This window comes from Nuphar pumila, chromosome 6, assembly GCF_984573655.1.
Source record: "Nuphar pumila chromosome 6, dmNupPumi1.hap1.1, whole genome shotgun sequence".
In the NCBI taxonomy this organism is placed as follows: domain Eukaryota; kingdom Viridiplantae; phylum Streptophyta; class Magnoliopsida; order Nymphaeales; family Nymphaeaceae; genus Nuphar; species Nuphar pumila.
In genome coordinates, this window is record NC_143254.1 from 79,219,324 (window position 1) to 79,291,412 (window position 72,089).

The following is a 72,089-nucleotide window of genomic DNA, read 5'->3' on the forward strand; positions in this document are numbered from 1 at the left end:
TTAAATTTCGGGTTACGACCCCAGATTAGACCAAAACATATATGAATCTATGTATTCATCCAACAACAACAAGTTCTAAGATGGGAAACTTGATGCGAAAAAGAAAAATTATGATCAAGGCGATCATCAAGATCATCATATGATCCAAATGAAAACAAAAATTAAAAAAAAGAGAAAAGAAAAAGAAAAGAGAAAGAGAAAAAAAAAATCAAAAGATTATCAGAATGTTGTCCGATTATTAACATAGAACAGAGCATTAGAGGAAATACAACATAAATGGTGACAAAGCATAAAAGAAAACTGTAGGAATTGAGTCATTCCATTAATATTGCGATGTGTAGGCCGACACTGCTATATGCAGATCGGCAGTACAACGATGCATCTTTTCAGAAAAATGAAGAATAAACAGGATAATAAAAAGAAACCTAAAAAAAAAATGAGCCAGAAGGAGAGTAAAGACAAGGGTTCTCACCATGACCTTGATAGAGAAAGAGTTGTTTGCCTGGATGTTGATGCCTGAAACGAGACTCCTAATTTCTCTGCAAAGGGGAAGAAGGAACACCGCCAAGCTTCCTCTAGAAAACCAGAGAGAATGCTGAAGCTGCAGGGATGGTTGAAGGATAGGCAGAAGATTGATCTTTGTTTTTACAGAGTTTTGCTAGAGGATTGAGAGGGAGCTTCCCTCTTCTTTCATTGAAATTCTTTCTGATGAGGAAGAGAACCAGGGGGACGAGAGGAAAGGGGCTCAGAAGGCCAATGGGGAGGTGAGCAATGGATTGTAATGGATGCGGGTGTTAATGGATGGGATCATTTCCTTCTTGTGCCCATCTTTATAGAAAAAGGGGGGTGGGAGAAGCGGTTAGGGATTGAGGGTTGATGGAGATTCGGTTGGTGATGGGCGGTGGCTATGGAGAAGCTCGTGAAGGATCGGCGATGGAGGGTGGATGGAGGCCATGGAAGCTTCGAGAAGGGCGGAGAAAAAGAATGAGAGGGGAAGGCCAGAGAGGGAGAGAGTTCGAGAGTGAGAGAGGGAGAAGGCGGTAGTGAGAGAGAATGGGGGGAGCCCCTGTAACCCTCAGTTTTTTTTGTTAAAAAGCTTTTTACCAAAAGATTTTTTAAAAAGCCGATTCTTTTCCAAAAGCTTTTACAAAAAAACTATTTTTAGTAAAAAGGCTTATTTTTCAAAAAGAAGTTTTTTTTAAAAACCGATTTTTGTTTCTATTTTTTTATTTTTTTGTTCTTTTCTTTATTTCTTTATATTATTTTTATTTTTATTTTTATTTTTTTGATATTTTTGAAATAAAGCCCTAAAATTTATGAAAAACAAAGATTTAAAACTAATTTTTTTGTAATTTTGAGAAATATTTACAAAAGAGGGTCTTTCTGAGAATTCAAGGCCATTTTGGGGAAATTTCTTCAAAAACGGGTTTCGGACCAAGGTTTTGAGAAAATGTTCGAGTTTTTGACCTCGAATCGGGAAATACAACGCTATGGATCCAAACGGATACCGGACAAACTGTCTGAGCCTTTCAGAAGGTTATTTTGGTAATTTTGAGAATTTAATTTTAAAAATTGGACAACGAAGCTCAGATTTGGATCTTTTATCTGGATTCGGATCCGAAGTTGAGTCAGATATATAAAATGGATTTTAATTTCAATAAAACCTGAGAAATAAAATGAAATTTAGATTTAAAAGTGACTCAATTACCCAAAAAAATGGGGTTAGGGGCAAAAAGGAAATATTTACAATATTTTAAAAAATTTGGGGTGTTCACACCGGGTTCCGACTCGGGTTTTCTCCTTTTATATATATTCTTGTTTCTGGAGTTGCGAGTTCTGACTCGGGCTTACTTTTGGTTTCGATGTTCGCATTAGACTAATTGTTACGTCGAGAATTCGAGTTCTCAAACTCGATTTTCTCATTCATTCTTTATTTTGAAAAACCGGGTTCCGACTGGGGTTTTCTCCTTTTATATATATTTTTATTTCCGGAATTTCGAGTTCCGACTCGGGCTTCCTTTTGGTTCTGATGTTCGCATTGGGCCAATTGTTACGTCGAGAATTCGAGTTCTCAAACTCGATTTTCTCATTTATTCTTTTATTTTGAAAAACCGAGTTCTGAATCGGGTTTTCTCCTTTTCTATATATATATTCTTATTTTCGGAGTTACGAGTTCCGACTCGAACTTCCTATCGGATTCAACGCTCGTGTTGGAGCCGATCGTTCCTTTGAAAAATCAAGTTTTCAAAAATTCGATTTTCTCTTTTATCTTTATTTTGAAAAACCGGGTTCCGACTCAGGTTTTCTCCTTTTTGTATATATTTCTTATTTTTCAGAATTCTGAGTTCCGACTCGGACTTCCTATCGGATTCAACGCTCGTGTTGGAACCGATCGTTCCTGTGAAAATTCGAGTTCTCAAAACTCGATTTTTCTCACTTATTCTTTTATTTCGGAAAACCAGGTTCTGACTCGGGTTTTCTCCTTTTTTTCCATTGTCACGATTTTCGAGTTCCGACTCAAATTTTTCCTTTGTTGATCCAATGCTCGTATTCGACCAAAGTTCTCCAACTCGCCTTTCAGGTTAAGGGACAAACTTGAACTTCTCTTTCAGGATAAGGGATAATCTTGAAGCACCGACAATCATTCTCGCTTAATTCTTAAGTGTCTTCGAATGTCGGTCTCTTCCTCAAACTCTCCATTGAGAAACCAGGGTGCATTTTCAAAACCCAGTGTTCGTGCTGGTATGCAAACCCAGTGCTCATGCTGGTGTGCACTTTCGAAAACCCAGTGTTCGTGCTGGTGTGCACTTTAAAAAACTCAGTGCTCGTGCTGGTGTGCATTTTCAAAAATCCAGTGCTCGTGCTGGTGTGTATTTTCGAAAACCCAGTACTCGTGCTGGTGTGCACTTTGAAAACCCAGTGCTAGTGCTGGTATGCATTTTCGAAAAACCTAGTGCTCGTGCTGGTGTGAATTTTTAAAAACCTAGTGCTCATGCTAGTGTGCATTTTCGAAAACCCAGTGCTCGTACCGGTGTGTAATTTCAAAACCCAGTGCTCGTACTGGTACATCTTCAAATCCAGTGCTGGTACATCTAGTGCTTGTGCTAGTGTCGGGCTGACTGATCAGTTAGCCCTCCAGGTTTAGCCTTTGTACTAACCAAGCATGAACAATTCAAGTTTTAAATCTCAATTTCAACCTTCGGGTTATCATTTTGTCAAAAATCAATCCTTTTCTCTTGCGAAGGACCCTTTTTTTAGGGAGAGTTCGAGGGAGCTCATTCCTTTCGCATGCAACCATCTTTCGTTCGCAAGAACCTCCCAACAAACCCTAAAAGATATTTGATTTCTGCTGTCATCTAAAGACCAATGAACCAATATCATCAAGCACAATTCCTGAGAAAGAAAAAGAAGGATCGGAGCATCTTCAAGATGAAGGAGTTTGGGATGTACCCTTCCCTGAGAAAGAGAGAAAAGTCAGGACATCTCCAAAATGAAGGGTGATGTAATAAGAAGCCCAAGGAAGCTCTATGACTCAAAAGAGTGCAAAAAAGAGATCATCATGGGAAAAGCCCCAGGATATCAAACTGCCTGAAACTGTCAGGAATCATCTTTATTTATGTGAAATTCTTTTATCAATATCTTTTCACTCAATTGCTTTTATGAAGCTAAGGATGTTTCCTCCCTTTTCATATCAAGGAAATTGATGTATTCCTTAAAGAAACTCAACAACAAACAATTTTGAATTTGATTCTTGATTCGACAGAGTTAGTCCAATTGGAGTTAATACTCTAGGTAGAAAGAGGGGATATTCACACATATGAGTACAGTTCCATTATTCTGAATCAACTACAATTTTTGGCATCTTATTGGCAATATTTTCTCGTTATCCCAACATGAAGTAAGAACTTGATGTTCGTTTTGACGTATCCTGACGTCATCCCTCATTTGAACTGAAAAGTCCTTTCCTTCCGTTTGATTTGACCGCTCTCAGATTCACACACTTCTCTGTGTTCTCCACTGTCCTGCCATAGACAGTTCCCGCTCAGGATAAGGGTTAAACCTGAACTTTTTGCAAAAGGTCTGTTATTGTCAAAAGCTATTTTTAGTCTCAGCAATGAGGTGCCCAAGAACAACCCCTTTTCAAGCTTTAGGGACCCCCATTTTCATCCTTTTGCAAACCCCTCTTGGACTTGTGCGAAGTCTAAAAGTCTCATCACAGTTTTCCCGCTTTTCGAGGATTCTATATCCATTCAGGCTAAGGATTAAACCTATTACCTCGCTGTAAACACCCCGAATTTTCACTCACCTCCCCGACATTTTCACCAAACATCATCATTCAACCTCTGGGATCGCCAGAGGGCAAAATGGTCATTTTCTGAGCCCGAACCTTGCAAAAGTCTAAATTTCATCTGCAACTCTCAAAATTTCTTTATTTTTATCTCAGATGTTCAAAATCTTACTCCTGACTGGAGACAGACATCTCCAAAGTCTTGGTTCAAGATTCTATTGCATAAGACATGACATTGCATATCATTGCATGAGCATTTCGAATCACTGCACTGCACAACATGTCCTTTCGAGGTCCAGAACTCTTGATTTCAAAATTTTCAATCCAGATTAGAATTTCAACTCTTTTCAAAATTGATTTCAAAACCCTAGGTCTTCAAAATTATCAATTCTTCCCATTTTACCCCCAGGACTCTGAATTTCAAAATATTTTCTCAGGAAAACGATCTGGATAGTTTTTAATATGGATTTCAGCCACTTCACCTCAGATTTTGCCCTTTTGACAATTTCAAATACCTTCCTTTTACAAAATTGCCCTACAGGGGCCAACTCTTTCCAAAAATTCCTGTTTTACCAATTAGTCCAGATTTTATGAAAATTCCAAAAAGAAGTTGTTGTTTTATCCTTATTTCAGTAAAGAAGCAATGTGGGACCCACACTGAGGTGGTGTCACACAAGCTTTCCTTTTGAAAATTTGAATTTTGAAAAACCCAAAAAATAGGAGCCTTGTCCCCTGGATTGGTGCCACTTGTCCTTTCTCTCTCCTCTCATCCACATGCCAAGTGTCAGTGTGGGGCTACCTTCAGAAGCCGCCACATGTCATCTCATTTATCTACCATGTGTCACCCTATCTATCCTGCGCCATATGTCATTCCAAGACTGCCAGGAGATGCCAAGTGTCATAGGTTGTCCTGTCTAGAAAAAGTGGAGCTTGTCTCCTCTGAGGTGGCGCCACTTGAAGTGTGTCTCCTGCAGAGGACACGTGTCAACCTCTCCCTCCTTCAAAAAAAGTAGCCTGACACATGTCTCTCCCTACTTTTCTCAAAAAAGTAGGAGACATGTGTCACTCCTAAATTCCTACAGAAAAGGTAGGCTTGTCTCCTCTGAGGTGGCGCCATCTGGAGTGTCTCCTGCAGAGGACACATGGCAATCTCTCAGTTTCTCAGAAAAAGTAGACGCCACGTGTCGTTTTCTGCTTTCTTCAGAAAAACTAGAATTCAAAAGTTCAAAACTCCTCATAGGTGGCGAAAATCCTGAACTTCTACCTTTTCCAGGTTGTATGAGATGGCGCCACATGGCCTGGCCCACATTCTCTTCCCTCTGCCACGTGTCATTCTCTGCTTCTTTCAGAAAAAGTAGAGGACACATGTCTTCTCCCTACTTCTTTCAGAAAAGTAGGAGACACATGTCACTCCTGGCTTTCTTCAGAAAAAGCAAACCATTCAAAAATTCAAACAGAGCCTAGGTGGCGAAAATCCTGAGCTCTGATTTTTCCAGATGGCCTGAGGTGGCGCCACATGTCCATCCTCCATTCCTCCAGGGCCAACCTCTATTTGAAATTCGAATTCTCCTCTGAGGTGGCGCCATCTGAAGAACCTCTCCAGCAGGCTGACACTTGGAACCATCCTGGACGGCCACATGTCCAGATCTCCTCTCACTAGAAAAGGCAAAATTCAAATTCCTCTGAGGTGGCGCCTTCTGAGCCCACTGCCCTGACCTTCTGACATGTGTCAAACACCTTTTGAGGTGGCACCATTCCAGGTCTCCACTTGGCTCCATTTTTATTTTTTTTATTTTATTTTTTATAAAGGTAGCCCACCATGAGGTGGCGCCACCTGAGGACTCCCTACAAAAAGTGAATTTGAAATTCAAACTCCAAGAGAGCACCCTCTGAGGTGGCACCTTCTGGGAGTTCCCTGCAGAGAGAATCAAGCAAACTTTTGAAAAATTCCAAATTCCCCCTGCTGAGGTGTCTCACCCACAAAATTTCCATTTTTTTATTTTTCTCAAAAATTAAAACACCTTTTGAGGTGGCGCCACCTGAGGGCTCTCTGCAAAAGACAAATTCGAATTTCAAACCCCTCAGATGGCACCCCCTGAGATGGCGCCACATGGAGGGCTCAGATTGAGCCTGTTTGAATTTCAAAAATTTTCAGAAAATTTATAAAAACAAGGGTTCACGCCCAGCCTAGGGGAGATCATTTTTTTTTAGCTCTTGTGAACTTGGAAAATCCGACCTAGCCTTCCTAAAATCGGATTTTGAACTGTGGAAATCATGCCCCCTTTGGCACATTGAAGAAGGTGGAGTAAAGTTCGTGTCGTGGCCAATCCGATTCAAACATAGCTCGATTTTGGTGGACCATCCGAAGCTCGGAGCGAAGGACGAAGGAAGTTCGTGATAGCCGCCCCTTTCAAGAGCTCCTACGCTGCGTAACGAAACAAGGTGCACTTCTTTTCCCCTTGATTGGATTCCATAATTCGAATCGGGAGTCGTTTGAAGAAAGCGCTCATCCGAGGGATGGATTGAGCTATTCTCATAAAACGACATACATAAAAATGTTTCATTATGCTTCCTTGATGATTTTTAATATTCATGTAGTTAGCTAGGTTTAATTTGCATTTTATTTCATTCATTTAGTACATTTCATGAATTAAATAGGATTAATTTAGCATTTATTTCAATTCTGCTTACTTTCAGTAGGTCTCTGTTTTGTCAGTCAGTCCACACGTCATTTCATGCAATTATTTTTTATTAAAAATCTCAACAAAATCACGTAATGCTCCCTTAGGTGTCCCTGAAATTTTTCCAAAAATTCGGAGGCATTTGAATTTGTTTATTATGGTAAACATTCAAAATGGCAAGTCGGGTTTTTTTTACCCGGGATGCGTTTTGAAAATCATTTTCCGACTTGTAAAATCGAGATATCCCTCATGGGAGATCCGATTTTCGATCCGAAAAATGTTATGAACTCGGTAGAATGTCTAGTTTTTAATATGATGTTTTCAGATTTTTCTAATTTTTTTTTATATCTGACAAAAATCCAAGAGTGCGGGACACGTGTCAGAGCCTAATTTGGGCCTTTGAGATCTTGGATCGACTTAGGGCTATGGTTTCTCTTTGTGTGTTGCTCCAAATCTGAAACTGTAAAATATGAAAGTGGTGTCCGAAATGTCCTCGGTTTGCATCTGAAAGACTGTAAATTTTAGAACAGTGTTGACCCTGATTCGGATTTTTCTTGTCAGTCTCCTGTTTTTCTACATTTGTCTGTTCTGTTAGTTTAGGCAGGAATAGTTATATTTTTATCTGTGTTTCCGTTGATCAAATGCCGAAGTCATAAACATGAAAGTTGTTCATGTAGGTGTCGTGCGTAGCTCTGATTAATTTCATAAATTTTCATGGCTTTTTTATATTTTTTTGGCATTTTCATCAGATTAGTACGATTTTTACCTCTATCAAAACTAAATCCCTGTTGCCGAACTCACCATGGCTCAAATCCCGAAGCTGTAAAAACCAAAAATGTTCCATTTAGGGTCTTTTAGCAGTCTGCAAAATATCAGAAGTTTCCATGGTGTAAATCATGCGTTATCATATTAGGCATTGCATTTGGTTCGGATCCATAGGCAAAATCCACCATTTTAGGACTTTCTTTGAATTTTAGCATTTGAATCATATCATTTCGTGATTTTTAGCATTCTAGGTTGTTTATTAGAGTAATTAAATGCTTCATACCGAATTTGGTGCAATTTGGAATCCATTTGAGGTTCGGATTAGCCATGATACCAAAGCAGGGTCCCGCAGGACCCGGATCCAAGCGAAAAACAAGCGAAATTCATTATTTTGGATAAATTGCAAAATGTCAAATTCTGATTTTACAGTCTTAGTGTCTTTAGCAGTATGTCATCATGTCTCTTACTGCATCTCATCATCATTTGATTCAATTTGAATTTCGAAATCTCAGTTTTAGGGGTATTTTGGTCATTTTGACCCCAATTCCGAATTTCAAACTGTTTTCTACCGAATTTCTTGCATTTTCATCATTTAAAATATCAAGGAAGCATGATCATAGGGTTTATATCCAATTAAATCCAATAATTTCATAATATTATTGGAAAATTTTGGAAAAACCCACACATTTGAGCTAACCTTATTTCAAGTTTGGCAGGGACATTCAAAAGAAGGAGCTGAAGTCTGCAAATTTCTTTTATTTCATTTATTTAGTGATGTAATAATGTAAATTTTGGAATAAGAGATTTAATTTCCTGCTTAGACTAGGATGCATATCATATAGTTTGAATTTATGCAAATATCCTGCTTATGTGATGCATACATCTTATTTCAAAAGCACTATGGATGTTCACGAATGGCACGTGCACCAACTCTTAGGGAGTTGATGAACTCGGTGGGATCCATATTTACGGCCCTAGTCGGAATATGGACGAGACCCAGATCCATCATCTTTCTACTAGTCACATTGAGCCTACACTCTTAGGCTATCTTAAAATGCACATCATATTTCCAAAGTTTTCAAAAATCATGTGCATCAAATCAACTAAGTTCTGAACATATTCATGGCCACAGTCAGAATATGTGAAGGACTTATTTGGACTTAATGCACATTTTCCAACCAATTCCTCAGAAAATCTTTTCAAAGGGCATTCATTCACTCATGTCATTTGCATCATGAAATCATTGATTTTCTCAAGATTTTCTCAAGAAAACTTCATTCTCAAGAAATCGATTTCTCAAGAAACTCTAAGGATTTTTCGAAATCAGTTTTCCAAAGACTAGTTTTCCACAGTTTTCCCTGGAAATGATATTTTCTTAAGAGATTCAAAAGAGATTCCCAATCTTTCCCCAAAGTCAAAATCGATTTCCAAGTATTTCAAGGTTAAGATTCTCAAGTTTTCAACTTCCCAAGTTTCAATTTTCCTTTTCCACAAGGGCTTTCCAATGAATTTCCATCATTTTCCTAAGAAAACTATCAAAGTCCAAGTTTTCCTAAGAAGTGTTTCCATTTTCAGAAAGTTCATCTTTTCTCAAGAATCACTTCCATTTTCCCAGGATTTTCAACCATTCATAATTTTCCCAAGTCTTTATGAACTTTCTTGAGATTTCAAATTTTTTCATCTGAGTTTCCTGAGAAATTGACTTTCAGCTTTCTCCTGAGAAAATCTTTTCAACTCCAAATATTTTCCAAGCATACATCATGTTTTCCCAAGCTGCATTTTCCAAAGTCTCATAGCACATGCCTGAATTCTCTGTACATTTAGGATAGAACATAACTTTGATAATTTTGCTAAGTCAAGCATAGTTTTGGTCCTTGGTTCGATTACCCCTGTTAAAGGCGGCAGGAACGGTAGAACCTCGTACCGACAGGTCGAGCCCCATCCCATGGATTTTCCCGCAATTTTCAAAACAGAGGCGAGTATTTCAAAACCATTTCCAAAATCCGGTCAAGTTTGAAGCGCGAAAGCGTTTTCCCTCTCTCTCTTCCGCAAGGAAGGGAAGACGGGGGAAAAATTTCGCGAAGATAACACTCGCTTATCGAGGTATCACCCAAACCTTCTGCGAGAGGTCGTTTGTTTTTAGAAAGCTGATTTAGTCTCAGCAATGAGGCACCCAAGATCATCCCTTTTCTAAGCTTTAGGGAATCCCTTTTTTTTCTCTTCTCGCAAACCCCTTTCGGATTTGTTCATCCAAATTCCGAAGGTCCCATCATGGACTCTTCATTCGAGGATTCTGTATGGTCGCCCCTTTCAGGTTAAGGGTTAAGCCTGAACCTCACTCCGCGAGGTATCTTTCCATTCAGGTTAGGGTTAAACCTATATCTCGTTCTCGACTGGATATCCTTTCTAGTCCCACCACGGTTTCTTCATCCGAGGATTTCGTACGATTCCCCCCACTTAGGTCAAGGGTTAAACCTGAATCTTGCTTTGGCGATGCATTTCGTTGTCCCATCACGGCTTCCACGTCTGAGGATTTTGTATGATCGTCCCTTTCAGAATAAGGGTGAAGCCTGAACCTCGTTCCCCGAGGTATCTTCCTTTCAGGTTTGGGTTAAACCTAAGCCTTGTTTCGATGAGGTAATCCTCCCGGTCCCGTCATGGTTTTCCCCCACAAAGGAATCCATGCTCTATGTATATCCATCCAGGAAAGGATCATATTTCGAATTTCATCTCACGAGGCATTTCTCTCAAAAATGTCCCATCGAGGTCCGCTTATATTCCTTTCCCCATCCAAATTATCTTGATCTATCTTCGTCCCATCCAGGTCAAGGGTTAAACCTGAATCATTCCAAAATTTGATCTTGTCTCACCCATGAGACTTGATCAAGATTCTTATCTTTCACCATTTTGGGATCTTTACCCAAAGTTCTGTCACGATTTCATCATTTTATTATTTAGTCATATCATTTTTGAGGATTTCATCCCCCCATAACCATTCAGGATAAGGTTTTAAGCCTGAAAAGTCATGTTTTCAAAGTAATTCTTCTACACCCAGTTCAGGTTGGCTAACTGGGGCATTTTTCAAAATTTAGAGTGTTTCTTTGCCACTAAGCTCGGCTTTCAACCGACTTAGTAGCAAAGAAGGGCATATGTGAACACCCCAAATTTTTTAAAATATTATAAATATTCTCTTTTTGCCGTGACCCCATTTTCTGATCAATAGAGCCAGTTTTAATCTAAATTCCAGTTATTTCTCAGATTTTATTGAAATTGAATTCATTTTTATACATCGGATCCGGATCCATTACCAAAATCCAAATCTGAGCTTGGTTGTCCAATTTTCAAATTGAGATTACAAAAATACCAAAAACAGTTTTTGAATGGCTCGGACAGTCCATCCAACATCCGTTTGGATTCATTGCTTGATATTCCTCAATTTGAGGCTAAAAACTCGAAAATCTTCTAAAATTTTGAATCCAAACTCATTTTCTGAAGAAATCAAAATCCAAATTTTTAGAAAACCCCTCTTTTTGTAAATTTTTATCAAAAATAAAAAAAAATAGTCTTGTCTCTCGTATTGCTTAGGTTTTAGGGTTTTATTTCCAAAATGACAAAAAAATCAGAAAGGACTGAGAAAAAATCAAAAGAGTAAAATTATGGAAAAGTGACTTTTAAAAAGAAAAAAAAAACCATTTTAGAAAAAATTTCTTTAGAAGACCCTTTTTGGAAAATTTGGGGAAAATCCCTTACAAACCTTAGAGAGTCGAGTTAGGGTTTTCGGACCCTCTCTCTCTTCTCTCTCCATGGCGCTCCTTCCCCTCCCGCGCTACCCTCTGGAAACATCCATCTACCGCCCGATCCCTTTATCGCCAACCACCCTCCATGTGCTTTCCTCTCCCGTCCATCTCCAACGAAAACCCTCACTTCCAGACCCTTCCTCCCCTCTCTATAAAAGGGGCGCAAGGGGAAGGGAGCGAGGGATCAAGTTCATACCCCTCAATCGCCTCCCTCAATCGGTTCTCATCGGTCTTCCTTCACCTCCCAGCTCCTCCCGTCGATCAAGGAAAACCTGCAGCATAGTAAAGCAAGCCTACTCTTTTTCGGGTTGACCGAAGGAATCCTTCATCTCCAACTTCCAGAAGAACTCCAACCGACCCCCGCAGAAATTTGGGAAGAACCTCTTTCTCCCCTTTTGCTTCTTTCATAAATTTGCCTCTTCGATCATTTTCTTTTTTTTTCTTTTGGGTATTTTCTTTTCATTTTTTTTTATGAAACAAACAACACAATATTGGATAGAACACAATTTCGATAATTTTACTAAGTCAAGCATAGTTTTGGTCCTTGGTTCGATTACCCCTGTTAAAGGCGGCAGGAACGGTCGAACCTCGTACCGACAGGTCGAGCCCCATCCCATGGATTTTCCCGCAATTTTCAAAACGGAGGCGAGTATTTCAAAACCATTTCCAAAATCCGGTCAAGTTTGAAGCGCGAAAGCGTTTTCCCTCTCTCTCTTCCGCAAGGAAGGGAAGACGGGGGGAAAATTTCGCGATGATAACAGGTTTGGCGACCGTGATGGGACCTATCCTTGTCTGATCAAAAGTATGCTTGACTTAGTTCAATTATGAAAATTGTGTTCACAAAATGTCAGCTCTTTTACTTTCAATATCATGTGAGCCTAGGAGCCTAGATTCTGACCTAGCTGACATTGATAGCATATAGCTTAGGCGTGGTTTGGTAGGACCATATTGAGGAGAAATTTTCATGCTCACATAGACTTAGTTCTAAATACAACTCTCCTCAATTTAGGATCTGAATGCAAACAATGTATGCTTCTTCAAAGATTTTCAAAAGTCTATCTCTCTAGGATTTAGAGCCCTCTATTTCTTGCATGTGATCATTTTTTTCAAAACCTCAATTACCTATCATTACCCGGTCTTCACGTTGCTAGGCTCTCTTCCAGAACCATAGTTCGGGACAGAGCCTCACAACTGGGCCAACTATTTGGGTTAACACCCCCCTACCACGTACCGCGGGCCACAGTCCGAAGTATATCGGTAGGCGCTCAAGGATGTTGGAAAACCTTACCTTAGAACCGGAGTTGAAATTATATGCCACGTACCTCGGATTTCGATTCGAGTATATCGGCATAACTGGATTAGACAAAGATGATCTGAGCCTAGAGTTAGGATTAAGGTCCTACAACTGTTTTCAAAGTGATGCATCTAGAGTCAGCCTTTTAGGGAGTGCTGAATGTGCATAAATGTTTATGCAGGATGTGATTGTATGTATGATTTTCTCCATTCTTTATATTTCCCAATGTTTTTTTTTTTAACTCATTAGGTCTTTTTCAAAATATCCTTATTTTCCACAAGATCTTTTTCTCAAACCCTGGATGATTTTCTCAAATATCCAATTTCTTTCAAAACTCCAGGTGATTTTCTATTCCTCTATTCTACTGGATCTCGGATTTCCAACCTTATTCCAATCCTGCCTGCAAATTTTTGAAATTTCAAATTCTGCTCATGTCTTCAAAAACTTCTTTTTCGGTATATCTTCCAAATTTTGTCCAAAATTTTGTTTGTCATTTCCTTCCAAGATTACCTGATCCCATCATTTGTTTTTCTCTCAAGATTGTTGCTTTCAAAATTCTTTTTCATCATGCTAAACATCCCATGTGGTTCTGCAGAGGGCATTGGCATAGTTGTGTGATCCTGACAAGATCAAAGACCGTGCGTGCTACTTCAGCACATTAGTTACAGACAGTGAGTGAGAAATGGATTCCATAAAGTCTGTCAAAGAGGGAGCTCAGACCATCAAGGAGGAGATGGATCCCGCTATATATTGGTTGTTCAAAAGAATGATGATTGAGATATTATCCGAGCAAGCTGAAGCCAGTTTCGGAAAAGTTCCTGTTAAACAAGAGAGCATCCATACCATTTGATGGTTGAGACAAGATCAGGCAAAAGAACCACAGCATCCCAGTACTCATCAGTCTCGGAAGAAGAAATGGGTTCCCCTCGATCCGAGAAGAGTCAAGAACAGCAGCAAGAAGACGATGGCATAGACCCTCAAATGTATGCCATGTTCAGAAAAATGATGAATAAGATGATGAATGAGCAGCCCGGGACCAGCTCAGAAAGGAATCCATTCAGAGAAAAGTTCCATGGTCGTAGGAGTAAGAAGGCTCTCAAGAAGCAGATCCAGCCAGAAGAGATTTCAGATGAATCAAACTGAACTGAAAACACAGATGAAGAATATGAGGTGCCTCCGGCATTTCAGAAGCGTGGCCAAAGTAAAAGCCGCAGATCAAAGAGCAGAGATAAAGAAGAGCCTTTGCAAGCGTAGTTTAAAGAAATGGCCCGAGTTGTCAAGGATCTGCAAGCCCGCGACAAGGGCAAGAAAGTCTTCACCAGTGAGGACTTTTATGACGGCCTAGAAGGGGATGATGATCTGGAGAATCTCCCTCGTAAATTCATCAAGTTCGATGGTTCTAGCGACCCAAAAGCGCATCTCACCACTTTCTTTGTTGAATGCTCAAGGTTCAGAAGGGATAACTGAGCATTGTTTCTATGCTTCCCCCGCAGCTTGGAAGGAGTTGCAGCCAAGTGGTATGCTGAGCATATCAACCCCATCGAACTCAAGGAGTTCGACAAAGTTGTGAATCTCTTTATTGAACGCTTCTTGTTCAACACAGAGGCGCTTCCTACATTAAGTCATCTTTGCAATTTAAGGCAGAATGAGAATGAAAAAGCACGGGACTTCATTCATAGATGGAGATCAGCCTGTAATAAGATGAGAGATCCTATCTCGGAAAGGCATGCATTGTCCTTAATCCTCAACAATTTCTCGCAGCCGTTAAGAGGATTAATCTCTACATCGCCGTCCAGGACCTTCATTGAGTTGACTGAACGAGCCGAATGGCTCGAACTAAGTGTGGAAAATGGAGTTTATGAAGGCTTCACCTTTTCCAAGATCAACTCCCAAGGTGAGCAGAAGAGGAAAGCTCACTTCACTTATTCTGCCAGCAACAACAACAAAGGCCGAAATCAGCACAAAGGGCAGAAGAAAGATTACTGCTACGACACAGGCAGTTCGAACAACAAGGATCAGAAAGCAAAGCCTGCTCCTCAGTACAGCAAGCCTCCTCAGCAGGATCAAGGGTCGAAACTGCGGGAGAAGACCAAACATGAAGGATGGAGTTACGACAGAAAATTTACTCCTCTTGACCAATCACTCGAGGATGTGCTCGAGTACATGCTATCAAAAGAGATGGTCAAATTGCCCAGATTGTCCGATCCCCCTGTCCCCATGGGGAAATGGAAAGATCAGTTCTGCAAGTTCCACAGGACAGTGGGACACAACACCGAGAACTGCTTTGTTCTCAAAAACATCGTGCAAGATCTCATTAAAAAGAATTTATTGGTAGAAGGAGAAGAAGAAGAGAAAATGGACATTCTCAATCACCCCTTCCCTTCACACACCACAGCAGTAGTGTCTGCACAACCCTTTCTACCGCATGAACATATCAAGCCATGTTCTGCGCAAGATCTCCAAGTTCAGCATCAGGTGACGGTGCTACGACAAGCAGCTCCAGATTCTAAGAAGATGGACTTAATTTCAGCATTCGGTAAAATGAAAGTTGCAGAAGCACCTGTGAAGTCAGTTCCCAAATCAAAAGGAACTCCTGACTTCTTCAAGCAAATCGTTAGACCAAGGCCAGAGAATTCAAGTCAGAAGCCTTTGACCGCTCTATCCAATGTCTCCATCCTTGACTTGGCCAAGAATTCTAGCAAGCACCAGCAAGTACTGGATGATTTACTCAGGAAAATCAAAGTTAAGCCCAGTACCACTCCTGAAGACATGGCACAGATTGTGAACTCTGCCATGACCAATGCACCAATCACTTTTTCAGATGAGGACCTTCCAAAGCCTCATTCCTTTCATAATAATGCCTTGTACATTGTCGTTCGAGTCAGAGGAATGACGGTTCCCCATGTACTGGTCGATGGAGGTAGTAGCCTCAACATATGTCCCGAAATGACCGCAAAAGCATTAGGGATCAAGGATGAAGAATATATTCTGGATCCCATCACTATCTATGGGTTTGACAATCATGGTCAAACAACAAAAGGGAAGATATTCCTGGAGGTGTTCATCAACTATTCAGTGCATTCAGTGCTTTTCTATGTGGTTAACGTACCACCAACCTACAACTTGCTGCTCGGAAGAACGCGGATTCATAACGCTAATGCAGTGCCTTCCACCCTACATCAATGTGTGAAGTGGTCAAAAGGTGGAATGATTACCACAATACTGGGAGAAGACCCAGAAGAAAGGCTCCCGCAGCCCATGATTCCCCGGCCATCATTCAATGCAGATATTCCCAGCATCAGGGAAAGTGAAGAGATCAATCTCGGGGACAATCGAGAAATACTTCAGGCACCATCAGAGCCATCTCTGCACACAGTAGCCACGACCCGATGGAAAGGTCCTCAATTCTTCAAGGTTGGAGGCCGAATCGATTACAGCACCATTAAGGATCACCCATTATTTCCTCAATTCATGAAGTCAAGAATGGGATTTGATTTACTCCTGAAGCATGGCTATCAACCCTTCAAGGGACTCGGCAAGAATGAAGATGGCCGCATCGAGCCAATGATCCAGAAACATCGTCCCCACAGGGCAGGACTGGGGTTCTCCGGAGGAAGCTCATCAAGGAAGACTGTTTTTGTCAAAGGGGCACAATGAAGACCATTTGTTATTTTCTTTCTATTCTTTTCCAAATAAATGTCTCATTTTACCAATGTCATTGATCAATTCAATCAATAAAATTCCAAGTTTCTTTGTCTATCCGGATGCCATCTACTCCCTTTTTGTCTGTCTCATCATTTTATAATTCAATGCCATTTTATGTATGGTTCTCTTCAAATGATTGCTTGTCTTACTATAGGCCGATTTGTCTGAACCAGATTTCTTCTCCAAAATTTCAGAATGACTTCTCGGACAATCAAGAAGCTCGTTCTCAATCCCAAGGCCTTTCAGAAGCCGACAGCAATTCACAGAATCAAAGCAAGCACCGAAAATGATAAGATTGCAAAGCAGTCAGATGATCGTGCAGAATATGATCAGTCTCTTCAGGAATTACCGGAGTTCGCCGCAGTTCAGAAGCAGGACGAACCATCTCCTCTAGTACAACATCCAACTGAAGGTGTCAATATCGGTCCAGAGGAAGATCCAAAAAATCTCCAGATCGGAACCAGTCGGAGTTCAGAAGAAAAGAAAAGGCTTACAGATTTTCTCAAGCGGCATGAAGAAGTGTTCGCATGGGCATATGAAGACATGCCGGGCTTAGACCCCAAATTAGTCGAACACCGTCTTGTCTTAAAGTCGGATGCTAAGCCAGTCAAGCAGAAGCTGAGAAAAATGGATCCCAGAATAGAACAACAAATCAAAGAAGGACTTGAAGATCTGCTCAAAGCAGGATTTATTCGAGCTATTGACTACCCAGATTGGTTAGCCAATATCGTCGTCGTCCCAAAGAAAAGTGGCAAAGTAAGGATCTGCATAGACTTTAGAGACCTCAACAAGGCAACTCCGAAGGATGACTATCCACTTCCAAGCATCGATCTTCTAGTCGATAGCACGGCAGGACATGCCATGTTTTCTTTCATGGATGGATATTCCGGCTACAATCAGATTAAGTTGGCCGCCCGCGACCAATCAAAAACTTCCTTCACTACGCCTTGGGGCACTTTCTGCTATACAGTTATGCCTTTTGGGCTCAAGAATGCTGGAGCAACGTATCAACGGGCAATGGCTGTCATCTTTCACGATCAGATGCGCAAAATCATGGATGCATATGTTGATGATATCCTCGTGAAATCTAAGGAGGGAGAAGATCACCTTGAAGCTCTTGATCAAGTCTTTAAGTGACTCATCCTTTACAAGTTACGGCTTAACCCGCAAAAATGTGTCTTTGGAGTCGAATCAGGCAAACTGTTAGGTTTTCTGGTAAGCAAAAAGGGAATTGAAGTTGACCCAGCCAAAGCCAAGGCTATCATTGATATGCCACCCCCAAAGAATCTCAAAGAACTACGTAGCCTTCAAGGACGTATGCAGTCAATCCGGCGATTCATTTCTAATTTGGCGATGAGATGTGAGCCCTTCAACCACTTACTCAGAAAAGGAGTTAAGTTCGAATGGGGACCAGAATGCCAGCAATCGTTCGATAGAATCAAGAAGTATCTTCTCAATCCTCCCATCCTGAATCCGCCAGAATTGGAAAAACCTCTTTTATTATACATCTCAGTTAATCAAGTCGCATGCGGTGGATTCTTGGCGCAATACAAAGAAGGCAACTTGATAGAGCACGCCATTTATTACGTGAGTAAGACTTTCATAGATTATGAAAAGAGATACTCTCAAATAGAGAAGACCTGCCTAGCTCTGGTATGGATGTGTCAGAAGCTAAGACACTACCTGTTGGCATCAGAGGTCAAAATCCTGTCTAAACTCAATCCCCTCAAATACATTTTAGAGCAACCTTTCCTAAGCAGACGAGTCGCAAAATGGCAAGTCTTACTGATGCAGTATGACTTAGAATATGTCTCGCAGCAATCAATCAAAGGCCAAGCAATTGCAGATCAATTGGCGGATTTTCCCCTGGCCGAAGAAGTGAAAGCCGAAGATGACTTCCCTGATGAGCAAATTTGCAATATCCAGCAATTTCCAGTCTGGAATTTATTTTTCGATGGTTCTAAGAATATGGCGGGAATAGGCATCAGAATCCTATTAATCACTCCTGAGAAGGAGATGATTCCATTTTCTCTCAAGTTAGATTTTCAATGTACTCACAATATGGCTGAATATGAAGCCCTGATTCAAGGTCTAAAAATTCTACTAGACTTCAATGTTAAGGGAATGCATGCCTACGGTGACTCATTACTTGTTGTCAATCAAGTTCGAGCCGAATGGCAGGTCAAAGATCAGAAGCTATTTCCCTATCAGAAAATTGTTTCAGCTCTTATCAGCAAGTTTGAAGAATTCCAGCTCTTCCATATCAAGAGAGATTTTAATCAAGTGGCCGATAGCCTAGCCAGTTTAGGCTCCATTATGGCATTCAAGAATGGAGAATCTTGTCGCTCTTTTGAAATTGGCAGACTTGACCAACCTGCCTTCATTCCAGCGGAACAGGTAAACCAGGCTGAGCAAAAGAAGAAGCCTTGGTATTACAACATCAAAACTTTCATAGAAACTGGCGAATTTCCTCCAGAACTCTCAAAGAAAGAGCAGCGAGCAATCCAGCGTATGTCTACTCGATACTTCATTTTGGCCAATGTCCTCTATTGTCGTGGATTCAGTTCAGAGTATTCCAGATGTTTAGATGAAGACGAAGCCAAAGAAGTCGTGCGAGAAGCACATGAAGGCATTTGTGGCGGCCACGTCGGCTACCAAACCCTTGTCAAGCAAATCATAAGAGCAGGTTACTACTAGAAGACTATGCAACAAGACTGTTATCATTATGTGAAGAAGTGTGTGCAATGTCAGATACACGCACCCTCTATCTATGCTCCGGCAACTTATTTACAGTCTGTTGTGTCTCCATGGCCGTTCTCCATGTGGGCCTTCGATGTCATAGGTCCCATCACTCCTTCAGCTTCAAATGGCCACAAATACTTCCTTACCGCAACAGAATATTTCACCAAGTGGGTAGAAGCCATCAGTCTCCACACAGTAGAAGGCCGACACGTGGTCTCTTTCATTCACAAGAACATCCTTTGCCATTTCGGCATCCCGCATGACATTGTGTCAGACAATGGCAGTCATTTCAAGAATGAAAAGATGAAGACATTCTGCTCAAAATTCAAGATCTATCACCATTTTTCCGCTCCATATTATCCTCAAAGGAATGGTCAGGCAGAGGCCACCAACAAGATTTTAATTCGTATCTTGGAGCGAACTGTGGAAACAGGCCGTGACTGGCATGAGAAGATCCATGATGCACTATGGGCCTACCGGACCACTATTCGTACTCCAACGAATGCTACTCCAACAGAACTGGTCTATGGAACAGAAGTAGTATTGCCGCTACATGTTCAGAAGCCCGCTTTGAAATTTGCTTCACTTCTGCAATTACCTCTTGATCAATACCAGCAGCAGCGACTAGTGCAGCTAGACTTACTCGACGAGAGAAGGCTAAAAGCAGCAGAGCATGCTCAATCCTATCGCCAGAGAGTAGCCAGGCAATATGCGAAGTCTATCATCGAAAGAAGATTCAAAGTCAATGATTTAGTACTTCGATCCACAACTTATCTCAAGCATCGTCCCAGCGGCAAATGGTCACCAAACTGGGAAGGTCCCTATGTTGTCAAAGAAGCATTACCCCGCAACTCATATCGGCTCATCAATGCCGATGGGGTAGAATTGCCAGATCCTATTAATGCTCGACACTTGAAAAAGTTTTATACTTGAAACATTTATTCTCCTCTTGTAATCCTTCCTATTTTCTTCAAATAATGATCAAACTTTCTTTCTCAGTTACACTGGGGCATTTTAAAATTTTGTTCTATATGCAGGCAGGATAAACAAATTCCTCATTTCATGCACAGGTGCATTCATATGCATCAATTCATGCTCATTGGCATTCAACTGCATTAACAACAATCTGGTCAGTATTAGGGTTTCAACAAACTATCCCATCACAATTCCTAATGATCCAAAGATCATCGCCAATACTGAACCAAAACCCAGCACTCGAACTGGTATTATTTCAAAATCCAGTATTCAAGCTGGTACATTGTCAACTTTTTGGAAAACCGAGTTCCGACTCGGGTTTTTATTCAAATCATTTTCCTTTGTTGATCCGGGTTTCGACCCGTGATCTCTCTACTTTATTCGAGCCTTGACTCGAACTCTTCATTTTCCTTTGTTGATCCGGGTTCCGACTCATGATCTATCTACTTTACTCGAGCCTTGACTCGAACTCTTCATTTTCCTTTGTTGATCCGGGTTCCGACTCGTGATCTCTCTACCTTACTCGAGCTCAGACTCAAGCTCTCCATTGTCTTTTGTTGATCCGGGTTCCGACTCGAGATCTCTTTACTTTGAGCTCAGATGCGAGCTCTCCATTGTCTTTTGTTGATTCGGGTTCTGACTCGAGATCTCTCTATTTATTTGAGCTCAGATGCGAGCTCTTCATTCTCTTTTGTTGATTCGGGTTTCGACTCGTGATCTCTCTATTCATTTGAGCTCTGATACAAGCTCTTCATTTTCTTTTGTTGATCCGGGTTTCGACTCATGATCTCTATTTTTTTTATTTTTTTTATTCGAGCTCTGACTCGAACTCACCATTCTCCTTTGATTGATTCAAGCCATTTCGATCCTCAGGGTCTGTCAATTGCTCAAATTTGATATTTTTCTCTCCAAATTCCAATTTAAATCTTCAAATCAGGCAATTCTCCAATTTTGACCTTCGGGTCACCCATTTTCCAATTCTCAATTTCAATTTCCAATTTTCGATCAATTGCCAAATTTTCGACCTTCGGGTCAATCAATTTTCAATTCTCGACCTTTGGGTCAATCAATTTCCAATTCTCAATTCCAATTTCCAATTTTCAATTTCGACCTTCGGGTCAATCAATTTCCCAATTTCGACCTTTAGGTCACTCAATTCTCAAATTCGACCTTCGGGTCACACAATTTCGACCTTTAGGTCAACCAATTCTCAATTTCGACCTTTTTGGTCAAATCAATTCTCAATTTCGACCGTCAGGTCATCCAATTTCGACCTTCGGGTCATTCAATTCTCAACAACCAATTTTCCAATTTCCCATTTCGACCTTTGGGTCAATCAATCTCAATATCCAATTTCAATCATTTTCTCTTGCGAGAGACCCTTTTAGGGAGAGTTCGAGGGAGCTCGTTCTTTTCGCATGCTATCCAATTCGTTCACTTAGCCCCTTTTCAGGGAGAGTTTGAAGGGACTCGCGTCTTTGTGAACCGTTTGCAAAACAATTTCCAATTTCACACAAGAAACCCTTTTTAAGGGAGAGGCTCGACGGAGACTCGCTTTTCTTGTGACCCCCCAATTTCATACTATGCCATTTTCGTCATGAGGGACCCTCTTTGCATGGAGAGTGTGATGGACTCGTTCCTTTCATGACCCAATTTTCAGACCTCACTATTATCGGCCCCCTTTCCATAAGAGAAGCCTAATATTAGGGAGCTTTGACGAAAGCTCAATTTCTCTTCGAAAGTTCATTTTGCAAACACCTCCTCTTCAGGGAAGAGAGGAGTATTTCCCAATTCCCATTCAGGTAAGGGCTAAGCCTGAGTCTCTCTTTTTGGGGAAAAAGAGAGGAGAATTTTCGTCGCGGATGTGTTGAGCCAGATTTCAAATACTCATTTTCACCAAGGATTTCAAGAAAATTTAGTCAATTTGTCAAATTATTTGTTGATTTCAGAATCTTTATTGCACTAATCAGTTTACCTTCAGCATTACTTCCAAAAGAGTGAAGCTTTTGCGAAAAGAGATTCAATCTTCAAATTCTTTCTATTTGGCCAACCAAAAGGATGAAGGATAAATCCTCGATATGGCCAACAAAGAAAATTCAATGTTTTGCAAAGCCATAGATGATTGATAGTGATCGCAGTCAATGGCACATTTTTAAAGGCTATTCTTGTAAAATGAGGCAGTGGAAATATCCTTAGCGCTAGAAAAGAGAGCGTTTACCCAAGCCCCATTTCCTCAGAATCACCTAAGCTGCAATTAAATATCCGCAAAAGGGATCTCTCACCTGTCGTCAAGATGAAGGCGAATTAGGCGTGTAGACTCCTGGGGCCAAAGAAGATTCGAAACATCTCCAAGATGACGGAGTTTGTGACGGGTCCTTCTAGGGAAAGTCCAAAGCACTGTCGAGATGAAGGCAGATGCGATGAACCTCTCGACAATCCCTAAAAGATATTTAATTTCAGCTATCATCCAAAGATCTCCTAACCCATCGTCCAAGAAGGATCGAAACATCTCCAAGACGAAGGAGTTTGTGACGTACCCTTCCAAAAGAGAGCAAGAGAGGAAAAAGAAAAAAAAAAGTCAAAATATCTCCAAAATGAAGGAGAGTGTAGCAAAAACCCAGAGAGCCAAAAGAGTGCAGAAAGATTATCAAGAGAGAAGCTCTCAGGATATCAAGCTGCCAGATTTATCAAGAATCCTCTTTAACTTTGTGAAATTCTATTATCAATATTCTTTCATCAATTGCTTTCATAATATCAAATTCTCTTTCTTGTTCATATCAAGGAAATTGATAGCTTCCTTGAAGAAGGTCAATTGCAAACAATTTGGGTTTCCAAGTCTCGATTCTACAAAGTGAACCTTGTTTGGAGGTAATGCTTTAGGTAGAAAAGAAGGAATATCTTTGCAACAATGTGCAACATTTTCAAAAATTTCGAATCAACACCAGAATTTCCAACATTTTGACAATATTTTCTAGCTATCCTGACATGAAGTGAGAGCTTGATGTCCACTTTCGATGCATCCTGACACCAATTTTAAATCCCTCCTAAGGACTTGATTCCTTCACTTCTTTGAGAGCATGAACTCTCAGATTGCACACTTCCCTGTGTCCCCACTGTCCCACCATAGACAGTCCCATTTCGGTTCGAGGTCGAACCACCAATCATTTCTCGCAAAAAGCAATTTCAAAAGCTATTTAGTCTCAGCAATGAGGCGCCCAAAATCAATCCCTTTTCAAGCTTTAGGGACCCCATTTTCTTCCTTTTGCAAAACCCCTGTCGGATTTATTGTGCAAAATTCGAAGGTTCCATCATACCAATTTCATCTTCCGCCCGATCAGGATAAGGGTACAAACCTGAGCCTCATTTGATGAGGTATTCCATTTTCCGCCCGATCAGGATAAGGGTACAAACCTGAGCCTCATTTGATGAGGTATTCCATTTTCTGCCCGATTAGGATAAGGGTACAAACCTGAGCCTCCATCGACGAGGTATTCCATTTTCCGCCCGATCAGGATAAGGGTACAAACCTGAGCCTCATTCAAAGAGGTATTTCATTTTCCACCCGATCAGGATAAGGGTACAAACCTGAGCCTCAATCAAAGAGGTATTCCATTTTTCCACCCGATCAGGATAAGGGTACAAACCTGAGCCTCAATCAAAGAGGTATTTCATTTTCCGCCCGATCAGGATAAGGGTATAAACCTGAGCCTCAAAGAGGTATTTCATCTTCCTCCCAATCAGGTTAAGGGTACAAACCTGAGTCTCATTTCGATGAGATATTCCATTCCCCAATCAGGTCAAGGGTCAAAACCTGAACTTCGTTCCATGCGAGGTATTTCAGTCCCATCCAGGTCAAGGGCATAAACCTGAACTTTGCTCTCACAGAGCAAATCTTTCCTCTTCATTCTCCGTTTCATATCTACCATCTTCCTCGGGCTAATTCCTCCACACTCAGTCAGATCCTTCTAACTGGGGCTTTTTTTTTATATAGCCCAAATTTGGTGTGTTTTTCTTTGCCACTAAGCTCGGCCACGAGCCGGCTTAGTAGCAAAGAGGGGCATCTGTAAACACCCCAAATTTTCACTCACCTCCCCGACATTTTCACCAAACATCATCATTCAACCTCTGGGATCGCCAGAGGGCAAAATGGTCATTTTTTGAGCCCGAACCTTGCAAAAGTCTAAATTTCATCTGCAACTCTCAAAATTTCTCTATTGTTATCTCAGATGTTCAAAATCTTACTCCTGACAGGAGACAGACATCTCCAAAGTCTTGGTTCAAGATTCTATTGCATAAGACATGACATTGCATATCATTGCATGAGCATTTCGAATCACTGCACTGCACAACATGTCCTTTCGAGGTCCAGAACTCTTGATTTCAAAATTTTCAATCCATATTAGAATTTCAACTCTTTTCAAAATTGATTTCAAAACCCTAGGTCTTCAAAATTATCAATTCTTCCCATTTTACCCCCAGGACTCTGAATTTCAAAATATTTTCTCAGGAAAACGATCTGGATAGTTTTTAATATGGATTTCAGCCACTTCACCTCAGATTTTGCCCTTTTGACAATTTCAAATACCTTCCTTTTACAAAATTGCCCTACAGGGGCCAACTCTTTCCAAAAATTCCTGTTTTACCAATTAGTCCAGATTTTATGAAAATTCCAAAAAGAAGTTGTTGTTTTATCCTTATTTCAGTAAAGAAGCAATGTGGGACCCACACTGAGGTGGTGTCACACAAGCTTTCCTTTTGAAAATTTGAATTTTGAAAAACCCAAAAAATAGGAGCCTTGTCCCCTGGATTGGTGCCACTTGTCCTTTCTCTCTCCTCTCATCCACATGCCAAGTGTCAGTGTGGGGCTACCTTCAGAAGCCGCCACATGTCATCCCATTTATCTACCATGTGTCACCCTATCTATCCTGCGCCATATGTCATTCCAAGACTGCCAGGAGATGCCAAGTGTCATAGGTTGTCCTGTCTAGAAAAAGTGGAGCTTGTCTCCTCTGAGGTGGCGCCACTTGAAGTGTGTCTCCTGCAGAGGACACGTGTCAACCTCTCCCTCCTTCAAAAAAAGTAGCCTGACACATGTCTCTCCCTACTTTTCTCAAAAAAGTAGGAGACATGTGTCACTCCTAAATTCCTACAGAAAAGGTAGGCTTGTCTCCTCTGAGGTGGCGCCATCTGGAGTGTCTCCTGCAGAGGACACATGGCAATCTCTCAGTTTCTCAGAAAAAGTAGACGCCACGTGTCGTTTTCTGCTTTCTTCAGAAAAACTAGAATTCAAAAGTTCAAAACTCCTCATAGGTGGCGAAAATCCTGAACTTCTACCTTTTCCAGGTTGTCTGAGATGGCGCCACATGGCCTGGCCCACCTTCTCTTCCCTCTGCCATGTGTCATTCTCTGCTTCTTTCAGAAAAAGTAGAGGACACATGTCTTCTCCATACTTCTTTCAGAAAAGTATGAGACACATGTCACTCCTGGCTTTCTTCAGAAAAAGCAAACCATTCAAAAATTCAAACAGAGCCTAGGTGGCGAAAATCCTGAGCTCTGATTTTTCCAGATGGCCTGAGGTGGCGCCACATGTCCTTTCCCTCCCTCTTGCCACATGGCATTGTAGGAGCCACCCTGAGGTGGCGCCACATGTCCATCCTCCATTCCTTCAGGGCCAACCTCCATTTGAAATTTGAATTCTCCTCTGAGGTGGCGCCATCTGAAGAACCTCTCCAGCAGGCTGACACTTGGAACCATCCTGGACGGCCACATGTCCAGATCTCCTCTCACTAGAAAAGGCAAAATTCAAATTCCTCTGAGGTGGCGCCTTCTGAGCCCACTGCCCTGACCTTCTGACATGTGTCAAACACCTTTTGAGGTGGCACCATTCCAGGACTCCACTTGGATCCATTTTTATTTTTTTATTTTATTTTTTATAAAGGTAGCCCACCATGAGGTGGCGCCACCTGAGGACTCCCTACAAAAAGTGAATTTGAAATTCAAACTCCAAGAGAGCACCCTCTGAGGTGGCGCCTTCTGGGAGTTCCCTGCAGAGAGAATCAAGCAAACTTTTGAAAAATTCCAAATTCCCCCTGCTGAGGTGTCTCACCCACAAAATTTCCATTTTTTTATTTTTCTCAAAAATTAAAACACCTTTTGAGGTGGCGCCACCTGAGGGCTCCTTGCAAAAGACAAATTCAAATTTCAAACCCCTCAGATGGCACCCCCTGAGATGGCGCCACATGGAGGGCTCAGATTGAGCCTGTTTGAATTTCAAAAATTTTTAGAAAATTTATAAAAACAAGGGTTCACGCCCAGCCTAGGGGAGATCATTTTTTTTTAGCTCTTGTGAACTTGGAAAATCCGACCTAGCCTTCCTAAAATCGGATTTTGAACTGTGGAAATCATGCCCCCTTTGGCACATTGAAGAAGGTGGAGTAAAGTTCGTGTCATGGCCAATCCGATTCAAACGTAGCTCGATTTTGGTGGACCATCCGAAGCTCGGAGCGAAGGACGAAGGAAGTTCGTGATAGCCGCCCCTTTCAAGAGCTCCTACGCTGCGTAACGAAACAAGGTGCACTTCTTTTCCCCTTGATTGGATTCCATAATTCGAATCGGGAGTCGTTTGAAGAAAGAGCTCATCCGAGGGATGGATTGAGCTATTCTCATAAAACGACATACATAAAAATGTTTCATTATGCTTCTTTGATGATTTTTAACATTCATGTAGTTAGCTAGGTTTAATTTGCATTTTATTTCATTCATTTAGTACATTTCATGAATTAATTAGGATTAATTTAGTATTTATTTCAATTCTGCTTACTTTCAGTAGGTCTCTGTTTTGTCAGTCAGTCCACACGTCATTTCATGCATTTATTTTTTATTTAAAATTCCAAAAAAATCACGGAATGCGCCCTTATGTGTCCCTGAATTTTTTCTAAAAATTCGGAGGCATTTGAATTTGTTTACTATGGTAAACATTCAAAATGGCAAGTCGGGTTTTTTTTACCCGGGATGCGTTTTGAAAATCATTTGCCAACTTGTAAAATCGAGATATCCATCATGGGAGATCCGATTTCGATCCGAAAAATGTTCTGCACTCGAGAGAATATCTAGTTTTTAATATGATTTTTTAAGATTTTTATGATTTTTTTTTTATATCTGAAACAAATCCGAGAGTGCGGGACACGTGTCAGAGCCTAATTTGGGCCTCTGAGATCTTGGATCGACTTAGGGCTATGGTTTCTCTTTGTTTTTTGCTCCAAATCTGAAACTGTAAAAAGTGAAAGTGGTGTCCGAGATGTCCTCTGTTTTCATCTGAAAGCCTGTAAATTTTAGAACAGTGTTAACCCCTGATTCGGATTTGTCTTGTCAGTCTTCTGTTTTTCTACATTTGTCTGTTCTGTTAGTTTAGGCAGGAATAGTTATATTTTTATCTGTATTTAAGTTGATCAAATGCCGACGTCATAAACATGAAAGTTGTTCATGTAAGTGTCGTACGTAGCGCTGATTAATTACATAAATTTCCATGGCTTTTTTATATTTTTTGGGCATTTTCATCAGATTAGTACGATTTTTACCTCTATCAGAACTAAATCCCTGTTGCCGAACTCACCATGGCTCAAATCCTGAGGCTGTAAAAACCAAAAATGTTCCATTTAGGGTCTTTTAGCAGTCTGCAAAATATCAAAAGTTTCCATGGTGTAAATCTTGCGTTATCATATTAGGCATTGCATTTGGTTTGGATCCATAGGCAAAAACCGCCATTTTAGGACTTTCTTTGAATTTTAGCATTTGAATCATATCATTTTGTGATTTTTAGCATTCTAGGTTGTTTATCAGAGTAATTAGATGCTTCATACCGAATTTGGTGCAATTTGGAATCCATTTGAGGTTCGGATTAGCCATGATACCAAAGCAGGGTCCCGCAGGACCCGGATCCAAGCGAAAAACAAGCGAAATTCATTATTTTGGATAAATTGCAAAATGTCAAATTCTGATTTTACAGTTTTAGTGTGTTTAGCAGTATGTCATCATGTCTCTTACTGCATCTCATCATCATTTGATTCAATTTGAATTTCGAAATCTCAGTTTTACCAAGTTTTCCTTCAAAAAACCCTGATTTTAAAGGTGTAACTTTAATTTTAGGGGTATTTTGGTCATTTTGACCCCAATTCCGAATTTCAAACTGTTTTCTACCGAATTTCTTGCATTTTCATCATTTCAAATATCAAGGAAGCATGATCATAGGGTTTATATCCAATTAAATCCAATAATTTCATAATATTATTGGAAAATTTTGGAAAAACCCACACATTTGAGCTAACCTTATTTCAAGTTTGGCAGGGACATTCAAAAGAAGGAGCTGAAGTCTGCAAATTTATTTTATTTCATTTATTTAGTGATGTAATAATGTAAATTTTGGAATAAGAGATTTAATTTCCTGCTTAGACTAGGATGCATATCATATAGTTTGAATTTATGCAAATATCCTGCTTATGTGATGCATACATCTTATTTCAAAAGCACTATGGATGTTCACGAATGGCACTTGCACCAACTCTTAGGGAGTTGATGGACTCGGTGGGATCCATATTTACGGCCCTAGTCGGAATATGGACGAGACCCAGATCCATCATCTTTCTACTAGTCACATACAGCCTACACTCTTAGGCTATCTTAAAATGCACATCATATTTCCAAAGTTTTCAAAAATCATGTGCATCAAATCAACTAAGTTCTGAACATATTCATGGCCACAGTCAGAATATGTGAAGGACTTATTTGGACTTAATGCACATTTTCCAACCAATTCCTCAGAAAATCTTTTCAAAGGGCATTCATTCACTCATGTCATTTGCATCATGAAATCATTGATTTTCTCAAGATTTTCTCAAGAAAACTTCATTCTCAAGAAATCGATTTCTCAAGAAACTCTAAGGATTTTTCAAAATCGGTTTTCCAAAGACTAGTTTTCCACAGTTTTCCCTGGAAATGATATTTTCTTAAGAGATTCAAAAGAGATTCCCAATCTTTCCCCAAAGTCAAAATCGATTTCCAAGTATTTCAAGGTTAAAATTCTCAAGTTTTCAACTTCCCAAGTTTCAATTTTCCTTTTCCACAAGGGCTTTCCAATGAATTTCCATCATTTTCCTAAGAAAACTCTCAAAGTCCAAGTTTTCCTAAGAAGTGTTTCCCTTTTCAGAATGTTCATCTTTTCTCAAGAATCACTTCCATTTTCCCAGGATTTTAAACCATTCATAATTTTCCCAAGTCTTTATGAACTTTCCTGAGATTTCAAATTTTTTCATCTGAGTTTCCTGAGAAATTGACTTTCAGCTTTCTCCTGAGAAAATCTTTTCAACTCCAAATATTTTCCAAGCATACATCATGTTTTCTCAAGCTGCATTTTCCAAAGTCTCATAGCACATGCCTGAATTCTCTGTACATTTAGGATAGAACATAACTTTGACAATTTTGCTAAGTCAAGCATAGTTTTGGTCTTTGGTTCGATTACCCCTGTTAAAGGCGGCAGGAACGGTAGAACCTCGTACCGACAGGTCGAGCCCCATCCCATGGATTTTCCCGCAATTTTCAAAACAGAGGCGAGTATTTCAAAACCATTTCCAAAATCTGGTCAAGTTTGAAGCGCGAAAGCGTTTTCCCTCTCTCTCTTCCGCAAGGAAGGGAAGATGGGGGAAAAATTTCGCGACGATAACACTCGCTTATCGAGGTATCACCCAAACCTTCTGCGAGAGGTCATTTGTTTTTAGAAAGCTGATTTAGTCTCAGCAATGAGGCACCCAAGATCATCCCTTTTCTAAGCTTTAGGGAATCCCTTTTTTTTCTCTTCTCGCAAACCCCTTTCGGATTTGTTCATCCAAATTCCGAAGGTCCCATCATGAACTCTTCATTCGAGGATTCTGTATGGTCGCCCCTTTCAGGTTAAGGGTTAAGCCTGAACCTCACTCCGCGAGGTATCTTTCCATTCAGGTTAGGGTTAAACCTATATCTCGTTCTCGACTGGATATCCTTTCTAGTCCCACCACGGTTTCTTCATCCGAGGATTTCGTACGATTCCCCCCACTTAGGTCAAGGGTTAAACCTGAATCTTGCTTTGGCGATGCATTTCGTTGTCCCATCACGGCTTCCACGTCTGAGGATTTTGTATGATCGTCCCTTTCAGAATAAGGGTGAAGCCTGAACCTCGTTCCCCGAGGTATCTTCCTTTCAGGTTTGGGTTAAACCTAAGCCTTGTTTCGATGAGGTAATCCTCCCGGTCCCGTCATGGTTTTCCCCCACAAAGGAATCCATGCTCTATGTATATCCATCCAGGAAAGGATCATATTTCGAATTTCATCTCACGAGGCATTTCTCTCAAAAATGTCCCATCGAGGTCCGCTTATATTCCTTTCCCCATCCAAATTATCTTGATCTATCTTCGTCCCATCCAGGTCAAGGGTTAAACCTGAATCATTCCAAAATTTGATCTTGTCTCACCCATGAAACTTGATCAAGATTCTTATCTTTCACCATTTTGGGATCTTTACCCAAAGTTCTGTCACGATTTCATCATTTTATTATTTAGTCATATCATTTTTGAGGATTTCATCCCCCCATAACCATTCAGGATAAGGTTTTAAGCCTGAAAAGTCATGTTTTCAAAGTAATTCTTCTACACCCAGTTCAGGTTGGCTAACTGGGGCATTTTTCAAAATTTAGAGTGTTTCTTTGCCACTAAGCTCGGCTTTCAACCGACTTAGTAGCAAAGAAGGGCATATGTGAACACCCCAAATTTTTTAAAATATTATAAATATTCTCTTTTTGCCGTGACCCCATTTTCTGATCAATCGAGCCAGTTTTAATCTAAATTCCAGTTATTTCTCAGATTTTATTGAAATTGAATTCATTTTTATACATCTGACTCAGTTTCGGATCTGGATCCATTACCAAAATCCAAATCTGAGCTTGGTTGTCCAATTTTCAAATTGAGATTACAAAAATACCAAAAATAGTTTTTGAATGGCTCGGACAGTCCATCCAACATCCGTTTGGATTCATTGCTTGATATTCCTCAATTTGAGGCTAAAAACTCGAAAATCTTCTAAAATTTTGAATCCAAACTCATTTTCTGAAGAAATCAAAATCCAAATTTTTAGAAAACCCCTCTTTTTGTAAATTTTTATCAAAAATAAAAAAAAATAGTCTTGTCTCTCGTATTGCTTAGGTTTTAGGGTTTTATTTCCAAAATGACAAAAAAATCAGAAAGGACTAAGAAAAAATCAAAAGAGTAAAATTATGGAAAAGTGGCTTTTAAAAAGAAAAAAAAAACCATTTTAGAAAAAATTTCTTTAGAAGACCCTTTTTGGAAAATTTGGGGAAAATCCCTTACAAACCTTAGAGAGTCGAGTTAGGGTTTTCGGACCCTCTCTCTCTTCTCTCTCCATGGCGCTCCTTCCCCTCCCGCGCTACCCTATGGAAACATCCATCTACCGCCCGATCCCTTTATCGCCAACCACCCTCCATGTGCTTTCCTCTCCCGTCCATCTCCAATGAAAACCCTCACTTCCAGACCCTTCCTCCCCTCTCTATAAAAGGGGCGCAAGGGGAAGGGAGCGAGGGATCAAGTTCATACCCCTCAATCGCCTCCCTCAATCGGTTCTCATCGGTCTTCCTTCACCTCCCAGCTCCTCCCGTCGATCAAGGAAAACCTGCAGCATAGTAAAGCAAGCCTACTCTTTTTTGGGTTGACCGAAGGAATCCTTCATCTCCAACTTCCAGAAGAACTCCAACCGACCCCCGCAGAAATTTGGGAAGAACCTCTTTCTCCCCTTTTGCTTCTTTCATAAATTTGCCTCTTCGATCATTTTCTTTTTTTTTCTTTTGGGTATTTTCTTTTCATTTTTTTTTATGAAACAAACATCACAATATTGGTCTGCCTATAGCAGCCCCGATTCATGTTTTGTGATAAAAATTTAACCCCTTGCTGGGTTGCATCTCTCCTACCCTTACCTCATGCAACTTTTTTTTTCTTTCTCGTTCTTCTAGCCGTTTTTGTTCTAATCCATGCTGGTATTATAGATTTTGACACTTGATTACCTGTTTCCATTATCACTAAATGGTAGATTTGCTTTAGCATCATCCCCCATGATGTTGATACTGTTGAGTTCTTTGCATTTCATATGAATGATGATTAATTTCATGATTTTTCTCTATGCTCATCCTTCATTTATCTGAATTTATCTGGTGTGAAAAGGATCTTGAATAGACATCTCAATGTAGATAATTTTCCTAATAGTTTAAGCATCAATCGACCACCATGCGTCTGAAGATGCATTCGTTAAAAGAGGCAATAACATGTTCTGCTAGAACATCTTCAGGAAATCACCAAGGTCGATTCCCCTGGACCTCCATGAGTAAAAAAAAGAAATCTAAATACTCATCGGTTATGAAATTAGTAAGTGATGGTGGTCACTTCGCATAAACTGAACTGTTAGACAAATGCAGTTAAAGAACAGGGGATCATTAAGGAGTTATCCGTTCAATATGGTGGTACTTCATTTTTTTTTATCTCTGATTGTCAATACGATCATAAACTTACACTTTGGTTGCTAGCTCATATATTGGTTGGAGAATATCTTCATGCAGAAAACTTCAGTTAAGTCGAATGATTGCTACTTGCTCATGTCTTGTTTCTGATTATACATCTGCGATTTAGAATTCAGCATTGCATATGCTGGAAAATTTTATTTTAGCACCATGGAAGCAGGTCATAAAATATAAAGGCTGAAAGTGTAGCTCAGTGTTTTGGGTACTCTTGAGAGCTTAACCTTGGGGTCCCATCCATTCACCCTTTCTGCTGGGACATGGTTCTAAAATATTCGGTTTCTGGGTAGGATGACACGCAAGCTAGAGCAATTCATCTGATGGCAAATGAGCCTTTCATCCAGATCGTTGAGCAGTTCACTATAAGTGTGTGGTTGTTGTTGGTTGATAGCTGAATCCCCCTCTGTACAAGAGCCAAAGGAGCATCCACGCTTCAGTTTGCGCTAGGGATGACGCTCATGAAGTTTGAATCTAGGCAGCTCACTCAGGAAGTTTTGAAATCATCATTATACCTTGATTTATGAAGATTGCTTGGATAATTATTTGAATGTGTGTGTTAGTTGTTTATGAGGGATCTCCTGTTTATCTTCTACCATGATTATCTGTTTATTTCTCTCTGTTTGATTCATGCCATCTACAACATCACTTAAGCACTTCATAATCTTCACTCTCATTTATCTGGTTATTGTATGTCACAGCCTAACATATTCATACACCGACTATGCTGGTAACAACTTTTATTCAGCACAATCCCTATTTTCCCGCTATTGACATCCCTAAAGGTGTCAAATCGTTCCTCTCTTACTGAAGAATAATAAGCAGAATTGTGCCTACACGCCCAAAATCTGTGTTGGGTATATCTTATAGCCTAAACCTCTCACTGTGGGCACATTTCCTTAATGCTCATCTCACTGTAGGCATGTTCACTAAATTGATTTCATTATATGAACGTTCATTAATGTTCATTCCACTGTGTACACATTTATTATGCCTACCTCATTACATTCTACTTAGCACATATCATTTGCATGGTAGCTGGTTGTACATAACAACTTGTTGCATGTGTGTTATACTATGTGGCATGTCGCCCCATTGCACTTCTTACATCTCACCACATCACCTTCCATTACATTGCAGCACTATTCACCTCTATGTCACCTATACATTACCTGTAGATCTCAGCTTTTGGTCATTGGCACACTAGTCAATTGCATGCCAAAAACCCACTACATTGGTATATTAATCTGTATATAAACACAATCATTGCCACATTATAGTATTAATTCTATTCTCATTCATCTGCATGAGCACCTGTATTCTCATATGTCCTTTTCACAACCAAAAAAAAGAAAAAGAAAGAGAGAGTCAGAATGAATATAGTTAGCAAAACCTTGTTCCTTGTTTAAGCATGCCAGGTTGGCCTGTTTAGTTATCTTCTAGTGAAATTTCGGTGCCAACCGAAAGCCATACCTTGGGAGAGGGCCCATATATGTCTCCAGAATCAACAGAACTTTGCCAATGAATGATCACTATCTTGTTCAATCAGTGTTATAAAAATTCTTTTTTTTATATATATATATATCACTTTTGAAAATGATATCTTGAAGCATGATGAAATTTATTTCTTCTTCTTTATCCTTGTCATCTGTTAGGAATTGTATCTCTTTATTAAATCTTGTTTCTTTAGTATATAAGATTTATTAGGGGTCGAAAATCCTATTAGCAGTAGAGAAGCCTGTTAAATTGGTATTAGTTGCCTAATCCCCAGACGTGTATGGCTAAAATTCAACCTTCTAAGAAAGAGATGCACCGGCTGTAGTGGCATCCACCGTATGATTGTTGTATGTTTTATGAGATGAGGGGAGTCATTGGTAAAATCCTTGTTAGAATCTTCTTTGCTGACGTAAAAATCAGTAAAAACACTACTAGACTGCCGTGGAGACACAAATTTCCTCTGCCGATGTGGTTTTGCTCCCAATTATTTGTAATGCCAACTATGAATCGCTGTAACTTTTTCTCTCTTTGTTATGATAGTTCATTCTTGAACTATCATAACTATCATTTTTATCATTCTTTTAAAGTGGTTCACAGGGAACCACTGTAACTTTTTCTCTCTTTGTTATGGTAGTTCATTCTTGAACTATCATAACTATCATTTTTATCATTCTTTTACAGTGGTTCACAGGAAACCACTGTAACTTTTTCTCTCTTTGTTATGATAGTTCATTCTTGAACTATCATAACTATCATTTTTTTTTATTCTTTTACAGTGGTTCATGGGGAATCACTGTAACTTCTTCTCTCTTTGTTATGGTAGTTCATTCTTGAACTATCATAACTATCATTTTTATCATTCTTTTACAGTGGTTCACAGGGAACCGCTGTAACTTTCTCTCTCTTTGTTATGATAGTCCCTTTTAAGAGCTATCATAACTATCATTCTTTGTCATTCTTTTACTGTGACTCACAAGAAGCCACTATTCCCATAATAGTTCGTCACGAGCTGCTATGGCAATTTTATTTCATTATGGTTCATTTCGGACTATCCTGGCCCTTGCCTTCACTCATTACATACAGATGTTCATGGCATTGCCTATATATATATATATATATATATATATATATATATATATATATATATATATATATATATATATATATACATATTCCTATATATATGTGCATTTTCTAACAAATGCAGGGTAGGCCATATGCCTTTCTCATTCAAATATGAGTAAAGCATCTTGTGTAAGATTTTGAATAGTCATTTACATTTCACATTTTAAATTTCCTTTTATGTGAATTCTATCTTGCAAGAACATGAGAAAAACTTGAAATTAGAAAATTTTCGATGTTTTCGATTCCAGTATTGTAATAAGCTAGATAATAATGAAAATTCTACATTTCCAGTCTTAGATTAGAATGGATGAGCATATAAATAACATTTGTTTGATTATTTTCCTTTGTTTTCTGAAAACTCACAAATGGGAACACGAACGTACACCATTCTAATAGGAGGTGATTAATCCTAAGTTGATGATTTGCATCAATGGCCATAGTCAGGATGTGAACAAAACTTAGGATTTTCATCTTTTATGGAATAACATTGGATCCTCTTCAAAAATCATCATATTTTCAAATATTTTCTTCTTTTATTAAAGTTTAATTTAAAATTGGCTCAAAATATATATCAATGGCCATAGTCAGGATATATTGAGAGTTAATTTCATGTTAAACTCTATAAAAGCACTAAAATATATTTCATTCTTCACCCGAATTCAAATAGGATTGCTATATAATATATTCAATGACCATAGTCAGGGATATATTATATCTTCAAATTGTATTTACATTCGTTTAAAGAATGAAGTATGATTTTAAAATCAAATTTTCAAAATTCTTTTCATTCATCATTTAGGATAGAACTGCATCATATTTTCAAAATTCCTTTTTCAAAATCCAAGTGTTCTTGAATATATCTTCAATTTCCATTTCCACTCATCAATTCTATCTCATTTTTTAAAATTCAAAATTCGATTTCAGAGTCCAATTTGACTTTGAAATTTCAAAATTCCTTTTGTATTCAAACTTCAATTTCCAATTCAAAACAAATCCACTTTGAAAATTCCAAATTTATTTTCAAGATTCAAATTCAAAATTCAAATCAATACCTCAAAACCAATTTCAAAGTTCGATTTAACTTTGAAATTTCTGATTCATCTTCTGGTTTCAAATTCAAACTTTAAAATCAAGTTTGTTCTTTATCTGCAAAGTTTTGATTCTCAAATTCATAATCAAAATTTGAGATTGATTTTGAATCTCAAAATTCGATTTTTTTCCAAGTTTTAAATACAATCTGGGTTTTCAAAACCCAGGCCCATCTTCAAACAAATCCCATTTGGATCCTCAAAATCCAAATTCCAAAATTAGGATCCAATTCAATTTAGGATTCCAGATTCCGGATCTAATCCTATCTTGGATCTCAGACTTCGGATCCAAATTCCATTAGGATTCCAGATTTCAGACCCAACTCCATCCTGGATCTCGGACACCAGATCCAATCCCAGTTAGGTTCCTAGAATTCAACTTTATCTTAGATCTTAGATTTCGGATCCAATTACATTTCGGATCTAGAATTCAACTCTTGGATCTTAGACTTTGGATCCAATTTCATTTAGGATTCAGAATTCAACTCTTGGTTCTTAGGCTTCGGATCCAATTCCACTTAGGATTCCAGAATTCAGCTTCATCTTGGATCCTAGACTTTGGATCCAAATTCCATTTATTCCAGAATCCGGATCCAACTCCATTTCAGGTCCAGTTCCATCTTGGATACTAGACTTCAAATCAAAATTTTATTTTCAAATCTAATTTGATTTCCATTTTTCAAAGCCAAATTCAAATTTATTCCTCAAGTCTAAAATCCAAATACAAATTATTGTTTAGATACTTGAATTCGAAGTCGATTCTTAAAAATCGATCCCAATTCAGAGTCCATTATGACTTTGAAAAATCATTTCTTATTTCAAAATGCCAATTCTAAATACCTTTTCTATTCATCCACAAACTTATCTCTCCAAAATCCTGATCACTCCAAAACTTGTAAATTCAAATCTCTTCTTTCAGATCTATTTCAAAACTTAAATTGGATTCAAAATCCAAAATCAAATTCAAATTCTTTGAATCATTTCTTCACTCCATTATCAAGTTCATCTCAGAAAACTTGAAAATTTTCAAATCATTTCCTCAAAAGAGCATACATCTTTGCATTTACACAAGCATGATTCTTTGTGCATTTAGACTTAGGACAAATCCTTAGATGATATTTTAGCAAAGCAAAGAGGCATAAAATTCGATCCTTGGTTTGATGCGCCAGGAACGATCGAACCTCGTATCGACGAGCGAATCCCGTCTCTCGATTTTCCCGCAAATATTTCAAAACGGAGGCGAGTAATCTTTTAAAATATTTTCAAAATTAAGGTCAAGTGAGACCTTCGCAAAATAGTCCCTCTCTCTTCTTCTCTTTCTTTTTCTCTTCTCTTTTTTTTTCTGATCTTTTCATTTCTCTCTTCAAAAAGGAGAAATAGGGATTAGAAAAGAAAAGAGAAGGAAGAGAGAGAAAGAACGAGAAGAAAAAATTTTGCGATGATCACACTAGGGATTGAGTTGTCGTAAGGATTACGACAATTGTGTTGTCATCCTTTTGCGAGAGAAATGAACAATGAAAAATGTGCCTTGTTACCTAGGCGAGGTCGTCAAACCATGATAAAAGAGAGAAAATTTTTATGAGAAAAATATGATTTTATTGATCTTGACAAAGAGGTGGAGGATAAATAATTTGTCACCATTCATGATAGCCGACAGACACTTTAGGACTAGGAAAGAATTTAAGAGTAATAAAGGAATCTCAACCATAGCAGGCAGAATGATATGCCCCGGACCATTGTGAGGAAGTGAGATCAAATTCTGTCATAGCTTCTGATAACAATCGGGCTTCAATGTACTGCTGCCTCTGGGAGAAGTGCTGAACACATCGCTCCGGCTAATAGTAAGTGCAGAAGAATGGCCCCAACAATTTGAACTACTTGCCATAAGCGTATGTGTATATGGGAGGAGATAATTGATGATCAAAGTAGTCCCAAACTATGTCATCTTCTTGAATGCTGTCAATCATGGACCAGTACTGTGCCACTGGAAGGAGTTCCTGGCCATTGTATCTGAAAGAATTTGCTCGGGCGGGAATGTGCTGGAAGAACCAGGATTGAAGCGCGTAGACGCATCCTTCGATGAGAATGGACTCTCCAAGTGAGAAACGAGTCAAACACCGATACAGGAAAGCAAGCGCTGCCATGGCTATGGAAAGACGGTTGGTCTGTCGACTTCCCCATCTTCTCATGAGCTGAATTATTCTAATATCCATGTAGTTTTGTCTGTCTGGGAAGAGGACTAATCCTACAGTGCATAAAACCATTGTATTCTGAATTCTTTCTCTAGTTGTCCTTGATAATGAGCTGACTTCGACGAAGGTCCCATATTAATGGTATAACTCAAGCAGATTGACATATTCATTTCCGTCCATCTGGATCAGGGGCCAAGATTGGCGGCCTGTCATACGAGCTAAGGAATCTCAGGGGTCCAAACCCTCAACATTGATCAGAAACTGATGCTCTAACGGATCTCTTGGTTGACCGGCTGGTTCTGGTAATCCCATAATCTCTAAAAATTCATCCATTAAAATGGTCATCTCTCTCCACGGGAACCAGAAGGTACACGTTCGTGGATTCCATCGCTCTGCCATTGCGTAGATCAGGTTGCCATTTACTGTATGCTTTCCGATTGCTGACGCCACTTCTAATCCACACTCGCTCAAATGGTCTGGGAACATGCGAGAAAAGCTTTTGAGCCATGAATAATACCACCGGGGAATGAAAGTTCCGGTGCTAAGGGCTCGATGTGCAGGACAACCTTGTTGCACCTCGTAGGAGATGAGACCTTCAGGAAAAATAGGATCGATTTGACTGGATGCCATCTGACTGAAAACAGAGAAAGACTCGAAATCAGACTTAGGAAAATATAGGAAATTTTGAAAAATCGCAGGCAAAATATAAAATGCAGCTAGAAATTCGAGATCCAGTAGAACGAGGGAATGAAAAATCGCTTGGAGTTTTGAAAGAAATTGGATATTTGGGAAAATCATCCAAGGTTTGAGAAAATAAAAGAAAAAGATGAGAATATTGATATTTGGGAAATTGTTTAATATTTTTGGGGAAAATGTGAGAGGAATAAAGGTAACCTACAAACAGTCACATCCTGCACAAACATTTATGCACATATAACACTCCCTAAAAGGCTGATTCTAGATGCATCATTTTTAAAACAACTGTAGGACCCTAATCCTAACTCTAGGTTTAGATCATCTTTGTCCAATCTAGTTATGCCGATATACTCGAGTTGAGACCCAAAGTACGTGGCATAGAATTTCAACTCTGGTTCTAAGGTAAGGTTTTCCAACATCCTTGAATGCCTACCGATATACTTCGGACTGTGGCCCATAGTACGTGGTAGGGGGCGTCAACCCAAATAAGTGGCCCAGTTGTGAGGCTCTGTCCCGAACTAGGGTTCTGGAAGATAGCCCAGCAACGTGAAGACCAGGTAAAAATAGGTAAGGGAGGTTTGAAAAAAAATGATCACATGCAAGAAATAGATGGCTCTAAAACCTAAAGAGATAGATTTTGAAAATCTTTGAAGAAGCATACATTGTTTGCATTCAGATCCTAAATTAAGGAGAATTGTGTTTAGACCTAAGTCTATGTGAGCATAAAAGTATCTCCTCAATATAGTCTTACCAAACCATGCCTAGTCTATATGCAGTCAATGTCAGCTAGGTCAGAATCTAGGATCATAGGTTCGCATGATATCAGAAAGCAAAAGAGCTCACATTTTTAGAGCACAGTTTCAATAATTGAACTAAGTTAAGCACACTTTTGATCAAACAAAGACAGGTCCCATCACGGTCGCCAAACCTGTTATCGTTGCAAAATTTTCTTCCCTTCCTTACGGGAGAGAGGGGAAGCCGAAATCCCCAAAATCGATCCCCCTCTTTTGCTCCCAATGTGGTTCCCTTTTAAAGAATTTTTAGGAGGTTTTACAGAAAAATCGGTTGTTTTGAAATCTTCCAAACCGAATTTTGAAAGCATTTGAAAAACTTCAAACAAATTTTTGAAAAATTTTGAAACTTGCCAATCTTTGAGAAGAGGATGGCGTTCTTTTCTGAGGGAAAAATTTTGAGTTCAAAGCTTAGGTAAAATGAAGGTTTCACGGTGGCGCCCTTTGGGGGTTAAAAAAAGTAAAGTAAAAAAAAAAAAGAAGAACCGGGTAAAACGGGTTTTGTTTTCCTCTTTTTTTTTTTTAAGGTAGTGCCACCTCAGCCGGTTTAAGAAAACTTTTTGAAATAAAAATATTTATTTGTTTTCTTTATAGGAAGTTCTAGTGTGGCGCCACCTATATGTGGGCCCACTGATTATTTTATAAAATAAATAAATGGAAATTAAAAAGAGGGTTTTATAAATTGGTGCCACCTCCGAATGGGCACTATTTGAAAATAAGAAAAATACTTGAGAATTTGAGTGTGACGCCGCTTCAGGGCGGGTCCCACATCATTTTATTTGAAGTAAAAGCATAATAAATTCTTTTTGGGATTTTTATAATAGTAGGCTAGTTTAGAAAATACGAAGTAAAAATTGGTTTGATTTCAAAAATTTAGAAGAAAAGCGGTCCTTCAAGGCAAAATATAAAAAAATGCAGAGATTTTGTAAAGAAACTCAGAGTCTTTTTGCAAAAGTTTGAAGTAAAATCTTCTACATTTAAGGTTGTGTCCCCTTCTTTCCAACTGACGAGATTTGAAAATTAATATAAAAAACTATCCAGATTGTTTTCTTGAGAAAACTTTTGTAATTCAGAGTCCTGGGGGTTAAGACGAGGGAAACTGACTATTTTGAAAAACCAGGGATTTGAAATCACTTTTGAAATATTTAAAACTCGAATATGAATTGATAATTTTGAAAATCAGGAGTTCTGGATCTCAAAATGACATGCTGTGCAGTGAAATGATATGGAATGCTCATGCGATGATATGCAAGGACATGTCTCATGAAATGACACTCTGAATCAGGAATTGTAAATTCTAGCTTCTTGTCAAGAATAGGATTTTAAAAATTTGCAGTTTGAAGATATTTTTGAGCCTAAATAGAGAATTTTTTGAGAATTGAGAATGAATTTTGGACTTTCTGCAAGGTCCAATCTCAGAAAATGACCATTTTGGCCTTCCGTGATCTCGAAGAACCAAAATGTAATGATTGGTGGAGATGTCCGGAAGGTGAGTGAAAATTTGGGGTGTTTACAGCATACCGAACCACCATTCGAACTCCAACCAATGCTACGCCTTTAGAGCTTGTCTATGGGACCGGAGTGGTACTACCTCTTCACGTTCAAAAGCCCGCACTCAAGTTTGCATCACTCATCGAATTCCCGCTTGATCATTATCAGCTGCAGAGATTCATACAGTTTGATCTGTTGGACGAGAAGAGACTCAAGGCGGTAGAGCATGCTCAAGCTCATCGCCAGAGGATAGCTAGGCATTATGCCAAATCAGTTATTGAAAGAAGATTTCGAGTTAATGATCTTGTGCTTAGATCAACGGCTCATCTTAAGCAACGGCCACGGGGCAAGTGGTCACCCAATTGGGAAGGCCCTTATGTGGTTAAGGAAGCACTGCCTCGCAATTCATACCGTCGAATCAACACAGATGGAGTGGAACTGCCACATCCAATCAATGCTCTGCACTTGAAGAGATTTTATACTTAAAATGTTTTGTTCTAGCCTTTTGTACTCTTCAAAGAGCCTTTCAATAAAATAATGATCTTCTATCAATTCTCACATTCTTCTCTGTGATACTGGGGTATTTTATTTTGATCTATACTTGTCTTCCTTCATCATGTGCATGCAGAATCAGACAAATTCTTTGCTTTAATTTTGCCAAATCTCCATTAAATCTTTGATCAATCTTTATTTTGTCAATTTTTATTCAATTTTATCAAATTTTATCAATTTTTCATCAATTTTATTTAATTTTATCAAAACCTTATTTCCCAACCCTTTCAGGTTAAGGGATAAACCTGATGCCTCTTTTCAATGAGGTACTCCTTTGTTCTTTTTCCCTCTCAGGTTAAGGGATAAACCTGAACCTCGTTCTGCAAGGTCTTTCTTCTTTCAGGATAAGGGATAGTCCTGAAGTCTTTTATCATCAGTTTTTCCTCAAATTTCCACCAATCCTTTTCAAGTTTTTATTGTCAATTTCATCAATTTTATTGATTCTTTCCTTTTATCAATTCTTTTTATCCGTTATCAATCTCTATCAATTTTTTTTTATTTTGTCAAATTCTCTTCAAGATAAGGGATAATCCTGAAAACCATCATAAATAAAATTCAAATCTTAGGCCACCTTGGGTCGAGGATCTTGAATAAGTTTCTCATCTTTGTCATAATCATCGGAATCTATTCATGATTTCTGTCAATCCTTCTAGAGTCTGACTCCCGGGTTGGAATTACTTCCTTCCCACCTGAGTTCCGACTCAGATTTTGTTTTTGTTTTTCTTTTATTTTCAATATCCGGGTTCCGACTCGGGTTTTTCCTTTTTATATATTTTCGTTTGAAATTTTGAGTTTCGACTCGGACTTCCTATTGGATTCAACGCTCAAGTTGGAACCAATCGTTCCTTTGAAAATTCGAGTTTTCAAACAAGAGTTATTCCATTTTTTTCAAAATCCGGGTTCCGACTCAGGTTTTTCCTTTTTATATATTTTCGTTTGAAATTTTGAGTTCCGACTCGGACTTCCTATTGGATTCAACGCTCGAGTTGGAACCAATCGTTCCTTTGAAAATTCAAGTTTTCAAAGTCGAGTTCTTCCATTTTTTTTCAAAATCTGGGTTCTGACTCGGGTTTTTCCTTTTATATTTTCGTTTGAAGTTTCGAGTTTCGTCTCAGACTTCCTATTGGATTCAATGCTCGAGTTGGAACCAATCGTTTCTTTGAGGATTCGAGTTTTCAAACTCAAGTTCTTCCATTTTATCTTTATTTCTAAAATCCAGGTTCTGACTCGGGTTTTCCTTTTATATTTTCGTTTGAAGTTTCGAGTTCCGACTCAGACTTTTTATTAGATTCAACGCTAATGTTGGAACCAATCATTCCTTTGAAGATTCGAGTTTTCAAACTCGGGTTTTCATTTTATCTTTATTTTTAAAGATCCAGGTTCTGACTCGGGTTTTTCCTTTTTATATTTTGTTTGAAGTTCTGACTCGAACTTCTTATTGGATTCAACGCTTGTGTTGGAACCAATCGTTCTTATAAAGATTCGAGTTTTTAAACTCAGATTTTCCATTTTATCTTTGTTTTGAAGATCCGGGTTCCGACTCGGGTTTTCCCCTTTATCTTCCATTTTCACGATTTCGAGTTCCGACTCGGATTTCCCCTTTTGATCCAATGCTCGTATTGGACCAAAGTTTTTTTTTTCTTACATCCCCTTTTAGGTCAAGGGACAAACCTGAATTTTTCCTTCAAGATAAGGGATAATCCTAAAACACCGGCAATCATTCCCGCTTCGATTTTGTGATCATCGCAAAATTTTTCCTCCCCTATGGTTTCTCTCTCTTTCTTTCTCTTTTTCCTTTCCAACCTCTATTTTCTCCTTTTTGAGGGGAGAAAAATAAAAGGAAAGAAAAGAAGAGAGAAGAGGAAAAGAAAAGAAAGAAGAGAGAGAGGAACTCTTTTGCGGGGTCTCACTTGACCTAGATTTGAAAATATTTAAGAAAATAACTCGCCTCCGTTTTAAAATATTTGCGAGAAAACTGGGAGACGGGATCCACTTGTCGGTACAAGGTTCGACCGTTCCTGGCGCCTTTACCAGGGGTAATTGAACCAAGGGTCAAATTCATGCCTTTTTGCTTTGCTAAAAGATTATCTAAAAATTTATTCCAAGTCTAGATTGAAAGTGCACTAGGAATACTTGAATGAATAGGAGTGAAAAGCCAGAAGTAAATGATTCAAATTGATTGAATTCCAGTTGTTTTGAGTGTAAAATGCACTCATATTTATAGTTGAAAGATTCTATACGTTGAGAGTATGAAAGGGTGTCAAAACCGTCCATTTTGAACGATCAAAATGTTTGAAAAATGAAAAGACACGTCTTTTTGAAGTTTCAGGAAAACGACAAAATTAGTCGATTGAAACATCAGTTAGTCGACTAATAGTTTGTTATTAGTAGACTGACAGTTATCGTCGGTCGACTAATCTGTTAATCAAGCCGTTTGAAAATCTGAACTTTGGAAACTTAGTCGACTAGAGAAAAATTAGTCGACTGATAATATCATCAGTAGACTGAAAAACCTTTCAGTCGACTGCTACAAAAATATTCTGAAAAACAAACATTCTGTTTGGTCGACTGATAAAAGCATTAGTCGACTGCTGCTAAATTTTCAGAAAAAACATGTTCTGTTCACTCGACTAATAAAACCATTAGTCGATTGCTGCTAATTTTTTTTTTCAGAAAACAGACATTCTGTGCAGTTGACTGATAAAACCTTCGATCGACTAATTTGACAAAAATGACTTTTTAGAAAATATGGTGCGAAAGGATTAGTCGACTGGTAAGTTTAACATGAAAATTTAAGAAAAGAGTTTTCTAAAAAGATTTTCAAGAGGGTTCTTTTTAGAAAAGTTTTTCTAAAGACTTTTAAGGTGAAATGCAACCTAAATATGCACTCTAAGTAAGGATCTTACAAGAATCTAAGACTTTTAATGAATTAAACATTTGCACACTAGTCTTCAAAGATTCTTCATCGAATTCTTCAATTTCTTCATAGCCTTAGCTGAAATGCAGTTGATTCTACTTGCTCATCATCAAAACCTTGTTCTTGAAGTATCATGTATGGCTTCATTGTCGTAATAATCTCCCCCTATTTGATGATGACAAACTTAATCGAAGATGAAGCATTTAGATGCATAGATAGAGATTTTACTCCCCCTATCAATATGCTGCAAAACATTAAAAGTTAGCACATTTAAAGCACATATATCACATATTGATTGGTTTGCATTTTCATTCATCATTACTTCATGCATTTACAAATGCATTCATTGAAAGCTTACTTTTTCTCTTAATTTTGCATTTCTCTTGCAAGATCTCCTGCAATTTCAATGTAATGCTATTATTTATCTTTTTCTCTTTTTCTCCCCCTTTGTCTAATAAAAAAGAATAAGGGCAGAAATAGCATAAGAAAAATAGAGGTATAAGTTTAAAATATTACAACCCATAAAGTATGAAAGTTTAGACAACAAAGATCAGAAAAGTGAGTTGAGCAAATCCTTGATTGAAGTAATCTCTTTCTGAATCGAAGATAGTTGTCGAGTCACATCTTCACGAAAAGTGTGTTGATGCAGCTCCAAAGCTTCCAGTCTCTGCATAACTTTATCATTGTCTTGATTTGTAGAAATTTTTTTTCTTTTTGCATGAGATGAAGGTGTCGCAGAAGGTGAAGGTTCAGAAATTGATGGTTCAGTAAGATCAGATGGTTCAGTTTGATCAACATTTAAAGGAGGCAGATATTTAATTTTCATTCTTTTAAAAATTGTTTGATCAAAGAACTCTTTTTGCTCAATATATTTTTCATTTGTTAAGGGAACTTTGAAATGTCTAAAAATACGAGTTAGAAGACATCCATAAGGAAGAAATGGTTTTTGTTTCCACAAATTTGTAAAATACACATTGGCCCAATTTACAGAAATATTTCTAAATAAAACATAAAGAGCCGTAGATAGATTCGTGGAATAATAATCAAAAGAACCAGTTTTAGGAAGAACATTGTGGGCAAGGATTCGTCCAGCAATGCGTGCACGGGTTTGAAGATTAGTATTTTTGAAAGGAGGACAGTGAGGTGCACCTGGAAGAAGAATTTGTTCAAAAACTCTTTCATCATTTAATTCAATAGTGTTGAAAAGAGTGTCTGAAGGTGGAATTTCAAGAATTTCTCCAAGTAGTTTCGAATCAAACTCGATTTCAACATCACGAACAAGAGAGGACAAAACTCCAGTTTCATGATCCATTTATAAATTCGTGTAAAACAAGTGATTAAGAAAAGGATAGTGAAGGGTATCTGCACAAGCATAAAAAAGATGTGAAATTCCAAGAAATAATTCTCTTATGTTGTAACGAGAAAATAAGTGAAATAGAACATTTCGGCCCGGTAAAATAGGTAGTGTAGAAATTGATCCAAAAGTATCATACAAAAGAGGATTTCTGAGTAATCTGAGTGAAAAACCATGGCTTGAAGAAGGTGTAGGAGGAGGAGAACCTAAACCTTTTGCAGATGCAGACTTCGTACGAGGCATGATTAAAAACAGAGTTACCAAAAAATGACAGCTTCCAAATGATTTCTGGCAGAAGGAGAATGTTGTTCGGCGTTGTGAAACAGAGGAGGATACGATGGCTGACGGCGAGTGTGAAGTCGGCCACAAGGGGATTCCAGCAATGGCAGAAAATACACTATCATGGCAAGAGGGTTCCGGCGTGTTTTGAAGATGCGCCAGTTACTGTAAGAGGATTCCGGCATTTCAAGATCACGGCCAGAAGATTCCGACGTCTCCCTGTCACGGCAAGAAAATCCCGCCGAAGATGGGATTGAACGACACTCTGAGGATTTTTCGGAAGAGAGAGAGGCAAAAGAGAAAGAGGCTTTTCGTTTTAAGGGTTTCATTTTTAAGAAAAACGAAAAGGTACGAAATTGAAGTGAAACAATGCCTATTTAAAAAAGACGGGTTTTTAAAAAAAATCCAAGGGGTATCGAGTCCCTTCATTTAAAATTTTAAAAAAAAATTTAGTCGACTAAAACTTTATCGGTCGACTAAGAATGTGCGACTCATTTTTAAAACATCAGTCGACTAGAATTTTATTGGTCGACTAATATAGTGCGATTTTGAGATTTTGTTCAAAAATCAACATTTTTACAAATCCAAAAATGAGCAAATACCTAGTTCTCTCCTAATTCTTATAAAATCTTCATTTTTAAGAGGTTTAGTGAAGATATCGGCATGTTCTTTAGTGGAAATAAAATTTAACAAAATATCTCTTTTTAAAACATGAGCTCTTATAAAATGATGTCTAACTTCAATATGCTTAGTTCTTGAGTGCTGAACAGGATTTTTCGACAGATTTATAGCACTAGTGTTATCACAATAAATAGTTGTTGTGGAGTAATTTAAACCAAAATCTTTTAAGGTTTGTTTCATCCATAGTACTTGTGAACATGCTAAACTAGCCGCTATATATTCTGCTTCAGTTGTTGAGAGTGACACTAAATTTTCTTTTTTACTAAACCAAGAGACTAAGGAATTTCCTAAGAAATGACAAGTTCCACTAGTACTCTTGCGATCAGATTTACTTCGTGCAAAATCTGCATCACTATATGAAACTAAATCAAAGGAAGATGATTTTGGGTAAAACAAACCGAAATCTAAAGTATCTTTCAAATAACAAAGAATTTGTTTTACTGTAGTTAAATGAGATTCCTTTGGATTAGCTTGAAATCTTGCACACATACAAACACTAAACATAATATCAGGTCGACTAGCAGTTAAGTATAATAGAGATCCGATCATACCTCTGTAGAGCTTAGTATCTACACTTTTACCATTTTCATCTTTATTAAGAGAAGTAGTTGTACTCATAGGATTCCTTCTTGATTTCGATGAGTCCATCCCAAATCTCTTGAGAAGTTCTTTTGTATACTTAGCCCGATTGATGAAGATTCCTTCTTCAGTTTGCTTTATTTGAAGTCCAAGAAAGTAGTTTAATTCGCCCATCAAGCTCATTTCAAACTCTTCCTGCATAGCTTTAGCAAATTCTTTACAAAAAGAATCATTAGTAGAACCAAATATTATGTCATCAACATAAATTTGCACAATAAGAATATCTGAATTAAGATTTTTAATAAATAAAGTGGAGTCTACCCGACCAATGGAAAAACCAGATTGTTCTAAAAAATTTCGTAGTCTTTCATACCACACTCTTGGTTGCTATTTGAGTCCATACAAAGCGCTTTTCAATTTGTAGACTTTTTTTGGATATTTCTCATTTTCAAAGCCTAGAGGTTGCTCTACATAAACTTCTTCATTGATGTGTCCATTTAAGAATGCACTCTTAACATCAATTTGATATAACTTGAAGTTCATGTAACTAGCAAAAGCAAGCATCATTCGAATTGACTCTAATTGAGCCACTGGTGCATAGGTTTCATCAAAATCTATGCCTTCTTGATTATAGCCTTATGCTACTAGCCTTGCTTTGTTACGAATGACTTCACCATTTTCGTCCAGCTTATTTCGGACGACCCATCTTGTTCCAATTACTGGATAATCCTTTGGTCTATCAACTAGATCCCAAACATCATTCCTAGTAAATTGGTTAAGTTCTTCAGACATGGCCAAAAGCCAAAATTCATCATCACAAGCCTCATTGATATTTTTTGGTTCTAATTTAGATATGAAAACAACATTTGCAATATATTTTTCTAATTGCCTTCTAGTTTGGACACCACTCTTTATTTCACCAATAACTTGTTCATGTGGATGATTAGGAACTTCTTTCCAAACCGGTTGAAGATGAATATTTTCTTGAGAAATACTCTCTATCAAGGGTTCTTCTTGAAGTATTACTTCTTCTCCTTCGCTTAGAGGTATAATCTGCTCACAATTCTCATCAAATGCAACATGTAAAGATTCTTCAATACAAGATGTTCTTTTATTGAAAATACGATAAGCTTTACTTCTAGAAGAATATCCAAGAAATATTGATTCATCTGATTTTGAATCAAACTTATCAAGATTATCTTTGGTATTTAACAAGAAACATTTACTACCAAAAAATTTGAAATATGAGATCTTTGGTATACGATCATAATACAATTCAAAACATGTTTTATGTAAAATTGGTCGAATAAGAACACGGTTTAAAACATAACATGTTGTATTTATTGCTTCAGCCCAAAAGTATTTTGGTACATTTTTATCTTGAAGCATGGTTCTAGCACATTTTTGCAAAGTTCTATTCTTTCTTTCAACAACTCCATTTTGTGGAGCCGCTCTAGGAAAAGCAAAGTTGTGAGATATATCATGTAAATCACAAAATTTTAGAAAAGATTCATTTTCAAATTCACCACCATGATCGCTACGAATTTTAATTATAGATGTAGATTTTTCAGTTGTAATTCTTCTACAAAGTTTAGAAATTTCCAAAAAAGCATCATTTTTGCTTTTTAGAAAAATTACCCATGTAAACCGAGAATAATCATCTACTATAACAAAAGCATACTTGCTACCATTCAAACTTTGAATTCTAGATGGTCCAAATAGATCTAAATGTAAAAGTTCAAGAGGACGTTTTGTTGAAACAATATCTTTTGCTTTAAAAGAACTCTTGATTTGTTTACCCCTTTGGCAAGCATCACATAAGTGATCTTTCTTATATGGTATTCTAGGTAGGCCTCTTACAAGATCATTCTTGGATAACTTTGAAATAATTTTAAAGTTAACATGTCCAAGTCTCTTGTGCCATAACCATTGAATTTCATCTGAAACAATAAGACATTTTTCATTAAAAGTGGGTAATTCATCTAGATATAGTTCATACACATTGTTCCTTCTTTGACCTTTAAAAATGATCTTTTTAGATTGAAAATCAGAAATTAAGCATAAATCATTTTCAAAAGAAACATGAAAACCTTTATCACATAATTGACTAATAGATATTAAATTATGCATTAAACCATCTACTAAAAGAACATTTTCTATCAAGGGAAATTTTGGATTACCAATATTACCAATACCTATTACTTTTCCCTTGTTATTGTCACCAAAGGTGACGGTTCCTCCATCCTTATTTTGGAGGGTGGAAAATAACTCTGGCCTTCGAGTCATATGTTTGGAACAACCGTTGTCCAATATCCATTTGCTCCTTATGTTGTGTACCTACAACAAAATTAGAAAACAGAGCATTTGACCCCTTTCTATTTTCGGGTCCATGAGAGTTAGTCTTAGGAACCCATATCCATTTGGATTTTGGTTTCCTTTGATAATAAATATTCTTCCTATAAAAGGATTTAGCATGTCTAGAATAATCATGTCTAGGCTTATAAGCATTATAGTTTCCATGATTAGATGCATTTCTATTGGAACTAGAAAGTTTAGTTCTATGAACAAATGGTTGAGAATAATGTCTTTGATTTTTCACCACATAGTTTGGTCTATTTTGAGTATCAAAGAAGCTATATCCCAATCTGGTTTTATTAACCGAGAATCTTTGAGAACCAAGAAGTTTTTCTAGATTCTCTTTACCATTTTTGAATTTGGTCACTATGGAAAGAAGATCATTTGATTTTTCTTTTAGACTAGATAGTTCTTTTTGTAAGAGATTGGTTCTAACTCCAATTTCTTTTATCTCAAATGCTTGGCAAAAATTTTCCTTCTTGAGATCTTCTATCTCTTGAAGTAACACTTTATTTTGAGAGTCAAGAGTTAAATTTTCAGTTTTTAACTCTTTATTTTTAGAATTTAGACTCTTAAATTTAGCATATATATCATTAAATGCTTCAAATAATTCATCATAGTCAAATTGACTTACCGAATCTTCGTGTGCTACAAAACACATGTTAGCAACTTTTTCATTTGATTCTTCATCGGAAGAGGAGTCACTATCATCCCAACATGCTTGAAATGCCTTTTTCTTCTTGAATTGGTCCTTGGGCTTGATTTTGAGAAGAGGACAATCTTTCTTGATATGTCCTGCCTTTTTGCAGTTAAAGCACTTGACTTCATTGGGATTGGAAGAATCTGCTTTCTTTACCTTTCTTTGAAATCTTCCCTTTTTGATGAATCTTCTGAATTGCTTTGTGATGAGGGCAATATCTTCATCTTCACCTTCTTCTGAATTTTCTGAATCAGAAGTAGCCTTAAAAGCAAGAGATTTCTTCGTGGGCTCTTCTTCTTGTCTGTCTTGAAGTTGGACCTCATATGCCATTAGGTTACCAACCAAATCTTCAAGAGTGAGAGTGTTAAGATCATTTGCTTCTTCAATAGCAGTGGTTTTTCTCTCCCATTCAGGAGTTAAACACCTTAGGATCTTTCTGACTAAATCCACTTGTGAATATTCTTTTTCTAGGGATTTCAAAGTGTTAGTTATATCGGTCATTCTAGTTACCATGTCCGATATAGATTCATTTTGCTTCATTTTGAACAATTCAAATTTATGAACTAAAGAAGCAATTTTAGATTCCTTTACCTTTGACGTACCTTTGTGAGTCACGAGAAGAGTATGCCAGATTTCATTTGTTGTAGAGCATTGAGAGATGCGATTGAACTCTACCTTGTCAATGCCACAATATAATGCATTCATTGCCTTGGCATTAAGTGAAGCAGTCTTCTTTTCTTCATCGGTCCATCGACTGAAATTAGTTGATGGAGTTTGGTACTTTTCTGAAACAACTCTCCAAATATCTAGATCCATGGATTGCAAGAATATTGTCATTCTTACTTTCCAGTAACCATAGTTTGTTCCGTCAAAGAGAGGAGGACGAATAGAGGAGCATCCTTCTTTGTGCTGAGATGTTGTAGTTGTCATGCTAGATGATGATCAAATCAAAATAATAGCAAACCTGCTCTGATACCAAATGAAAGTGCACTAAGATCGAGGCAACGAGCACTAGAGGTGGGTGAATAGTGCTTTTATAAATTGCATTTGAAAAGCAAACACACAAAGAACACAAGATTTTATCCTGGTTCGGTCTATCCCGACCTACATCCAGTCCCCAAGCAAAACCCGTTTGAGATTTCCACTATCAACCTTGTTAACTACAAGATCATATAGACCAAAACCGGTCTCACTTTCAGTAACAACCCTACTAAAAGCAAACAACTCCTTTAAACCAAGGAGTCCTTCTTTTTACAGAAAATAAGTAACAACTTACAATACAACCTATGAGCCTTTCTTTTGAATGCAAATGAGATGTAATTGGCTTTTGAGGTTGTTGAAATACTCTACTCACGAATTCACTATCTCTCAAAATGATTTGATTGAAAAACTGAAGTGAAAATATCAAGTGAGTGAGAAAACAAATACTTGAATGAATAGGAGTGAAAAGCAAGAAGTAAATGATTCAAATCGATTGAATTTTAGTTGTTTTGAGTGTAAAATGCACTCATATTTATAGTTGAAAAATTTCATACGTTGAGAGTATGAAAGGGTGTCAAAACCGTCCATTTTGAACGATCAAAACATTTGAAAAATGAAAAGACACGCCTTTTTGAAGTTTTAGGAAAACGACAAAATTAGTCGACTGAAACATCAGTTAGTCGACTGATAGTTAGTTATTAGTAGACTGATAGTTATCGTCGGTCGACTGATCTGTTAATCGAGCCGTTTGAAAATTTGAACTTTTGAAACTTAGTCGACTAGCGAAAAATTAGTCGACTGATAATATCATCAGTAGACTGAAAAACCTTTCAGTCGACTGCTGCTAAAATCTTCTGAAAAACAAACATTTTGTTCGGTCGACTGATAAAAGCATTAGTCGACTGCTGCTAAATTTTCAGAAAACACATGTTCTGTTCAGTCGACTAATAAAACCATTAGTCGACTGCTGCTAATTTTTTTTTCCAGAAAACAGACATTCTGTCCAGTCGACTAATAAAACCTTCGGTCGACTAATTTGACAAAAATGACTTTTTAGAAAATATGGCGCGAAAGGATTAGTCGACTGGTATGTTTATTGGTCGACTAATAAACCTGAAAATTTATGAAAAGAGTTTTCTAAAAAGATTTTCAAGAGGGTTCTTTTTAGAAAAGTTTTTCTAAAGACTTTTAAGGTGAAATGCAACCTAAATATGCACTCTAAGTAAGGATCTTACAAGAATCTAAGACTTTTAATGAATTAAACATTTGCACACTAGTCTTCAAAGATTCTTCATCGAATTCTTCAATTTCTTCATAGCCTTAGCTGAAATGCAGTTGATTCTACTTGCTCATCATCAAAACCTTGTTCTTGAAGTATCATGTATGGCTTCATTGTCGTAACATAGATGCACAAAGAATCATGCTTGTGCAAATGCAAGGATATATGCTTTTTCAAAAATGATTTTGGAAATCTCCAAGTGTTTCTCATGAATAGAGTGAAGAAATGGTTTCTAACTTAGAATGTTAAGATTTTAAAGTTCCAAGTTTTGGAATAATCAGAGTTTGGAAAAATACATCTGGACTTTGAAAGGAATGTTTTTTTTTTTTGAAGTTGAAATAAAAAGGAGAAGAAAGGAATTTTCCAAGTCATAAAATGGACTCTGAATTAGAGTTTTAAATCAGGATAGAGATTAAATTTGGAATGTAATTTGAATTTCAGTTTTAAAGTTTGAAATCAGGGTGAGATTTGAGAAAATCCAAATAGAATTGAGAAATAGAATTGGTTTTTGGAATTTTGAGAATCAAGATAAACTTGGATTTTGAAATTTGGAATGAAAAAGGGAATTAGATTTGGAGATAGAATTTGATTTGAAATTTGGAATTCAGGATGAAATTTGAATCCAAAGTCTGGATCCTAAATGGAGTTGAGATCCAAGATGAAATTGAATTATGAATTTAGAGTCCTAAATAGAAATTGGATCTGAAATATGAGATCCAATGATGAAGTTGAATTCTGGATCCTAAATGGGATTTTGGATCTGAAGTCTGAGATCGAAGATGGAATTGGATTCTGGATCCTAGAATGGATTTTGGATTCAAAATCTGAGATCCAAGATTGGATCGGATCTCGAATCTGGAACTTAGAATAGGATTTGGATCTAAAGTCTTAGATCCAAAAAGTGGAGGTGGATTCTGAATCCTAAATGGAATTGGATCTGAAGTCTTAGATCCAAGATGGAGTTGGATTCTGGATCCTAAAGAAGGAATTTGATCCAAGATCTGAAATCCAAGATGGGATTGGGTTCTAACTTTGGATTTGGAGTTTGAAAGTCCAAATGGGACTTTTGAAGATGGATCTGGGTTTTGAACACCCAGATTGAATTTAAACTTTAGGAAGGGTCAAGCTTTTGAGATTCAAAATCAATCTCAAACTTTGATTTTGAATTTTGAAGATAAGAAGATAAAACTTGATTTTGAATCAGAAGATGAATCAAAAACTTCAAAGTTAAATTGAACTTTGAAGTTTGAATTTTTGAATTGAATTTGGAAATTTGAAGTTTGAATACAAAATGATTTTGAAATTTCGAAGTCAAATTGGACTTTCAAATTGAATTTTTGAATCTTGAAATGAGATAGAATTGAATTTGAAGAAAGATATTCAAAATCACTTGGGTTTTTGAAAAAGAATTTTGAAAATATGATGCAATTCTATCCTAAGTGATGAACGGATTTAAATAATTTTGAAATTGGATTTAAAAATTGTATTTCATTCTTTAAATAAATGTAAATAAGATTAATGATATAATATACTCCTGACTATGGTCATTGAGTGTATTATATAATAATCATATCTAAATTCAAATGAAGAATAAAATACATTTTGGTGCTTTTATAGAGTTTAAAATGAAATTAATTCTCAATATATCCTGACTATGGCCATTGATATATGTATTGAATCAATTTTAGACTAAACTCTGATAAAAGAGGAAAATATTTAAAGAAAATATAATGAATTTTGAAATGGATCCAGTGTTAGTCCATAAAAGATGAAAATCCTAAGTTTTGTTCACATGCTGACTATGGCCATTGATGTAAATCATCAACTTAGGATTTAATCACCTTTTATTAGAATGGTGCACATGCCATTCGTGTTCCCATTCGTGAATTTTTGGAATAAAGGGTAAAATGATATGAGAATAGGTAATTCATGATATTTACAATACTCATTCAATCTAATCTAGAACTGGAAATGTAAATTCTCATTTAAGATCTAACTTATTACAATCTTGATTTTGAATGAAAATTAAAATTCCTAAACTACAAGGGGAAAGTAAACTTTCTACCTAATTCCTGCAAAACCAAGATTAGCACAAAGAAAAGGTAATGGAAAACATTTTGTTTTCACGCAAACTCTCATGCTTACTCTAAATGGAGAATACATATTCAATATGCTGAATGTCACACCTAGACCAAGAAGGAAATATGTATGTGTTATCTATGTGTATACATGATTGCCTAAGGGTGGTGAAGACATGTTGTGAAAGGGAACACCCCAGCCTTCATTGGATTGATGTGAAGGACAAGGAGCTACAGTCGTTGGGTGTGGATGGAATGCAAAGAAGGGCTGGAAATGGGCATAGATGGATAACAGGGGCAGCTTTAGACAACTTAAATAAATAGGTTATTCTTGATTGTGATGCTCCAATTACCCTAAATTTCATCTCTTCCATATTTGCTATCATGTGTGTCATCCCACAGAACATTATTCTGCAGCTCTTCATTAGCATAGCTTGCAGCTTCACAGAATGGGGGATTCAATTGGACTGATGGACCCAAATTTAGGTCCAGGATCAATGGACTGTTGTCCAAATTCTCTGCAGCTCCTAAGTAAAACAGATGTAGACTGAGTCCCTAAACCTGACAGTTTAGGCACAAAACCTGATAACGGAGGCCGATGAAGCAAAACTGGGAATTCACCATATTTAAAATCGGGGAGGAAAGTTTTACTATCCCAATGGGACATGATTTTCACAAGGGTTTCAGTAGCAAAAAGTTCCATCTTCTGTAGGATGCCTTCAGCTATCTTGGACAGTCACAACCAGAAATTGGGATTTCAATAACAATGAAACATGTTTCTGCTACGAACTGTGAGTTTAAGGTGGGGAATATGTTATGTGGTGACATGGAGATGTAAGCACTCAGCAAATTTCGGGTGAGTGGTGATTGCAACAGGGTAAATTAGTGCTGGTGGATATGTGTGAAAAATATGCAATATGCTGGTGCACAAGTGCAGAAAAAAAAATGTGTGTGTGATGGGTGCAGCACACCGGTGATTGATGAATTGAATCTGTAGGTGTAGCTAGTGAACTAAAGTCATAACTGACTAGTGACATGCTATCAACAGACTAACTGGGTGCCATCCAGTTTTCTATATCTTCCCAGAACTGGACTAAGAGCATATATGCATTGAATATGCACACACCACTGAAATGATAAATACCTAGGCTGCTAAACGTGCACACATGCTTATACATGACAAAATAATAACACATGTGAACAACTGCATATGTGTTTGCAAGTTACAAATGCATACATAGACACCTATACCAAAAGTAAGTATGATGAAGATGTTGATTGTCACGGAAAGAATTTTACTGAAGATGTAACTACCAACCTGGATTCCTTACAAGATGGTTCAGCCAAAATTTCTCTGGTGTATGCCACCGAATCCTGCACACAGAATACTTAATATTCAAACCATCTCTGGGCAATCTTTTCAAGTCTCTATGCCAAATCATTTGTTTGATCCACTAGGTTTGTCTTACAAAAGTTTGTTTTGAAGAATAGAATACAGTGGGGAAAACATAATCCTGCCACAAAACCTTGCAATGACCTTTTTATAGGTGTTTTAGCTCAAATCTATCAACATCAGAACTATTGGCAAAACCGTGACATATCCACATTATAAGAGGGGCACGTTGGTTTTCTCAGATATTTGCTACTTCTCAGTGATTTGATATAGTTGAGATCACCATACTATGCTTGATATAATTAGTAGCTAGTCAAAATTCAGTGTATTGTCAGGATTAACACCAATGCTATGTTGAAAACAATGACAAAATGATAAAAAAAAAATGAGCTACAGGCAGATGTCAGTTACAAAATATGGATAGCACAATAAGACTTGAAATATTAAGTGGAATATGGTGATGATCATAAAGAAACTGAGGATATAGATGAAAAGAAATAATGTTACCGAAGACATAGATGAAAAGCACAAGGCTATCTGTTAAAATATTAGCACATAGCAACTAGAAATTGCAGAAATGCCAACTCTTACATTACAATCCATTAAATATGAACTGAAGTAAAAAAAATACAATGAGATTGAAATGAATATCCAAAAAATCATAGTAGCCGCTAGGGCTGCTATGCTGTGAGACACAGAGGGAAATAAAGGCGATAAATACTGAACTTAACAATATACAGATGCAATCATTGTTAATGCAGTGCGAGATGGGTATGAATAACCAGATGGTTTCTGTAATAAATGGCATCATCTCAGATTCAATGATTTAAGGTCCTATGAAATATCCTGCTGATTAATGGATTGAGATTAAGCCTCGATAATGACCCAGGACTAGCTTTTATAAGCACAACATGGAAAAGAAAACAAGAATTTCCTTGATATTAAAGCAATGGGATAAGTCATGGGTCATCAACCATTTCGAGATCCTAGAGATCTTATTTTTGGGCTCATGTTATTTCCAGTCGAGTTGATGACAAACTCATCGCAGAGTAAAAAAAAAAAAAATTACCTAAATGAATGTGATAGTAAACTTTTGTGTTAACCATACCCTGGTATGTATGATTATCAGGTAGAAACAACAATATTTATATCAGCAGCAACATTCATGACACGATGATGAACTTTTAATTGACGTCTAGCTATAAGGTAAACATGGCACAACAACTGAAATGAGTGATCTTATTGCCACTCCTCGACTTACCTGGTTCCCCATTAGGATGAATGAGCATATCGAACTACCTGCAGAGTTCAATGATGACACCCGTAGAGAACTAGACATGGATGTTAATTAGGGAAACAACTCCTGGTTCTACAGAGCTTTAACAGATATAGATGCATATGGCAGTGGTGGTGAAATGAAAAGAAAAAAAAATGCAGAATGGCATTTGAAACTAATGGGCAGAGGAATGATTAAGCGTAAAAAAAAAATGTAATAAATGAAACATGGTAAATGAAAGTGACGTTGTCAAGATGGGAAATCGGACGTTAGAAGACAATCAAATGGAAAAACAAGAGATCAGGCATGGCAAATGTTCACGATCAGCAAAAAAAAGTAAAAGAAAGGAAAAGAAACAACACAGAAAGCTGAAAATCAAAATGTCCATCAAAATGGAACTAGGCATCTGATATAAATGCCAGGGCACGCAACAGGGAATGAGATGTTGCTGTAAAATAAGATGCAGAATCATAATATAAATGAGAATAAACACAGATAAATTGCAAAACAAGACGTTAATATATACCCAGTAGATGCTGATGTGCAAAATAAAACAGGGAATCCATTGTAGAAGGAAAAATTAGAACATTCATGAGAAATTTAAAAGAAAGAAAAGAAAAAAAATCACATATGAATAGATAAGGGAAATGACAATGGGAATAAAAGTGAAATGATGGTGAAGATGAAACACAATTCGTAAGAAAATAGAAAGAGATAACATTAAAATCAAACCAATGACTAAAAAAAAAGCGAAAACAAAACAAAAAGGATGTAGAAACGTGATCGTTCCGTTGATGTTGCACTATTATGGATCGATTTGCTATAAACAAATCGATATCATAGAGGTGCTTGAGTAAGGGAATGGACAAAGAGAATCATAACAATCAGGGGGAAAGAGAATGCTTACCGTGAATAGATGGAAGATCAGATTGCAGAAGGATAGAGTTAATCTTCCAATGATCTTTGTGATCGTGGTCTATGCTCCAATTGATAAGGAAGGGGGCCCTTCTGTATAAAGCTGCAGGAGGTTGGTCACTGTAACCTTGGTGTAGGACGATCGACTTTCTTCCGCAGTTTTAGGGGAAAACCAGGAGAGCACGAAGAAGAAGAGGAAGAGTAAAGGATTAAGGGGAGAAGATAAGAACCGATTAGGGATGGCGATGATCAATGACTGATGGATCCTGAGTGTGAGGAATGGCTTCCCTTTTAAAGAAGAAGGAGAAAACTCCAGAAGAGCTTCCGTTAGAGATGAAGGGTGGGTGCAGGTGGTTGTTACGGATCAAGGGTCGGAGAGTGAGAGTAGGTGATGAAGGGTTTGGAGAAAGGCGAAGGCTTGTAAGGCCATTGGCCATCGACGGTGCTGGAGCCATGGCTATGGAGGGTTCGGGCAGCTGATGGAGGCGTGCGATTCAGAGAGGGAGAGAGGCGCCGTCCTGGGCCTCCGACCCCTTCTTGCGAAGGGTTTCTCAAAACCCTAAGAAAACTTTCAACGGACCCCTCCCCTTTTTGATAAAAATATTTTATAAAGAGGGGGCTTGTTTCGAGAGTTTTTCTAAAAAAAACATAATTCTTCACTAATGGTTTTTTTTTTTCAAAAAGAAAGGGTTTTTAGAAAAGGACATTTTCTAAAAAAAAAGGTTTTCAAAAACTATCTTTTCTTTTTCTATTTTTTTTATTATATTTTTTTTTGTTCTTTTCTTCATTTTCTATATATTTTTTGATATATTTGGAATAAAATCCTAAAATTTACGAGAAAACAAAGATTTAAAACTAATTTTTTATATTTTTGAGAAATATTTACAAAAGAGGGTTTTCTGAAAATTTGGGTTTGATTTCTTCAGAAAATGGGTTTGTACCCAAGTTTTGAGAAAATATTCGAGTTTTAAACCTCGAATCGAGGAATATAACGCAATGGATCCAAACGGATATTGGACGAACTGTCTGAGCCTTTCAAAAGGTTATTTTGGTAATTTTGAGAATTTAGTTTATAAATTGGCTGAAAAAGCTCAGATTTGGATTTTGACAATGGATCCGGATCCGAAATTGAGTCAGATGTATAAAAATGAATTTAATTTCTATAAAATCTGAGAAATAATTGGAATTTAGATTCAAAACTGACTCGATTGCTCAAAAATAGGGTTAGGGGCAAAAAAAGAATATTTACAACATTTTGAAAATTTTGGAATGTTCACAGATGCCCCTTTTTGCTACTAAGCCGGTTGAAAGCCGAGCTTAGTGGCAAAGAAACACTCCAAATTTTGAAAAATGCCCCAGTCAACAGATCTGAGCTGGGTGTGGAAGAATGACTTTTCAGGCTTAGAAACCTTATCTTGAATGGTTCTGGGGGGGACGAAATCCTCAACAATGATGTGACTGAATAATAAAAAAAAGGAAATCGTGGTGGGACTTTGGATGAAGATCCCAAAATGGTGGAAAAATCAGAATTTTGATCAAGTCTCATAGGTGAGACAAAATCAACTTTTGAAATGACTCAGGTTTGGCCCTTATCTTGGATGGGACGAAGATAAAATCAAGATGATTTGAATGGGGAAAGGGGTATAAGCGGACCTCGATGGGACATTTTGAGAGAAATGCCTTGTGAGGTGAACTTAAGTATGATCCTTTCCTGAATGGATATATATGAAGCATGGATTCTTTTATGGGGAGAAACCATGATGGGACTAGGAGGATTACCTCGTCAAAATGAGGTTCAGGTTTAACCCAAACCTGAAAGGAAGATACCTCGTAGAACGAGGTTCAAGCTTAACCCTTAACCTGAAGGAGACGACCATACAGAATCCTCGAACGAAGGAAGCCGTGATGGGACAACAAAATGCATCGCCAAAGCGAGATTTAGGTTTAACCCTTGACCTGAGTGGGGAAATCATACGAATTCCTCGAATGAAGAAACTGTGGCGGAACTAGAAAGGATATCCAGTCGAAAATGAGACTCAGGTTTAACCATAACCTGAATAGAAGGATACCTCGCGGAACGAGGTTCAGGCTTAACCCATAACCTGAAAGGGGCGACCGTATGGAATCCTCAGATGAAGAAACCATGATGGGACCTTCGGAGTTTGGATGAACAAATCCGAAAGGGGTTTGCGAGAAGAGAAAAACAAGAGATTCCCTAAAGCTTGGAAAGGGGATGATCTGGGGCGTCTCATTGCTGAGACAAAATCAGCTTTCTAAAAATAGACGACCTCTCGCAAAAGGTTTGGGTGATGCCTCGAGAAGCGAGGTAACAGGTTTAATCCTTGGCCTGAATGGACGTAGAATCCTCAAAGAGCGGGGAAACTGTGATGGGACCTCTAGACTTTGCACAACAAGTCAAAGAGGGGTTTGCAAAAGGATAAAAATGGGGGTCCCTAAAGCTTGAAAAGGGGTTGTTCTTCGGCGCCTCATTGCTGAGACTGAAAAATAGCTTTTGACAATAACAGACCTTTTGCGATTTGTTCAGGTTTGACCCTTATCCCGAGCGGGAACTGTCTATGGCGGGACAGTGGGGAACACAGAGACGTGTGCAGATTTGAGAGCGCTTAGATTAGACGGAAGGAAAAGGACTTTTCAGTCCTAACGAGAGATGACGTCAGGATACGTCAAGACGAATATCAAGTTCACACTTCATGTTGGGATACCGTGAAAATATTGCCAATAAGATGCCAAAAAATTGTAGTTGATTCAAAATGATTGAATTGTGCATATATGTGTGAAAATATCACCTCTTTCTGCCTAGAGTATTAACTCCAATTGAGTTAACTCTGTATAATCAAGAATTAAATTCAAAATTTGTTGCTGTTGAGTTTCTTTAAGAAAGATATCAATTTCTTTGATATAAAAAGAGATGAAATATTCTTAGCTTCATAAAAGCACTTTGAGTGAAAAGACATTGATAAAAGAATTTCACATAGATAAAGATGATTCCTAACCGTTCGGGCAGTTTGATATCCTGGGTATTTTCCCTTGATGATCTTTTCACACTCTTTTGAGTTATGGAGTTTTTTGGGCTTTTACATCATCCTTCATTTTGGAGATATCCTGACTTTTCTCTCCTTTTCGGGGAAGTGTATGTCACAAACTCATTTATCTTGGAGATGCTCCGATCCTTCTTTTATTTCTCAGGAATTAGGCTTGATGATATTGGCTCATTGGTCAAAAGTCTCTGGATGATAGCAGAAATCAAATATCTTTTAGGGTTTGTCGGGAGGCTCATCGCAGTCGCCTTCATCTTGACGGTGCTCCGAACGTTCCCTGGAAGGATCCTTCATAAACTCCTTCATCTTGGAGATGATCCAAATCTTCTTTGGCCCCGGGGGTCTAGCTCGCATATTCATCTTCATCTTGACGACAATTGAGAGATCCCTTTTGCAGATATTTGATTGCAGCTTTGAATGACTGAGGATATATGGATTGGGTAGGTTCTTTTTTTACTGCCCAGGATATTTCCACTGTCTTACTGCCAAAAGAATGATCTTTAAGAAATATGTCATAGCTATGATCAATATCAATTTATTTATGGCTTTTCAACATCAATGAATTTTTCCTTTGCCGGTCATATCGAAGATTTTCCCTTATCCTCTTGGTTGACCAACAGAAAAAGTTTGAATTTTAGTTCTTATTTCGCAAAAGTCTTGCTCTTTTGGAAATAATACTAAAGGTAGTTTAAGGTAATTCTTTTATGTGATGAAAGTTTTGAGATCAACAACTTTTGATAGCAAATTTGCAAAGTATTTTGTAAATCCTTGATGAAAGAAATTGCTTGATATTGGTCGACATGCCCATGACAAAATTCTTCTCTCTTTTTCCCCAAAAGAGATACTCAGGCTTGGTCCTTATTTGAATGGGAAGTTAGAAATACTCCTCTCTTCCCCAAAGAGGAGGTGTTTGCAAAATGAAACTTTCAAAGAGAAATTAAGTTTTCGTCAAAACTCCCTATCTCTAGGCTTCTCTTATGGAAAGACAGTCAAAAAACAAAGTTGAGAAAGTATCACAAGGGAACGAGTCCATCACACTCTCCCTAGAAGAGGGCCCTCTGTGAATGGGTTGGCCAAAGATGAGAAAAATGGGGGCCACAAAAAGAAACAAGCTTCCGTCGATGCTCTCCCTGGAAAAAGGGTTCTTTTGTGTAAAGTTGGTTGTTGTTTTGCAAGTTGTTCGCGAAGAAAATGAGTCCCTTCAAACTCTCTCTGGAAGAAGGTTCTTGCGAACGAAAGATGGTTGCATGCAAAAGGAACGAGTTCCCTCGAAATCTCCCTAAAGAGGGTCCTTCGCAAGAGAAGAAAATTTAAATTTTTGACAAAATGATAACCCGAAGGTTGAATTTGAGAATTTAGAGCTTGGATTGTTGATGATTGGTTAGTATAAAGACTAAACCTGGAGAGCTAACTGATCAGTCAGCCTGACACTAGCACGAGCGCTAGTTGTATCAGCATGAGTGCTAGCTGTACCAGCAGAAGCACTGGATTTGAAGATGTACCAGCATGAGCACTGGGTTTTGAAAAACACGCCATCACGAGCACTAGATTTCGAAAAATGCCCCAATACGAGCGTTGGGTTTCGAAAATGTATACCAGCATGAGCACTGGGTTTCGAAATGCGCACCAACACGAGCACTGGGTTTCGAAATGCACACCAGCATAAGCACTGGGTTTTCGAAACTACACCAGTACGAGCACTGGATTTTCAAAATGTACCAGTACGAACACTGGGCTTTCCCACGGAGAATTGAGAAAGAGACTGACATTCGAAGATACTTGAGAATTAAGTGAGAATGGTTGTCGGTTGTTTCAGGATTATCCCTTATCCTGAAGGGGAAGTTCAGGTTTGTCCCTTAACCTGAAAGGGATAAGGCAAGGAGAACTTTGATCTAATACGAGCATTGGATCCAAAAGAAAGTCTGAGTCGGAACCCGAAACTTCAGAAATAAGAATATACAAAAGGGAAAATCCGAGTCAGAACTCGTTTTTTTTTTTTAAATGAAGAGAATGAATGATAATTGAGTTTGAGAACTTGAATTCCCGACGTAGCAATTGGTTCCAATACGAGCGTTGGATCCAAAAGGAAGTCCTAGTCCAAACCCGAAACTTCAGAAATAAGAATATACAAAAAAGGGAAAATCTGAGTCAGAACCCAGTTTTTCAAAATAAAAGAAAGAATGAGAATCGAGTTTGAAAACTCGAATTTTCGACGTAGCAACTGGTTCCAATACGAGCATTGGATCCAAAAGGAAGTCTGAGTCGGAACCCGAAACTTCAGAAATAAGAATATACAAAAAAAGGGAAAATCCGAGTCGGAACCCGGTTTTTCAAAAATAAAAGAAAGAATGAGAATCGAGTTTGAGAACTCGAATTCTCAACGTAGCAATTGGTTTCAATACGAGCATTGGATCCAAAAGGAAGTCCGAGTCGGAACCCGAAACTTCAGAAATAAGAATATACAAAAAAAGGGAAAATTTGAGTCAGAACTCGTTTTTTTTTTTTTAAATGAAGAGAATGAATGAGAATTGAGTTTGAGAACTCGAATTCCCGACATAGCAATTGGTTCCAATACGAGCGTTGGATCTAAAAGAAGTCTGAGTCGGAACCCGGAGCTTAAAAAATAAGAATATAAAAAAAGGAAAAATCTGAGTCGGAACCCGTTTTTTCAAAATAAAAGAAAGAATGAGAACTCAAATTTTCGATGTAGCAATTGGTTCCAATACGAGCATTGGATCCAAAAGGAAGTCCGAGTCGGAACCTGAAACTTCAGAAATAAGAATATACAAAAAAGGGAAAATCTGAGTCGGAACTCTGTTTTTTTTTTTAAATAAAGAGAATGAATGAGAATTGAGTTTGAGAACTCGAATTCCTGACGTAGCAATTGGTTTCAATATGAGCGTTGGATCCAAAAAGAAGTCTGAGTCAGAACCCGGAGCTTCAGAAATAAGAATATACAAAAAAGGGAAAATCTGAGTCGAAACCCGATTTTTCAAAATAAAAGAAAGAATGAGAATCGAGTTTGAGAACTCGAATTTTTGACGTAGCAATTGGTTCCAATACGAGCATTGGATCCAAAAGGAAGTCTGAGTCGGAACCCGGAACTTCAGAAATAAGAATATACAAAAAAAGGGAAAATCTGAGTCGGAACCCGATTTTTCAAAAATAAAAGAAAGAATGAGAATCGAGTTCTCAAACTCGAATTCTCGACGTAGCAATTGGTTCTAATACGAGCATTGGATCCAAAAGGAAGTCTGAGTCGGAACCCGGAACTTCAAACGAATGATAAAAGGGGAAAACCCGAGTCGAGACTCGAATCTTCCAAAAATAAAAATAAAATGAAAACAAATCCTGAGTCTGAATTCAGACGGGAAGGAAATAACTCCTACCCAAAAGTCGGATTTTAGAAGGATTGACAAAAAGCATGAATAGATTCCGACGATGGGGATGAGAAACTTATTCAAGATCATCGGCCCAAGATGGCCTGAGATTTGAATTTTATTTACGATGGTTTTCAGGATTATCCCTTATCCTAAAGGGAATTTGACAAAATCAGAGAAGCTTGAGAAGGATCGACAAAGGATAATAAATTGAGAAAAGAGAAGAATTAATGAAATTGACAATAAAAATTTGAAAAAGGATTGATAGAAATAGACAGAATTAGGAAAGTTGATAAAAAAGATTTTAGGACTATCCCTTGTCTTGAAAGAAAACAAAGGACCTCACGGGACAAGGTTCAGGTTTTATCCCTTAACCTGAAAGGGAAATAACCTATTGAAATGAGGCATCAGGTTTATCCCATAACCTGAAAGGGTTTTGTAAACACCCTAAAATTTTCAAAATCTTTTAAATATTCCCTTTTTGCTCCTGATATCATTTTTTGAGCAATTGAGTCACTTTTAATTCCAATTCATTTCTCAAGTTTTACTTAAATTAAATTCATCTTATATATGTCTGACTTGATTTCAGATCCGGATCCATTGTCCAGATCCAAATCTGAGTCTCGTTGTCCAACTTTTAAATTAAAATTACAGAAAATATCAAAAATATTTTTTTAAATAGCTCGGACAGTCCATCCGGAATCTGTTTGGATCCATCGTGTTGTATATCTTGATTCGAGTTTTAAAACTCGAACATTTTCTCGAAATTTGGATCAAAACCCCAAACCTTTTGAAGAAATTTCCCCAAGATAACCCTGATTTTTCAGAAAAACCTTCCTTTTGTAAAATATTTTGAAAATTTGCAAAATTAGTTTAAGTTCCTTTAGTTTTTTAGAGTTTTGTCCTAAAAAATAAAAAAAAATATATAGAAAATGTTAAGAAAAAAATAATAATAATAATAATAATAATAAGAAAATCAAAAAAGAAAAGCACAAAAGTGACCTTTTTGAAAGCACCTTTTGAAAATCGAGTTTTATTAAAACACTTTTTAGCAAAAAATTGTTAAAGACCCCCTTTCTGTGAAAATATTGAAAACCTGAAGGGACCTGATTAAAAAATTTTCTAACGGCTTCCCGTTATAAGAAAGGAGCCGTGGGCCTCCATTTTATCATCGGGTGCCATTCGTTTCAATCCATCGCTTCCATCCATCTTCCTTCCTTTTTTTCTGATTTTTTTGGCTCGAGTGTTCTTCAGAACCCCTGCAAGTAAGGAGATCAAATTGACACCGGGAACTCCAAGTAATCTGGTAAGAACCTCTCTCTTTTTCTTTTCTTTTTTCTTTTCTCTCCGTTTCCTCTGATCTGCGTTTGCTTTTCTAGTTTCGCCATATTAACGCATCAGAAACCATGTTGAGTTGCCTATAGCAACTTCGGCATACTCTCATGCAATAGCAATGGGATGATATCATCCCAACATGTCCTTAAATCTTTACGGTCTTCCATTTTTTTTATTATATGTTTAGCATTTACTTTCTTACTGCAATAGTGTTCAATGGCGTATTATTTCATCTTGTTTGTTCATCTAGATGATTTCATCTGTTTATTTTAGCTTGAGTTCAATTTCAATATTTTGAAGCGGCTTTCACAAGGATACCCGATCTGATCTAGTATCAGATCGGGTTCATCCTATGGGAAATCCCAATCGATCTTCTGTCTTCTAGTGTTCTTGTGACTATCGTTATCCAGCATTAGCCCCGGGTTCTGATTTTTTTTTTCTTTTTCTTTTTTCATAATATGTATCTGGCGTTTCCTGCATTTGTTTGGAACTTAGGGATCATTGATCTAGTTGTTTCTGTTATTTTCCTTACCCTGATTTGATCGTTTTGAGTTAACATCCTCCCTTTTTCTGATTATCAATTACATTGAGAGATCGAGGATTTTAGTAATTATGCAATCTACTGCTCCTCCGACCATCTATTGCATTTATGTAATTCTAGATCGTCCTCCTTCGGCCTTTATACTTACAACAAGGTCAGATCTGGCCCTGTGTGCTTGTCAATAGTACACATGCATCTGGTGAAATCCAGATTAGTCTTGATTGGTGTTGGCAGTAGTGGTCCATGAAATGAATGAAACGGAGGATTCCAGTTCTTCTGTCAACTCGAGGCTTTGTCTTGCTATAATGATCTAGCTAAGGGGGACAAGGATTGTTCAAAAAAAAAAAATATCACAAGAATTGTCAGTCTGTATATAACAAGTTGAATGTTTTCATTTCCATTATTGTCATCTTGTATATAACTGTTTTCCTATTTTTGTTTCCATTATATATAAATATATATATAAATATATATATATATATATATATATATATATATATATATATATATATATGTGATTTCTTGTCTACATGTTAATCCTCCATGTTCATTTTGATGTATGAACTGCATTGCATTCTCTATATGCATACCCACAATCGACATGTTCATTTAGACTGTCACTCCCTATTAAGAGCCTTGTTTTTAGTATTTAAATCCAGTAGCCCTGGTTCCAAGATGGATATCGATCTGTGAACACATCTGCAAAACCATTTGCAGAAAGCTTAGATCGTGTAATACATAGGGAATCTCTTTGCACTGATGGAGAATTGTCTTTGAAGGCTTTCAATGATGCCCCTATTTAAGTTGCTCAGATTGCACTGATCAACAGGCATTGACTTGGGGTGTGTGTTGATCAAGCAGGTTACCAATGATAAGGATTTTCAGAGGATCCTAAGTAAATTTTATTAAATCCCTGTCTAAGCTTAGTGTTGTCATCTATAAGATCCCTGTCTATTCATAATGAATTTTAGTCAGGCTGTTACAAGCATTATGCACGAAGCTTGGTCTACCACCAGTTGGACATTAGTAAGCACATAAGGGTGGCGCTCGTTTTCCATGGCAAAATCCAGGCGAGTTAGAGTTCAAGTGTTGTGGTAGCTGCCCAACGAGCTTACTTTGTAGCAGGGTTGGGTTATGTTGGAAAACCTTCAGTCTCCTGATAAACTAAGCCCTGGTCAGAACAACTTAAAGATGTTGTTCAAAGGCAGCACCAGCGATAATTTCCTCCCCACTAACCACATTGTCTGTTATACTGAAGCACCTCTCATCAGAGTGTTCCAATATCGACCAGTAGTCGCTTCCATCATCATGCTGGCCCAGGGACTTGGGAGTTAGTCCATCCAAGTTTCAGATTCTTCTTGATACATTTGGGGAATTGCCCATGAAACTTAAAATCCAGAAACAGCATGACAATTAGTAGAGCTTGTAAGAAAATCCTTTTCCTGCAACAGTCTTACCACCTTCAGTGCATCTTCTATTTTGCTCCTTACCTTCTTATTATACTCCTTCATACTTCATTTACCATATTTTGAAACCACCCATTACAGCACCACAACACCAGCTTCATACCTCAATGCTTATGTCACTGCTTATCTTGCTCACCACCATTTTCCTGTACAACAACAACACTGTTTTGTAAGGTGGTCTTTAGCATCCCATTCATTGCTGATTGCACAACCTCTCAACACCATTTCTGCTGCCATTCAGATGCAGGATTGCAAAATGTCGATCCTGCAGCTTCCCTGCTGGTCGTCGTGCATAGGCCCATCTTCCACTGTAATCTGCACCTTAGAGTTCAAAATTCTGGGCTTTTGAAAATTTGAAATATCAATGGGACAATATACTTTCAATGTTGAAATTTTTTATTGTTTATGGTAATCTAACAGCTACTTGGTAATGTTTCCTGTATTCGAATTAATATAAGCTGTGATGATTATATTTTCATCAACTGTCACATACATATGTATGTGTTACTGTTATTTATCATTATCGCATTAGTGTCTCCATCACACAATATCCATTAGCTACATTACATCCACTTTTTCACCTGTCATAGTCACTCAAGCATCCTATCAACCTCTTTATGCCCATTTCAGCAGCCATCTATCTGCCAATTTTATTGTTACTATACCCATTATATTTACCCTGTATATTACTAAACTAATGGCAGGTTCATATCATTGATTCACTACCCTGTAGCTTCATCTAGCATTCACGCTGCCTTTTACCTGTAGCTCCCAATTGCCACCATTTTTCTTTCATACCTCCACTACATCTACACAGCACACACCATCCACTAAATTACAACCTATCATCCACTATACACTATTACACTTATCAGTCCCCTTGCTACCTTTACCTTGTGCCTGTTTGCTACAAAATACAATATTCACCCTCATGCAGCAGCTCTTGCTGCGTCACATCAACACTGCTATACAACAGTACAACACATCATCCCCTTGTGACTCCCTCCATTCTCATCAAAGCAACCTCTTCACCTTGCCGACTCTACTTGTCCAGCTATCCACAATTAGCCCCTTTTCATATCCATAGCAGCACTGGGGTACTGTTATAGCAGCATATCGATAACAGTGATCAAGCTTTGTTATAAGCTCACCATGATCGTCGCTGGTAGTGTTTGGACACTGTCGCAGCTGATCATCTTCAGCCATTCACTCCTCTCACCTGCTAATATATCCAGCTTCAGCATCTTAACTCTCCCATTATCAGCAACATCCTCGTGTGTACTACCTAAGCTTTTCACCCACCTGTATAACATTATCTAACACCCTCCTACATTTTCATTCATCCCACCTGAAATGCACATCATGTAAACAAGTTTTTCATGCATTTTGTATCAAGTTTAAGGTTTTAAACCCATGTTTAGATGTGTTTTGATAGTAAGGGGCTATGGTTCGAATTTCAAAAAAATCAGAGTTAAAATGAGAGAGTTATGGCTATTTCAGTGTTTGGGCACGGATTTCGAGATGGATCAGATCCATATCCGACCCATTTAGGTTAAGTGGACCTTGGATCAACTCTTAGAAAGCCCAAAACCCAACTCACACGCCTATCCAGATCCATTTCAAAAAGTTTTTCTGAAACCCCCCCAGAAAGAGGCACCTAGAAAATATATTTTTTATAACAGTGTTTTTGTAAATTCCAAAAAGTATAAATATACTTTTTAGAGAAGCTCTAGACGTCTTTGGCTGTGTTTGGACGCCCCTTGCAGTGAATCTACTCCAGCAACTCCTTCCCCTCCATCCCCTACACGTTTTGGCCATTGAAGACCGGTCTATGCTTGGTTTCCAAGCATATTTCGATCCCATTTGTGTTTTCTTTTCATTTCTTTCTTGTTCCTTGCTGTCTTTTCACCACTTTTCTGTATTTTTGCAGGTGTAGCAGAGGTGGAGACCATTAACCTTGTGCGGGAGTGCGAAACACACCAACAAGGTGAGCCGGCCCTACCTCCATCCGGCTTTCTACACCCTTCGATCGCGAATCGGCTCACATTCCATCGTCGGTGGATCTCCAACGTGTAGCAGCTGCAAAGGTGCCATTTTTTGGTGAAGTACAGCATTCTCGAACTGTGTAGGACGTCCATCTCCAGCCACGGTCCGCTCTTCTTCATCCCCCCGGTCGTCGGATCTTCCAAAAGGTAGGTCTTCTTCTTCCTTCTCTTCTATCTAAAACCGAAAGTGAGTGTTGCTTTTCTTTTATTATTTTCGGTGTGTTTCTTGTTTTTATTTTTGGTTCAACCTTAGAGTAGCATTCGTGCATAGACCAGCACGTTAGATATAGGTTTTGTTTTATTGTTTTCATGTTTGATTAACAACTCTCATTGTTTTTCAATCAAAACGTTGTTATCGTCGCAGAATTTTTCCCGTCTTCCCTTCCTTGCGGAAGAGAGAGAGGGAAAACGCTTTCGCGCTTCAAACTTGACCGGATTTTGGAAATTGTTTTTGAAATACTCGCCTCCGTTTTAAAAATTGCGGGAAAATCCATGGGATGGGGCTCGACCTGTCGGTACGAGGTTCGACCGTTCCTGCCGCCTTTAACAGGGGTAATCGAACCAAGGACCAAAATTGTGCTTGACTTAGCAAAATTATTGAAGTTATGTTCTATCCTAAATGCACAGAGAATTCAGGCATGTGCTATGAGATTTTGGAAAATGTAGCTTGGGAAAACATGATGTATGATTGGAAAATATTTGAAAAGATTCTCTCAGGAAAAAGCTGAAAGTCAATTTCTCAGGAAAACTCATGTGAAAAAGGGTTTTTGAAATCACGGGAAAGTTCATGAAGTTGTGGGAAAATCAGAAATAGTTGAAAATCTTGGGAAAATGGAAGTGATTCTTGAGAAAAGGGTGAACCTTTAAAAAGGGAAACACTTCTTAGGAAAACTTGGACTTTGAGAGTTTTCTTAGGAAAATGATGGAAAATTTATAGGAAAACTCATTGAAGAAGAAAAACGGAACTTGGAGAATTGAAATCCTGAGAATTTTACCCTTGAAATACTTGAAAATTTGATTCTTGAGTTTGAGAAAGATGAGAGACTTCTCTTGAAAATCTTGGGAAAATGACCTTTTCCCATGGAAAACTGTGGAGAACTTGACTTGAGAAAACCGATTTTGAAAGATTCTTAGAGTTTCTTGAGAAATCGATTTCTTGAGAATGAAGTTTTCTTGAGAAAATCTTGAGAAAATCAA